The following is a 72,089-nucleotide window of genomic DNA, read 5'->3' as shown; positions in this document are numbered from 1 at the left end:
GATCACTTGATGTTCCCTATTTTCTGATAAGAACATCAGACTATTTGAGAAGGCATCAGACGAGGGAGTGGGGAATGGTGGGGGATGACGAAGGAATGGAAGAGAGAGATGGTGGGGAGGACGAAAGAACAAGGGAGGGGGTAATGGTGGGGAAGGACGAGGGGACATGGGAGTTTGGGATGGTGGGGACGAGGGGATGGGGGAATGGAGAATAGGAGGAGGACAAAGGGACAGGGGAGTGGGGCATGGGGGGAAGGAAGAGGGGATGGTGGTGTGGGGAATGTTAGGGAAGACGTGGGGACGGTGGAGTGGGGAATGATTGGGAAGCCGAGGAGACGGGTGAGGGGGGAATGGTGGGGAGAACTGGGGGACATGGAAGGTTGCTGTGGCCGGGTACTGCTAGTAAGGTATAAGAACGTAATAATAAGGTGGGAATAAGAACGATTTACAAACATTAGTGCTCTATACAGTTTGGAACATTTGTTTAACTTGAATTGATTGGAAAAAGGAATTGATGGCATAATACAGCGAATTCTGTTAAGGAGACTTGAGCAGCCCCCTAGGGAGCCGGTCGGCCGAGCGGACAGCACGCTGGACTTGTGATCCTGTGGTCCTGGGTTCGATCCCAGGTGCCGGCGAGAAACAATGGGCAGAGTTTCTTTCACCCTATGCCCCTGTTACCTAGCAGAAAAAATAGGTACCTGGGTGTTAGTCAGCTGTCACGGGCTGCTTCCTGGGGTGGAGGCCTGGTCGAGGACCGGGCCGCGGGGACACTAAAAAGCCCCGAAATCATCTCAAGATAACCTCAAGATAGCCTTTGTTTAATACTAAAACCTGCAATTATGAAAATATTACTGTTTTGCAACATATATTACTGAGCACAAAATTTGCAAGGGATGACCACGGAGAAGCTGGAATAGCTGAATCGATAGAAATGTCGACGAGACGTTATTATAAACATTTTAGCCATCCATGAACCTAGTTGGTCCATTTCGGAGGAATCTTCACTATGTGATAATCACGGTTGAATGACTGGAAATGTGAAGCTCGGTGATTGATGACTTATTGCACTGGACGAACGAGAGGGAGAGAGAAAGAAGAGGAAAGAGAGAGAGAGAGAGAGAGAGCTGTCATTGGAACAAAGAAAGAGTACTGCTTTCAGATAAGCTCATTCAGCTTGAGCAATATATATTTCCGCTCCTAAGGAATACGGATGTTCAGAGGGATTTACACTCCTGGGAAAAAGTGTACTCACCTAGTTGCGCTTGCGGCGATTGAGCATCGGCTCTTGGGTCTCGCCTCTCAACTGGATACAAGTTCCTGAGCCTATTTTGCTGTATCATATCTGCATTTCAAACTGTGAATGAAGTCTGACAGCACTTCCTCACAGCACTTTCTACTGCATCCCATGTCTTAGCAACTCTGACACTGAAAAACATTCTTTCTGAGGTCTCTGTGGCTCATTTGGGTACTAATTTGCCACCTGTGCGCCCTTGCTCGTGCATCACCCGTGGTATATAGTTTGTCATTTTCTATCCTGCCAATTCACCTGAGAATTCTGTAGGTGGTAATCATGATTCCCATAAATATTTTCTCTTCTAGTGACGTGAGGTTTGTGGCAGAAACCTCGCCACACTCCCAACATGCGCCTTTGGGTGCATAGGTCACTGAACAGCTGTTTGAATTAGAGTAACACTTTTCGGTTGAAGTATACTCTGTTATCCCAAAGGGTAAGCTGGATTATTCATGCACTTCATGAGTGAGTCGCTTTCTTGAGGTGACGGTGGGTGTTGAGGGACAGTGGGCGTGAGGTGACGGTGGGTGTTGAGGGACAGTGGGCGTGAGGTGACGGTGGGTGTTGAGGGACAGTGGGCGTGAGGTGACGGTGGGTGTTGAGGGACAGTGGGCGTGAGGTGACGGTGGGTTTTGAGGGACAGTGGGCGTGAGGTGACGCTTGGCCTAGGCTCGACAGATAGAACAAGTGGGGTTTCAGGGTTAGTGAGGGAGGAGGATCTTGCAGGTGGGTGTTACAGAACACCGGGGAAAGCGAGGGTGCAGGCGGAAGACGCGGCTTCAAACATTGTTTCCAACAATTTCGAGAATTCATTGAGTCACTATTATTTCGACACTGAAAGCTTACCCAACATGTGAGTGAGAATTAACTATCTTTCACATGTCTGTTGTACTAAACACAGGCTGCTTATATGCCGTCCCCTCACCCCTTCATTCTCTCACCCCGTGGAGCTTCCCCTCGCCTGAAGGAAACTGTTTAACTTTGACACAGCCCTACAGCTCTCACCAGGCACCTCCCTCCCATCCCGCCAAAGGTTCCTTGTTTAGCAAGTAAATATATGTAACACCTTGCCCACTGTGCGTCCGGCTGCTACTGCTGTCATATTTTCTCAAGAGAATCACCATAACGAACAGTGCTACAGACATGAGGGTGGGAAATAGGGTCTTTTCCCTTTGAAGAGGAGGAAACTAGTGGCTTGTACTGCATAGAGTTATGTTATTGTATATTTCCTTACAGGTCAATAAATGTAATGTACCACTAAATGTGTTAACTTTATACATATTTTACCCGATTTCAATAACTTGACATTTGACGGCAGTTCATACAATTGCATCTGAATACTAGGAGTCGACGTTAACCTGTGAATCTGTTTATCTTCATAAAATTAGGGAATTCATAAATATATTTATAAACACTTTATTGTGTGGTGGATGAGGAAGATGACAGATTGAAGTTGAAAACCACATGGTCGTTAGTTGACTTTTATCTCCAGTGTCTTTGTGTCCTCCAGTGGGGGAATGTTATTTAACATGCAGAAGCATTTGACAAATCCTGTAGTGAAAGACTGAATGCTTCTTATTTAAATTATAAAGAATTTACAGCATTGATGATTTTACTAAATCGTGGAAATATCTGAACTTACTTTAAAATGTAATCTGATTTATGTATATAATCAGTATTATTTCGTTATACTGTAAATAAAAAAAATATATAATTTTTTTTTCATTTTGTTTATTGATTTTTTTTAATATAGTGGGGTGCACAAAAACATTTGATCATCCTTAAACATTTCTTCTCGAATATTTTATTGTTATTTATATGGTTTTTAATTTTTTCACGTGTCATATAAATATTCTTTAATGTCATAACTTTACTTCATCTCATTCCTTTATATTGCTTGATATTTTTAATACTGAAATTTACTCCTTACCACAATATAATCCATCGATTTATTCATGCAGCTATCCAACTTTCTATCCTGTCTATCACTCCATCTAACTACCTCTCCATGAGAGGTAGTTAGACACGTGGCATCCACGTGCGTCTCTTTAAACGTGCGGGAGAGCACACAGTAATGCAGATGAGCACACGTGTGCGTTGCTGAGAGGAGATGACACAAGCCCGGCTGTGGCTGAGTATTCCTGATGGCGTGATATTTACTGAGTCAGGTGAGCGAGCACTCAACATGGTTCCACAGTAGAAGGACCATCATTGTGTTATACCTTGGTGTGAACATTTTATCCGTAGCACGTGGCTCTCTTGTAGCAACTTGAATCTCATATATTTAGGTAACAGAGTTTAATTATTCATCCCAGCGAATCAGAGAAAATCAATGACTTGAGTACAGAATGTTGCAAGATGTGCATCTGGGCAGCAAAACGGCTGTTGTAAGGGTGTGGGGTCAGACTCCCATGCCTGTTTGGATCAGGGTTTCAGGTCAAACTTATGCTAGGGAATGGACCCCTGACATCTACGTTATGCAAGGCTTATGAAAGGCATTGGGTCATCACGCAATTCAATGCCTGAAGCAATCAGCAGTTGCTATGTTATAGACTATGTCACATGAGGCGTTAACGAACTACTTTCGGGAATCGAATCGGTGAGCGTGATTGGGATCCAAGGACCGACAAGTACTTGGTGTGGACAGTCAACTGGAGATCCACGGACCGACAAGTAATTGAATGAAAGTCACTTGGACTCTTAAAAAGTACCAACATGTCATTGGTTTGAGAACGGTACGACAAGGTCCCGATAACTGGGAATGGACAGCTCCATAGACTGTTGAGAGTCGAACTTGGTACAGGAGCACATTTAGTGGTAATCTTAAGGTTATCTTGAGATGATTTTTGGGGCTAAGCGTCCCCGCGGCCCGGTCCTTGACCAGGCCTCCTTTATGTTATACACCCCCCAGGAAGCAGCCCGTAGCAGCTATCTAACTCCAAGGTACCTATTTACTGCGCCCGCGCCCGCAATAGACAAACCCACTGCATGGACGTAATGGGGTCTATGCTAGGGATTAAAATGTTAAAACTAAGTTATGTTGATTGGTTACGGTCAAATTTGTTGACCCGGTGGGGTCCAAAATATGGACTGGTTAGGGTTCAGTGTGTGGACTGATTAGAGTGTTGGGTATGGACCAGTTAAATCCAGGGGCGTGAATCCATATGGTCCGAAGGTGGACCTGAAGTGTGGTTCATGAGTAACCTGGCTATCGTAGCCGGGCAGGGCTAAGGAAACCCTTTGTTAGTAATTGAGAGGGGGGGGGGAATTGATAATCATTTTAGCCTTCTTCACTCACAATATAACATTAGTCAATCTTAAAATGTTAGAGCCTGTTACTCTCTCGACTACCAAAACGAAAAGTAGCTTTAAAGCACATTAACACTACAGGGAAGCGTGTTAACAGTTTAATTCTGTGGGGAAATGATTGACAATTTGTTATGGTTATGAGTGGTGAGGGAGACGCAGTTTCAGATTAGTGAAATGTTAGGTCAAGAGCGGCCAAGGTCAGAGTATTATGAATATAGCACAGAGGCCAGTCCGGTCCAGGACATGTATTGTTTTGTATTTCTTTAAAGAATATTAACAACTAATGTCAAAGAGTGACAGTGTAATAGTAATAGTTCATTAATCTTAATTAGACGTAAAGTGCAATGTTTATATCACGAAATATAGTGTGACTAGGATAATGAGTGCATTAAAGTGCTGGCCGATATAGCCCGTGTGCACGCCAAGTGTTGGCCGAGAGATGAGCAGGCCAAGTACTGGCTGAGAGATGGGCATGGCTAGTACTGGCTGAGAGATGGGCAGGCCAAATATTGCCTGAGAGATGGGCAGGCCAAGTGTTGGCCGAGAGATGGGTTATCTTGAGGTTATCTTGAGATGATTTTGGGGCTTTAGTGTCCCTGCGGCCCGGTCCTCGACCAGGCCTCCACCCCCAGGAAGCAGCCCGTGACAGCTGACTTAACTCCCAGGTACCTATTTACTGCTAGGTAACAGGGGCATTCAGGGTGAAAGAAACTTTGCCCATTTGTTTCTGCCTCGTGCGGGAATCGAACCCGCGCCACATAAAAACTGAGGGCATTCTTTCTAAGATCAGATATTATGTACCACGCCCTGCCCTGGTGACTCTCTATTACTCCCTTATCTATCCATATCTCAACTATGGTATTTGTGCTTGGGGCTCTACTACCCAAAATCACTTACGTCCTCTAATTACTCAACACAAAGCTGCTATTAGGACAATATCCAATTCTGGCCCCAGACATCACTCGGTACCCCTACTTAAATCTCTGAATATGTTAGACATTAAGTCACTGCACATTCTCTCATGTGTATTATACATATATAAAACGCTAAACTATAATGCCAATCCTGATCTCAAAAGCTTCATAGAAGGTTGTATCAGAACCCATGAGCATCACACCAGAAATAAATACAGTTTTGATATTCCTAGAGTACGACTTAATCAAACTAGAAATGCTCTACAAATCAAGGGGCCCAGAATGTGGAATGACCTTCCCAACCATGTTAAAGACTGTACCTCTCTCAACCAGTTTAAGTTAAAAGCGAAGCTATACCTAATAAATGTCCTGTAACCTACCTTACCCTTCTATTGTCAACCAATGTCTGTTTTTTTCTTTAAAGAGTGCTGTTTGTCGACATAATTGTATTTGTGCTGCTTTTTCATCTATGTTTTCATTTCTTGTTTTCATTCTACTCATTATGCTCAATTAGTATTAAGCTTGTCATTTAAGTTTATCATGCCCTAAACGCTTTGCGTAATAGTGGCTTTAGGCATTGTATGTACTAGCTATACCTATAAGTCAAACAATCCTTGTAAATATTTATTGTATGCATGTACCTTACCTAAATAAAATTGTATTGTATTGTATTGTATTGAATTACGAGTCCTGCGCGCTATCCACCAGGCTACGAGGCCCCCTGGGACACCTGCGCAGAAGTTATGTCGGAAATCCGACACATAACTTGTTAATATAGTAAGCATTTTCGATGTAGTTAATTTTCTATAGCTAGCCATTAACAAAATTTTAAAGCGAATGGGAGTTTTTGTGACGTCATCACAACAAACACATTTATACACATTATGTATCCTATAAACAGTTTAAGCATTTAAATATCTGAAAACTGAAATCTATGCTTCAACTTAATTAAATATACCATAAAGAATAGCTTAGCTCCCTTAGTCCCTAAGAAAGAATATTTCGGAACAATAGTATTGGAACACTGCCTCAGGGTATCTTGTTGTTAATTTAGGGGAGACGACGATCGTGGAATCGGATGCTCCCTGACGTACCTGTGAAAGGTTAATCACGAAGCACGGAAAGGTGAAACGCCAAGCCTAATTTCGAAACGAGTGACGCCAATCACTGGAAACAAATATGCCTTGCGGCAAAGAAACCTAGACAGGCAGATGATTGGGGAGCCCCAGGAGTCCTTCAGGGTTACGATCACCGGCCCTGCCCCACACAGAGAACACTGGGTAGCAAAACCAAAAACTCTGCCCCCAGCTAAAATGCAAAAGTCACCCCCCTGGCGGAGCAGCAGCCAGCCATCCACCAAGGCTAAGGGCACACCTGGAGAACACCAAGTCCCACCAACTTTAGGTACTTCTCGGCCAAGCTGGAACCAGACACCGTCACCCCTGCTGGGAGAACCTGCCAGAACACAAAAAAAAATTACCACCAATCCCATAACCCAAGGCGATATGTGCAGCAGGCGTCGTACAACCAGACCATTGAGCAGGGACGCCAAACGGCAGTATAAATTCCAAAACGCAAAAACAGAACGTGATCCGGCGGTTCCCAAGCGGAATAGGTGTCCAGACGTCCACTCGTCTTCAAGGTTGAACCAGGAGTCCTGCCTCAGGGTAGGAGGCAGCGAATCATTACTCTGAATGTAAACAAACTGACAAGACACAAGAGGGCTTCTCACAACATGCACACCTCGTCAAAGTCTCCAAATTATGAATTGACCAACCGAGAAAATGCCATAGTGACCTCAATAGTAAAGTGAAGAGTTAAGTACTCAACTATCCCACATCTTTTATTAATAGTGATCACTAATAAATATTAGATACGTTAGCCGGTTATTAGCGAACGAAGCCCAAAAACCAAGTAAGCATCATCACCACACCATACTGATGTTTCACATGTCACACCTGTACTTTACACGTTAATGGAGCCATTGCTGAACCCTATTCTTTTTTAGGTAAATTTATGATCTAGAGATATTAGTTGAGCTGACCAACAGCATAACCTGTGATGCATCTTACATGATCTGGCTGCCCCTACAGATGCCATTACAAGTCACACCCTGGACCACGTGTGCCACACCCTAATTTGATGTTTAAGGACAACAGCTATCACACTGCCCAACAGGCCATAACAACCTACTCAGATAAGCTTACACAGTATACTAAAGATGATTATAATAACTAGTATTAACCTCATACTGTATTCTAATTACCACCATATGAGGTATAATTTATATGAAGCAAATAGTAAGTGTTTATAGCTTATTATATCATCGCCAATTGTGGGATAAGATGTGCACACATTTACCCCCACTATGTGCAGGTAAAATTTGGCAGGCTGAATTTACATACAATTCACTTTTGAAGTAAATAAAAAATTCAAAATATATATTCCCCAATTAAAAGCACATACTGCCTGCTAGGATTACCCAACATAAGTTTGGTCCTTCAAACTGGATAGTCTAGAGAACTAGACTATTAACATAATCAGTGAGATATACACACATATATATATTACAGCAGCAATACACTGCTGTATGTATTTATAGCTTAACTCAATCAACCTCGCTTAACAGTATATTGAACTTAAAACAAGCAACAACATTGTTCCAAGGACTAAACCAAAGAACAAAATATGTACAATTTCATTACAAGAGATTGATAACAGGCTTTTACCCATAAATGTATGTGTATTTCTAGAATTTCCATGTAAACATTTAACATATAAATATTGCACCATACTATTTAAGGCATATATTACCATTTATTTACTACTACCTCTTATAAGGACAATAAAAGACTGGAGTTGTTAAGCAACCTAGTCTCACATAAATTGTGCTAACCTGGTGTAAAGATAGGATACACACATGTCTATGGTTGAACTAATTGTACAGCCTAGCAATTATTTAACACTGTGCAGTTTCTTTTGACAACACGAGTTGTGTTGTACATATTTACTTGTAATATTACCATAAGCATATTTTAACTATAATCATTGCACCTCTGAGTGGTTAATTAGTGTCTACATCAACTTAGGGTGATTTTGAAGAGCTAATGTATAGGTACTTCCAGCGATACTGGATTATCACTCAAATCATTTGTGTGTGTATGATTATACAAATTATTATAATTTACATGTGCAAACCTCCAAGGGAGTAGAATATCGTAAGATAGCCGAGTGATTCTAGGCTAATAACAATGGAGTTTGTTCAGCATTTATGAGCAACACTCCAGCAACGAGCCCAACAAGGCTTAGCCCTAGTACAGGTTCAGCAAGACTTGCCCAAACAGCCAGCATATCTACTGCAGAAAAAATTAAAAAGGCCCTCACAGGTTTTAGATGGCCAGACCAGATCAATAATGTTTATTGATCTAGTCTGGCTCTTTATTGATCTGTCTGGTTTTAACCAGACAGATCAATAAATGCGAGGAGCTGTGTAAACAGTCTCCAGTTGATAATGTAGAACTGGAAGGCTACCATAAGGTTGCAGAAAAGAAATCTGACCAAGTAAGATCCAAATAGAAAAATATGTGACTGTTCTTACTAACATTAGAATAGACAATACTGTATTAGAGGCTGTCATAGAGGAACAGGCAGATTTTGAGGATAACACTCAAGTCAAGTTACAGTTCCTTGTCAATATAATAACCCATGGCAAGGCGACAAAAATCACCAAAACCACAGCTTCCCATAACCAGAAGTCAAACTACCTTCAATTAGTTTACCCACATTCTCCGGAAAAAAGAGTATGAAAGTTGGGATAGCCTCTAGAACAAATTTGTTGATGTAGTGAATGCTAATGCAGCTATCCCTAAAACCACCAAATTTATAAACTTACAGTCAGGAAAAAAAAAAGAAGCTTAAAATAGTAAGTGTTTATAGCTTATTATATCATCGCCAATTGTGGGATAAGCTGTGCACACATTTACCCCCACTATGTGCAGGTAAAATTTGGCAGGCTGAGTTTACATACAATTCACTTTTGAAGTAAATAAAAAATTCAAAATATATATTCCCCAATTAAAAGCACATACTGCCTGCTAGGATTACCCAACATAAGTTTGGTCCTTCGAACTGGATAGTCTAGAGAACTAGACTATTAACATAATCAGTGAGATATACACACTGTTACGACCCTCTCGGGACGCAACGGGGTCCTTACTCTGATGTTGTTAGAGGAAGATATATGTATCCGTTCCCAAGCCAGTATTGGCTATCAAGGGATGAGATCCGTGACGCAAGTAACTTAAAAGGAGTAGGGAAAGAAAGCTAACAACTTAATATTATAATTATTACCATCACCTATTAAATATATAAAAATCAAACGTGCACAGGGGGAGGGTATTAACACTATACAAGGGGATTAATCCATAATCGTGGTCTTCTGCTGAAGACGCTGGTGCCACACCACTTGGTGCCGAGTCCTTGGTGCTTTCTTCGTGGCCTCACGACGTGTCCTCTGAGAATGCCGAGCCTACCCGGGCCACAGGTCAGCCAAAACGCAGGTCCACTGGGGGCACCGTCGTGGAGGCCGTCAACCACACGTCCAGCTGGTCTGCTGGCAGGTACTGAGCCACCAAGGCTGGTACGGCCACTCCACGAACGATATAAGGGGTACGCCCTAGACAGGAGTCTCGTGTGATATCACAAATCACCCTCCTGTCCTCAATACCCCAGTGGATGATCGTCTCCAACAGTCGGTCCCGGGTAAATCCTTTCACTGCCACTCCAAGGGCAGGCTAACACACCACAGTGTTCTTCCGGGGGGGCGACGTCACAACAGCTGCAGCAAACTTCACAGTATGGAGACTGGCTGCCTCGGGTAGACTGACTCAACCTTCAACACAGTGGTCCCAGGTCGACTCTGTAAACAGACACGTCATCAATAACCGGGACACTAATACATCTCACTTACGGGTTCGGGCGCAAACACCTGACGTATCCAGTCCATAGATGGCGCTGTCGTCGGAGTACCACCTCACCAGAGGTCAGGAGCGGCTGTGTTGTGAGCTGCACAGGACTGGAAACTGGCCCTTGTGGCCGATATTCGCCGTCCTCATCCGGTGTCGTCGTTCGTTTGGCGGGGGTTTCGGGAGCTGACCCACAGATGGCGTAGTTGTTACTGCTCCTTGCTCGGACGCTGGATCCGGGTTCGTAACACCTCCCCACCAAAAAGAATTTGGTTTGGGGTTCTATAAAAAGAAACACAAACCAAATTAGTACGACGACACAACTCCAAATGGACACACATGCATTATAATCTGGAATGGTGAGGCTGTCTCGTCTACAGAACTGTCCTACTGGGCAATTCCGGCACAACGGGAACTTTAAAATTGAAGGCAAGGTCCTGCCTGGTGTAATCTTCCACATCTTCACCGTCTCCACCGAGATGTTAATCCGGAGCATAACCTCACACCTCTCGAGTAAGGATCGGTGTAGACACGATCTGGGGTGACTCGACACTTCCTTATGTCGTGGCACCGATGATGGCTGACCACAGACGGCATTTCTGGTGCCGGTCCGATGGTCCTTCAGGGAGACAGGCACCTGGAATACAGGGGTCTGATAATTCAGAGTGATAGCGACAGCGGGTAAAACAATACTTACAGCATACTCTACTAGGTCCACACCTAGTCCCAACGGGGCTGTTCGTACGTCGCAGATGGCATTCGCTCTGCCACCGTCAGGTCGACCAACGTTCCGCATAACGCTGTGTTGAGGCTCAGCAATCACACGGGGGGTGTCCACCTGTCGGAAACAGTCACTCATATTATCACATGTCGTACCTCCTGTATTAACTATCACCTTCCAGGTCCCTTCGTCAACTGCAACACTTGCAGTGCAAATCTCTAATCCCAGGGACCTCTTCTCGATGTTCACGGGAGCCATCATCCTTCGGGTCGTCCACTGATCCTTACTGAGAACACAGAGAACACATAGGAGAACAAAACAAAATACCGGTAGGAAACATTTGGTAAGTCGAGGGATAAGTTTCCTGAGCTTGTCATGTCCATAGCCGGCACCATCCACTAGCTTGGCTTGGACAGAAGAGGGCACTAGACCTTTTGAACACACCTCTGACGTCTGGGGAATCTCTGGCTGGTTCACTACATGCTGTAACTTGCCATACCGCAAGCACACATCCGCCTTCGCTCCAGACTCGTTGGTATCCGTGGGTGCCTGCACACGAGGCCTCTCTTCTAGCTCAGGTACCTCTGCCTTCTTAACCTCATGTTCCTTGTCGAGAGAAGAATTAGACGTCTCTGCTAGAATATCGTCGACCTGCGGGTGAGAGGACAAATTAGACATGTTCAAATCCGGGTCTGTCCTTACCTGGACATTACCATTGCCTGTAGACACCTCTGACTGTACTGTTCTGGCTGACTCGTCCGCTATCTTGGGATGATTGTTGCTCCAATCGGTCACCAAGTCGTTGGCTAGTACCACGTCAATCCCAGCCACAGGGAGGGTATCGACTACTGCCAACGCACAGATGCCACTGAAGTAAGGAGAGTCGAGATGTACTGGCACTAAGGGGGCGATGTACTGCGTCCTTGGAAACCCAACCAGGACAACCTCTTGTCTCCCGTCCACACTTACTCCCTCGGGTACCGAGCTCTTCATGATCAGGGACAGGGCTGCTCCACTATCTCTGAGCACTACTACAGATCTACCAGTATGATCACTCGATACATACCCGCCTGAAGTGTGAGGGGAAAACAATCTGGGTTCTTCCTGCGTCGTCGTCGACTGGCTTCCTGCTGGTGATGTTCCACAGCTCATCAACATCACTTCCCTTCGTGCGCTGCCACCTCTTCTGCCTCGGCACCTAGCAGCTATGTGCCCCTTCTGCCCACAAGTCCAGCACACCATGTTCCTCCTCGGACTACGGTGTTTCGGACTACTAGGACTTGTTCTTCGAGGGCTACCTGGGGGAGTCTTCTTAGCACTTTGTGGGACGGGTCTTTCTTCTTCTTCGTCGTGAGGTCTGTCAAACCGGCGCTGGTAATTCCTCGGGACGTACTTAGCAGACGGCCTATGAGTCAGGATATACTCTTCAGCCATGGTGGCTGCTGCACTCAAGGTCTCTACCTGGTGTTCCTCTAAGTACGTCTTCAGGTCTACAGACAAACAATCCTTGAAGTCCTCGAGCAGAATCAGCTGCTCGAGGTCTTCCTTGGTCTCCACCTTCCGAGAGGCACACCATTCTTGAAAAAGTCGCTCCTTGATGGTGGCGAACTCGGTGAAAGTGTGCTCTGAGGTCTTCTTCAGGTTTCTGAACTTTTGCCTATATGCCTCAAGTACCAATTGGTACGCCATGAGCACCACTTTCTTCACCATATCGTAATCGCCGGAGTCGTCAAGGGATAACGTAGAGTAGGCGATTTGGGCCTTCCCAGTCAAGACGGACTGTATCATGATGGCCCAATTCTCCCTTGGCCACTCCAAAGAGGCAGCGACTTTCTCGAAGGCTGCGAAGAACTTCGAAACTTCTCTCTCGTTGAATTTGGGGACCATTTTGATATTCCTTACCGGATCGAAACCGCTTACTCCAGTTTGTCTCTGTCCAGCGCCTAGTCGTAATACTTCTAGTTCATGTTGTCTCTGTCTTTCTTTTTCTTCTCTTTCTCGTTCTTCTCTCTCTCTTTCTCGTTCTTCTCTCTCTCGTCTCTCTTCTCTTTCTCGTTCTTCTCTTCTTTCTTCTCTTTCTCTCTCTTCTCTCTCGTTTCTCTTCTCTTTCTAATTCTAAACGCCTCATCGCCAATTCTTTTTCTTTCATCTCCATTTCTTTATCTTGTCTCTCTTGTTCCAATTCTAACTTCTTCCATTCAATTTCTCGATTAATTTCCAAGGCACGCATCTTGACAGTTAGGAAGCTGATATTAAGCTCACCTGCATCACTGTCAACGTCGCTGCCCTTATCTTCCTTTTCCGTGGAACCTATCTCTGCACTTTCCTTTGTACTAGGAGTCTCGCCTTCCTGTTTCTCTTCTGCCTTCAGGTGCCGGTGAACCTTGGACAAGATCTCCACACGGGAATCACTGGCACGTATCTTTATCTCCAGGTAGGCGCTCACCAGTACTAGCTCTGGTTTGCTCAGATATTTTAATCTGGCAAGACAGTCCTCTCTGTTCAGGAAAGCCTGGACATCGTCCAGATCATCGATGGTAGCCTTGTCTGCCATTGTCACAGATGGAACACTTAACGAGCACTTAACACACCGTTTACACGTTAGCACTTAACGCACCGAGCACTGTTCTACGTCAATATTGCACTTTAACGCACCAAACTCTGCACTTGCCAATATTGCACGTAATCACTCCGGGCACCGCACTACCCAATATTGCACAGAGTCCAAGCGAACACTTCGCTCTAAAATATTGCAATGAATCACTGAGCACCGCACTAGTCAATATTGCACTTAATCGCTTAATCACAGCGAGCACCACACTGCACAATATCGCACTTAGTCACTCTGAGCACCGCACAGGACGTATAACGTCACAATCGTCACACACAGGGGGAATTATATACAGGGATTATGCCACTTCACCACCCCTGTCAAACATACTTCACAAGGGGACGGATCCCGCTGGGGATGCCAATTATGTTACGACCCTCTCGGGACGCAACGGGGTCCTTACTCTGATGTTGTTAGAGGAAGATATATGTATCCGTTCCCAAGCCAGTATTGGCTATCAAGGGATGAGATCCGTGACGCAAGTAACTTAAAAGGAGTAGGGAAAGAAAGCTAAGAACTTAATATTATAATTATTACCATCACCTATTAAATATATAAAAATCAAACGTGCACAGGGGGAGGGTATTAACACTATACAAGGGGATTAATCCATAATCGTGGTCTTCTGCTGAAGACGCTGGTGCCACACCACTTGGTGCCGAGTCCTTGGTGCTTTCTTCGTGGCCTCACGACGTGTCCTCTGAGAATGCCGAGCCTACCCGGGCCACAGGTCAGCCAAAACGCAGGTCCACTGGGGGCACCGTCGTGGAGGCCGTCAACCACACGTCCAGCTGGTCTGCTGGCAGGTACTGAGCCACCAAGGCTGGTACGGCCACTCCACGAACGATATAAGGGGTACGCCCTAGACAGGAGTCTCGTGTGATATCACAAATCACCCTCCTGTCCTCAATACCCCAGTGGATGATCGTCTCCAACAGTCGGTCCCGGGTAAATCCTTTCACTGCCACTCCAAGGGCAGGCTAACACACCACAGTGTTCTTCCGGGGGGACGACGTCACAACAGCTGCAGCAAACTTCACAGTATGGAGACTGGCTGCCTCGGGTAGACTGACTCAACCTTCAACACAGTGGTCCCAGGTCGACTCTGTAAACAGACACGTCATCAATAACCGGGACACTAATACATCTCACTTACGGGTTCGGGCGCAAACACCTGACGTATCCAGTCCATAGATGGGCTGTCGTCGGAGCACCACCTCACCAGATGTCAGGAGCGGCTGTGTTGTGAGCTGCACAGGACTGGAAACTGGCCCTTGTGGCCGATATTCGCCGTCCTCATCCGGTGTCGTCTTTCGTTTGGCGGGGGTTTCGGGAGCTGACCCACAGATGGCGTAGTTGTTACTGCTCCTTGCTCGGACGCTGGATCCGGGTTCGTAACACACACATATATAAATTACAGCAGCAATACACTGCTGTATGTATTTATAGCTTAACTCAATCAACCTCGCTTAACAGTATATTGAACTTAAAACAAGCAACAACATTGTTCCAAGGACTAAACCAAAGAACAAAATATGTACAATTTCATTACAAGAGATTGATAACAGGCTTTTACCCATAAATGTATGTGTATTTCTAGAATTTCCATGTAAACATTTAACATATAAATATTGCACCATACTATTTACTGCATATATTACCATTTATTTACTACTACCTCTTATAAGGACAATAATAGACCGGAGTTGTTAAGCAACCTAGTCTCACATAACAAATTGTGCTAACCTGGTGTAAAGATAGGATACACACGTCTATGGTTGAACTAATTGTACAGCCTAGCAATTATTTAACACTGTGCAGTTTCTTTTGACAACACGAGTTGTGTTGTACATATTTACTCGTAATATTACCATAAGCATATTTTAACTATAATCATTGCACTTCTGAGTGGTTAATTAGTGTCTACATCAACTTAGGGTGATTTTGAAGAGCTAATGTATAGGTACTTCCAGCGATACTGGATTATCACTCAAATCATTTGTGTGTGTATGATTATACAAATTATTATAATTTACATGTGCAAACCTCCAAGGGGGTAGAATATCGTAAGATAGCCGAGTGACTCTAGGCTAATAACAATGGAGTTTGTTCAGCATTTATGAGCAACACTCCAGCAACGAGCCCAACAAGGCTTAGCCCTTGTACAGGTTCAGCAAGACTTGCCCAAACAGCCAGCATATCTACTGCAGAAAAAATTAAAAAGGCCCTCACAGGTTTTAGAGGGCCAGACCAGATCAATAATGTTTATTGATCTAGTCTGGCTCATTATTGATCTGTCTGGTTTTAACCAGACAGATCAATAAATGCGAGGAGCTGTGTAAACAGTCTCCAGTTGATAATGTAGAACTGGAAGGCTACCATAAGGTTGCAGAAAAGAAATCTGGCCAAGTAAGATCCAAATAGAAAAATATGTGACTGTTCTTACTAACATTAGAATAGACAATACTGTATCAGAGGCTGTCATAGAGGAACAGGCAGATTTTTAGGATAACACTCAAGTCAAGTTACAGTTCCTTGTCAATATAATAACCCATGGCAAGGCGACAAAAATCACCAAAACCACAGCTTCCCATAACCAGAAGTCAAACTACCTTCAATTAGTTTACCCACATTCTCCGGAAAAAAGAGTATGAAAGTTGGGATAGCCTCTGGAACAAATTTGTTGATGCAGTGAATGCTAATGCAGCTATCCCTAAAACCACCAAATTTATAAACTTAAAGAGTCAGCAAAAAAAAAAGCTTAAAATAGTAAGTGTTTATAGCTTATTATATCATCGCCAATTGTGGGATAAGCTGTGCACACATTTACCCCCACTATGTGCAGGTAAAATTTGGCAGGCTGAATTTACATACAATTCACTTTTGAAGTAAATAAAAAATTCAAAATATATTTTCCCTAAATTAAAAGTACATACTGCCTGCTAGGATTACCCAACATAAGTTTGGTCCTTCGAACTGGATAGTCTAGAGAACTAGACTATTAACATAATCAGTGAGATATACACACATATATAAATTACATCAGCAATACACTGCTGTATGTATTTATAGCTTAACTCAATCAACCTCGCTTAACAGTATATTGAACTTAAAATAAGCAACAACATTGTTCCAAGGACTAAACCAAAGAACAAAATATGTACAATTTCATTACAAGAGATTGATAACAGGCTTTTACCCATAAATGTATGTGTATTTCTAGAATTTCCATGTAAACATTTAACATATAAATATTGCACCATACTATTTACTGCATATATTACCATTTATTTACTACTGCCTCTTATAAGGACAATAATAGACTGGAGTTGTTAAGCAACCTAGTCTCACATAACAAATTGTGCTAACCTGGTGTAAAGATATAATACACACATGTCTATGGTTGAACTAATTGTACAGCCTAGCAATTATTTAACACTGTGCAGTTTCTTTTGACAACACGAGTTGTGTTGTACATATTTACTTGTAATATTACCATAAGCATATTTTAACTATAATCATTGCACCTCTGAGTGGTTAATTAGTGTCTACATCAACTTAGGGTGATTTTGAAGAGCTAATGTATAGGTACTTCCAGCGATACTGGATTATCACTCAAATCATTTGTGTGTGTATGATTATACAAATTATTATAATTTACATGTGCAAACCTCCAAGAGGGTAGAATATCGTAAGATAGCCGAGTGACTCTAGGCTAATAACAATGGAGTTTGTTCAGCATTTATGAGCAACACTCCAGCAACGAGTCCAACAAGGCTTAGCCCTAGTACAGGTTCAGCAAGACTTGCCCAAACAGCCAGCATATCTACTGCAGAAAAAATTAAAAAGGCCCTCACAGGTTTTAGAGGGCCAGACCAGATCAATAATGTTTATTGATCTAGTCTGGCTCATTATTGATCTGTCTGGTTTTAACCAGACAGATCAATAAATGCGAGGAGCTGTGTAAACAGTCTCCAGTTGATAATGTAGAACTGGAAGGCTACCATAAGGTTGCAGAAAAGAAATCTGGCCAAGTAAGATCCAAATAGAAAAATATGTGACTGTTCTTACTAACATTAGAATAGACAATACTGTATCAGAGGCTGTCATAGAGGAACAGGCAGATTTTTAGGATAACACACAAGTCAAGTTACAGTTCCTTGTCAATATAATAACCCATGGCAAGGCGACAAAAATCACCAAAACCACAGCTTCCCATAACCAGAAGTCAAACTACCTTCAATTAGTTTACCCACATTCTCCGGAAAAAAGAGTATGAAAGTTGGGATAGCCTCTGGAACAAATTTGTTGATGCAGTGAATGCTAATGCAGCTATCCCTAAAACCACCAAATTTATAAACTTAAAGAGTCAGCAAAAAAAAAAGCTTAAAATAGTAAGTGTTTATAGCTTATTATATCATCGCCAATTGTGGGATAAGCTGTGCACACATTTACCCCCACTATGTGCAGGTAAAATTTGGCAGGCTGAATTTACATACAATTCACTTTTGAAGTAAATAAAAAATTCAAAATATATTTTCCCTAAATTAAAAGTACATACTGCCTGCTAGGATTACCCAACATAAGTTTGGTCCTTCGAACTGGATAGTCTAGAGAACTAGACTATTAACATAATCAGTGAGATATACACACATATATAAATTACATCAGCAATACACTGCTGTATGTATTTATAGCTTAACTCAATCAACCTCGCTTAACAGTATATTGAACTTAAAATAAGCAACAACATTGTTCCAAGGACTAAACCAAAGAACAAAATATGTACAATTTCATTACAAGAGATTGATAACAGGCTTTTACCCATAAATGTATGTGTATTTCTAGAATTTCCATGTAAACATTTAACATATAAATATTGCACCATACTATTTACTGCATATATTACCATTTATTTACTACTGCCTCTTATAAGGACAATAATAGACTGGAGTTGTTAAGCAACCTAGTCTCACATAACAAATTGTGCTAACCTGGTGTAAAGATAGGATACACACATGTCTATGGTTGAACTAATTGTACAGCCTAGCAATTATTTAACACTGTGCAGTTTCTTTTGACAACACGAGTTGTGTTGTACATATTTACTTGTAATATTACCATAAGCATATTTTAACTATAATCATTGCACCTCTGAGTGGTTAATTAGTGTCTACATCAACTTAGGGTGATTTTGAAGAGCTAATGTATAGGTACTTCCAGCGATACTGGATTATCACTCAAATCATTTGTGTGTGTATGATTATACAAATTATTATAATTTACATGTGCAAACCTCCAAGAGGGTAGAATATCGTAAGATAGCCGAGTGACTCTAGGCTAATACCAATGGAGTTTGTTCAGCATTTATGAGCAACAATCCAGCAACGAGTCCAACAAGGCTTAGCCCTAGTACAGGTTCAGCAAGACTTGCCAAAACAGCCAGCATATCTACTGCAGAAAAAATTAAAAAGGCCCTCACAGGTTTTAGAGGGCCAGACCAGATCAATAAATGTTTATTGATCTAGTCTAGCTCTTTATTGATCTGTCTGGTTTTAACCAGACAGATCAATAAATGCGAGGAGCTGTGTAAACAGTCTCCAGTTGATAATGTAGAACTGGAAGGCTACCATAAGGTTGCAGAAAAGAAATCTGATCAAGTAAGATCCAAATAGAAAAATATGTGAATGTTCTTACTAACATTAGAATAGACAATACTGTATTAGAGGCTGTCATAGAGGAACAGGCAGATTTTGAGGATAACACTCAAGTCAAGTTACAGTTCCTTGTCAATATAATAACCCATGGCAAGGCGACAAAAATCACCAAAACCACAGCTTCCCATAACCAGAAGTCAAACTACCTTTAATTAGTTTACCCAGATTCTCCGGAAAAAAGAGTATGAAAGTTGGGATAGCCTCTGGAACAAATTTGTTGATGCAGTGAATGCTAATGCAGCTATCCCTAAAACCATCAAATTTATAAACTTGCAGAGTCAGCAAAAAAAAAAGAAGCTTAAAATAGTAAGTGTTTATAGCTTATTATATCATCGCCAATTGTGGGATAAGCTGTGCACACATTTACCCCCACTATGTGCAGGTAAAATTTGGCAGGCTGAATTTACATACAATTCACTTTTGAAGTAAATAAAAAATTCAAAATATATATTCCCCCAATTAAAAGCACATACTGCCTGCTAGGATTACCCAACATAAGTTTGTCCTTCGAACTGGATAGTCTAGAGAACTAGACTATTAACATAATCAGTGAGATATACACACATATATAAATTACAGCAGCAATACACTGCTGTATGTATTTATAGCTTAACTCAGTCAACCTCACTTAACAGTATATTGAACTTAAAACAAGCAACAACATTGTTCCAAGGACTAAACCAAAGAACAAAATATGTACAATTTCATTACAAGAGATTGATAACAGGCTTCTACCCATGAATGTATGTGTATTTCTAGAATTTCCATGTAAACATTTAACATATAAATATTGCACCATACTAATTACTGCATATATTACCATTTATTTACTACTATCTCTTATAAGGACAATAATAGACTGGAGTTGTTATGCAACCTAGTCTCACATAACAAATTGTGCTAACCTGGTGTAAAGATAGGATACACACATGTCTATGGTTGAACTAATTGTACAGCCTAGCAATTATTTAACACTGTGCAGTTTCTTTTGACAACACGAGTTGTGTTGTACATATTTACTTGTAATATTACCATAAGCATATTTTAACTATAATCATTGCACCTCTGAGTGGTTAATTAGTGTCTACATCAACTTAGGGTGATTTTGAAGAGCTAATGTATAGGTACTTCCAGCGATACTGGATTATCACTCAAATCATTTGTGTGTGTATGATTATACAAATTATTATAATTTACATGTGCAAACCTCCAAGAGGGTAGAATATCGTAAGATAGCCGAGTGACTCTAGGCTAATAACAATGGAGTTTGTTCAGCATTTATGAGTAACACTCCAGCAACGAGTCCAACAAGGCTTAGCCCTAGTACAGGTTCAGCAAGATTTGCCCAAACAGCCAGCATATCTACTGCAGAAAAAATTAAAAAGGCCCTCACAGGTTTTAGAGGGCCAGACCAGATCAATAAATGTTTATTGATCTAGTCTAGCTCTTTATTGATCTGTCTGGTTTTAACCAGACAGATCAATAAATGCGAGGAGCTGTGTAAACAGTCTCCAGTTGATAATGTAGAACTGGAAGGCTACCATAAGGTTGCAGAAAAGAAATCTGATCAAGTAAGATCCAAATAGAAAAATATGTGAATGTTCTTACTAACATTAGAATAGACAATACTGTATTAGAGGCTGTCATAGAGGAACAGGCAGATTTTTAGGATAACACTCAAGTCAAGTTACAGTTCCTTGTCAATATAATAACCCATGGCAAGGCGACAAAAATCACCAAAACCACAGCTTCCCATAACCAGAAGTCAAACTACCTTCAATTAGTTTACCCAGATTCTCCGGAAAAAAGAGTATGAAAGTTGGGATAGCCTCTGGAACAAATTTGTTGATGCAGTGAATGCTAATGCAGCTATCCCTAAAACCATCAAATTTATAAAATTGCAGAGTCAGCAAAAAAAAAAGAAGCTTAAAATAGTAAGTGTTTATAGCTTATTATATCATCGCCAATTGTGGGATAAGCTGTGCACACATTTACCCCCACTATGTGCAGGTAAAATTTGGCAGGCTGAATTTACATACAATTCACTTTTGAAGTAAATAAAAAATTCAAAATATATATTCCCCCAATTAAAAGCACATACTGCCTGCTAGGATTACCCAACATAAGTTTGGTCCTTCGAACTGGATAGTCTAGAGAACTAGACTATTAACATAATCAGTGAGATATACACACATATATAAATTACAGCAGCAATACACTGCTGTATGTATTTATAGCTTAACTCAATCAACCTCACTTAACAGTATATTGAACTTAAAACAAGCAACAACATTGTTCCAAGGACTAAACCAAAGAACAAAATATGTACAATTTCATTACAAGAGATTGATAACAGGCTTTTACCCATAAATGTATGTGTATTTCTAGAATTTCCATGTAAACATTTAACATATAAATATTGCACCATACTATTTACTGCATATATTACCATTTATTTACTACTATCTCTTATAAGGACAATAATAGACTGGTGTTGTTGTGCAACCTAGTCTCACATAACAAATTGTGCTAACCTGGTGTAAAGATAGGATACACACATGTCTATGGTTGAACTAATTGTACAGCCTAGCAATTATTTAACACTGTGCAGTTTCTTTTGACAACACGAGTTGTGTTGTACATATTTACTTGTAATATTACCATAAGCATATTTTAACTATAATCATTGCACCTCTGAGTGGTTAATTAGTGTCTACATCAACTTAAGGTGATTTTGAAGAGCTAATGTATAGGTACTTCCAGCGATACTGGATTATCACTCAAATCATTTGTGTGTGTATGATTATACAAATTATTATAATTTACATGTGCAAACCTCCAAGGGGGTAGAATATCGTAAGATAGCCGAGTGACTCTAGGCTAATAACAATGGAGTTTGTTCAGCATTTATGAGCAACACTCCAGCAACAAGCCCAACAAGGCTTAGCCCTAGTACAGGTTCAGCAAGACTTGCCCAAACAGCCAGCATATCTACTGCAGAAATAATTAAAAAGGCCCTCACAGGTTTTAGAGGGCCAGACCAGATCAATAATGTTTATTGATCTAGTCTGGCTCATTATTGATCTGTCTGGTTTTAACCAGACAGATCAATAAATGCGAGGAGCTGTGTAAACAGTCTCCAGTTGATAATGTAGAACTGGAAGGCTACCATAAGGTTGCAGAAAAGAAATCTGGCCAAGTAAGATCCAAATAGAAAAATATGTGACTGTTCTTACTAACATTAGAATAGACAATACTGTATCAGAGTCTGTCATAGAGGAACAGGCAGATTTTGAGGATAACACTCAAGTCAAGTTACAGTTCCTTGTCAATATAATAACCCATGGCAAGGCGACAAAAATCACCAAAACCACAGCTTCCCATAACCAGAAGTCAAACTACCTTTAATTAGTTTACCCAGATTCTCCGGAAAAAAGAGTATGAAAGTTGGAATAGGCTCTGGAACAAATTTGTTGATGCAGTGAATGCTAATGCAGCTATCCCTAAAACCACCAAATTTATAAACTTGCAGAGTCAGCAAAAAAAAAAGAAGCTTAAAATAGTAAGTGTTTATAGCTTATTATATCATCGCCAATTGTGGGATAAGCTGTGCACACATTTACCCCCACTATGTGCAGGTAAAATTTGGCAGGCTGAATTTACATACAATTCACTTTTGAAGTAAATAAAAAATTCAAAATATATATTCCCCCAATTAAAAGTACATACTGCCTGCTAGGATTACCCAACATAAGTTTGGTCCTTCGAACTGGATAGTCTAGAGAACTAGACTATTAACATAATCAGTGAGATATACACACATATATAAATTACAGCAGCAATACACTGCTGTATGTATTTATAGCTTAACTCAATCAACCTCGCTTAACAGTATATTGAACTTAAAACAAGCAACAACATTGTTCCAAGGACTAAACCAAAGAACAAAATATGTACAATTTCATTACAAGAGATTGATAACAGGCTTTTACCCATAAATGTATGTGTATTTCTAGAATTTCCATGTAAACATTTAACATATAAATATTGCACCATACTATTTACTGCATATATTACCATTTATTTACTACTACCTCTTATAAGGACAATAATAGACTGGAGTTGTTAGGCAACCTAGTCTCACATAACAAATTGTGCTAACCTGGTGTAAAGATAGGATACACACATGTCTGTTTGAACTAATTGTACAGCCTAGCAATTATTTAACACTGTGCAGTTTCTTTTGACAACACGAGTTGTGTTGTACATATTTACTTGTAATATTACCATAAGCATATTTTAACTATAATCATTGCACCTCTGAGTGGTTAATTAGTGTCTACATCAACTTAGGGTGATTTTGAAGAGCTAATGTATAGGTACTTCCAGCGATACTGGATTATCACTCAAATCATTTGTGTGTGTATGATTATACAAATTATTATAATTTACATGTGCAAACCTCCAAGGGGGTAGAATATCGTAAGATAGCCGAGTGACTCTAGGCTAATAACAATGGAGTTTGTTCAGCATTTATGAGCAACACTCCAGCAACGAGCCCAACAAGGCTTAGCCCTAGTACAGGTTCAGCAAGACTTGCCCAAACAGCCAGCATATCTACTGCAGAAAAAATTAAAAAGGCCCTCACAGGTTTTAGAGGGCCAGACCAGATCAATAATGTTTATTGATCTAGTCTGGCTCATTATTGATCTGTCTGGTTTTAACCAGACAGATCAATAAATGCGAGGAGCTGTGTAAACAGTCTCCAGTTGATAATGTAGAACTGGAAGGCTACCATAAGGTTGCAGAAAAGAAATCTGGCCAAGTAAGATCCAAATAGAAAAATGTGACTGTTCTTACTAACATTAGAATAGACAATACTGTATCAGAGGCTGTCATAGAGGAACAGGCAGATTTTGAGGATAACACTCAAGTCAAGTTACAGTTCCTTGTCAATATAATAACCCATGGCAAGGCGACAAAAATCACCAAAACCACAGCTTCCCATAACCAGAAGTCAAACTACCTTCAATTAGTTTACCCACAGTCTCCGGAAAAAAGAGTATGAAAGTTGGGATAGCCTCTGGAACAAATTTGTTGATGCAGTGAATGCTAATGCAGCTATCCCTAAAACCACCAAATTTATAAACTTACAGAGTCAGCAAAAAAAAGAAGCTTAAAATAGTAAGTGTTTATAGCTTATTATATCATCGTCAATTGTGGGATAAGCTGTGCACACATTTACCCCCACTATGTGCAGGTAAAATTTGGCAGGCTGAATTTACATACAAATCACTTTTGAAGTAAATAAAAAATTCAAAATATTTATTCCCCAATTAAAAGCACATACTGCCTGCTAGGATTACCCAACATAAGTTTGGTCCTTCGAACTGGATAGTCTAGAAAACTAGACTATTAACATAATCAGATATACACACATATATAAATTACAGCAGCAATACACTGCTGTATGTATTTATAGCTTTACTCAATCAACCTCGCTTAACAGTATATTGAACTTAAAACAAGCAACAACATTGTTCCAAGGACTAAACCAAAGAACAAAATATGTACAATTTCATTACAAGAGATTGATAACAGGCTTTTACCCATAAATGTATGTGTATTTCTAGAATTTCCATGTAAACATTTAACATATAAATATTGCACCATACTATTTACTGCATATATTACCATTTATTTACTACTGCCTCTTATAAGGACAATAATAGACTGGAGTTGTTAAGCAACCTAGTCTCACATAACAAATTGTGCTAACCTGGTGTAAAGATAGGATACACACATGTCTATGGTTGAACTAATTGTACAGCCTAGCAATTATTTAACACTGTGCAGTTTCTTTTGACAACACGAGTTGTGTTGTACATATTTACTTGTAATATTACCATAAGCATATTTTAACTATAATCATTGCACCTCTGAGTGGTTATTTAGTGTCTACATCAACTTAGGGTGATTTTGAAGAGCTAATGTATAGGTACTTCCAGCGATACTGGATTATCACTCAAATCATTTGTGTGTGTATGATTATACAAATTATTATAATTTACATGTGCAAACCTCCAAGGGGGTAGAATATCGTAAGATAGCCGAGTGACTCTAGGCTAATAACAATGGAGTTTGTTCAGCATTTATGAGCAACACTCCAGCAACGAGCCCAACAAGGCTTAGCCCTAGTACAGGTTCAGCAAGACTTGCCCAAACAGCCAGCATATCTACTGCAGAAAAAATTAAAAAGGCCCTCACAGGTTTTAGAGGGCCAGACCAGATCAATAATGTTTATTGATCTAGTCTGGCTCATTATTGATCTGTCTGGTTTTAACCAGACAGATCAATAAATGCGAGGAGCTGTGTAAACAGTCTCCAGTTGATAATGTAGAACTGGAAGGCTACCATAAGGTTGCAGAAAAGAAATCTGGCCAAGTAAGATCCAAATAGAAAAATATGTGACTGTTCTTACTAACATTAGAATAGACAATACTGTATCAGAGGCTGTCATAGAGGAACAGGCAGATTTTGAGGATAACACTCAAGTCAAGATACAGTTCCTTGTCAATATAATAACCCATGGCAATGCGACAAAAATCACCAAAACCACAGCTTCCCATAACCAGAAGTCAAACTACCTTCAATTAGTTTACCCACATTCTCCGGAAAAAAGAGTATGAAAGTTGGGATAGCCTCTGGAACAAATTTGTTGATGCAGTGAATGCTAATGCAGCTATCCCTAAAACCACCAAATTTATAAACTTGCAGAGTCAGCAAAAAAAAAAGAAGCTTAAAATAGTAAGTGTTTATAGCTTATTATATCATCGCCAATTGTGGGATAAGCTGTGCACACATTTACCCCCACTATGTGCAGGTAAAATTTGGCAGGCTGAATTTACATACAATTCACTTTTGAAGTAAATAAAAAATTCAAAATATATATTCCCCCAATTAAAAGCACATACTGCCTGCTAGGATTACCCAACATAAGTTTGGTCCTTCGAACTGGATAGTCTAGAGAACTAGACTATTAACATAATCAGTGAGATATACACACATATATAAATTACAGCAGCAATACACTGCTGTATGTATTTATAGCTTAACTCAATCAACCTCGCTTAACAGTATATTGAACTTAAAACAAGCAACAACATTGTTCCAAGGACTAAACCAAAGAACAAAATATGTACAATTTCATTACAAGAGATTGATAACAGGCTTTTACCCATAAATGTATGTGTATTTCTAGAATTTCCATGTAAACATTTAACATATAAATATTGCACCATACTATTTACTGCATATATTACCATTTATTTACTACTGCCTCTTATAAGGACAATAATAGACTGGAGTTGTTAAGCAACCTAGTCTCACATAACAAATTGTGCTAACCTGGTGTAAAGATAGGATACACACATGTCTATGGTTGAACTAATTGTACAGCCTAGCAATTATTTAACACTGTGCAGTTTCTTTTGACAACACGAGTTGTGTTGTACATATTTACTTGTAATATTACCATAAGCATATTTTAACTATAATCATTGCACCTCTGAGTGGTTAATTAGTGTCTACATCAACTTAGGGTGATTTTGAAGAGCTAATGTATAGGTACTTCCAGCGATACTGGATTATCACTCAAATCATTTGTGTGTGTATGATTATACAAATTATTATAATTTACATGTGCAAACCTCCAAGGGGGTAGAATATCGTAAGATAGCCGAGTGACTCTAGGCTAATAACAATGGAGTTTGTTCAGCATTTATGAGCAACACTCCAGCAACGAGCCCAACAAGGCTTAGCCCTAGTACAGGTTCAGCAAGACTTGCCCAAACAGCCAGCATATCTACTGCAGAAAAAATTAAAAAGGCCCTCACAGGTTTTAGAGGGCCAGACCAGATCAATAATGTTTATTGATCTAGTCTGGCTCATTATTGATCTGTCTGGTTTTAACCAGACAGATCAATAAATGCGAGGAGCTGTGTAAACAGTCTCCAGTTGATAATGTAGAACTGGAAGGCTACCATAAGGTTGCAGAAAAGAAATCTGGCCAAGTAAGATCCAAATAGAAAAATATGTGACTGTTCTTACTAACATTAGAATAGACAATACTGTATCAGAGGCTGTCATAGAGGAACAGGCAGATTTTGAGGATAACACTCAAGTCAAGTTACAGTTCCTTGTCAATATAATAACCCATGGCAATGCGACAAAAATCACCAAAACCACAGCTTCCCATAACCAGAAGTCAAACTACCTTCAATTAGTTTACCCACATTCTCCGGAAAAAAAGAGTATGAAAGTTGGGATAGCCTCTGGAACAAATTTGTTGATGCAGTGAATGCTAATGCAGCTATCCCTAAAACCACCAAATTTATAAACTTGCAGAGTCAGCAAAAAAAAAGAAGCTTAAAATAGTAAGTGTTTATAGCTTATTATATCATCGCCAATTGTGGGATAAGCTGTGCACACATTTACCCCCACTATGTGCAGGTAAAATTTGGCAGGCTGAATTTACATACAATTCACTTTTGAAGTAAATAAAAAATTCAAAATATATATTCCCCCAATTAAAAGTACATACTGCCTGCTAGGATTACCCAACATAAGTTTGGTCCTTCGAACTGGATAGTCTAGAGAACTAGACTATTAACATAATCAGTGAGATATACACACATATATAAATTACAGCAGCAATACACTGCTGTATGTATTTATAGCTTAACTCAATCAACCTCGCTTAACAGTATATTGAACTTAAAACAAGCAACAACATTGTTCCAAGGACTAAACCAAAGAACAAAATATGTACAATTTCATTACAAGAGATTGATAACAGGCTTTTACCCATAAATGTATGTGTATTTCTAGAATTTCCATGTAAACATTTAACATATAAATATTGCACCATACTATTTACTGCATATATTACCATTTATTTACTACTGCCTCTTATAAGGACAATAATAGACTGGAGTTGTTAAGCAACCTAGTCTCACATAACAAATTGTGCTAACCTGGTGTAAAGATAGGATACACACATGTCTATGGTTGAACTAATTGTACAGCCTAGCAATTATTTAACACTGTGCAGTTTCTTTTGACAACACGAGTTGTGTTGTACATATTTACTTGTAATATTACCATAAGCATATTTTAACTATAATCATTGCACCTCTGAGTGGTTAATTAGTGTCTACATCAACTTAGGGTGATTTTGAAGAGCTAATGTATAGGTACTTCCAGCGATACTGGATTATCACTCAAATCATTTGTGTGTGTATGATTATACAAATTATTATAATTTACATGTGCAAACCTCCAAGGGGGTAGAATATCGTAAGATAGCCGAGTGACTCTAGGCTAATAACAATGGAGTTTGTTCAGCATTTATGAGCAACACTCCAGCAACGAGCCCAACAAGGCTTAGCCCTAGTACAGGTTCAGCAAGACTTGCCCAAACAGCCAGCATATCTACTGCAGAAAAAAATAAAAAGGCCCTCACAGGTTTTAGAGGGCCAGACCAGATCAATAATGTTTATTGATCTAGTCTGGCTCATTATTGATCTGTCTGGTTTTAACCAGACAGATCAATAAATGCGAGGAGCTGTGTAAACAGTCTCCAGTTGATAATGTAGAACTGGAAGGCTACCATAAGGTTGCAGAAAAGAAATCTGGCCAAGTAAGATCCAAATAGAAAAATATGTGACTGTTCTTACTAACATTAGAATAGACAATACTGTATCAGAGGCTGTCATAGAGGAACAGGCAGATTTTGAGGATAACACTCAAGTCAAGTTAGTTCCTTCTCAATATAATAACCCATGGCAAGGCGACAAAAATCACCAAAACCACAGCTTCCCATAACCAGAAGTCAAACTACCTTCAATTAGTTTACCCACATTCTCCGGAAAAAAGAGTATGAAAGTTGGGATAGCCTCTGGAACAAATTTGTTGATGCAGTGAATGCTAATGCAGCTATCCCTAAAACCACCAAATTTATAAACTTGCAGAGTCAGCAAAAAAAAAAGAAGCTTAAAATAGTAAGTGTTTATAGCTTATTATATCATCGCCAATTGTGGGATAAGCTGTGCACACATTTACCCCCACTATGTGCAGGTAAAATTTGGCAGGCTGAATTTACATACAATTCACTTTTGAAGTAAATAAAAAATTCAAAATATATATTCCCCCAATTAAAAGTACATACTGCCTGCTAGGATTACCCAACATAAGTTTGGTCCTTCGAACTGGATAGTCTAGAGAACTAGACTATTAACATAATCAGTGAGATATACACATATATAAATTACAGCAGCAATACACTGCTGTATGTATTTATAGCTTAACTCAATCAACCTCGCTTAACAGTATATTGAACTTAAAACAAGCAACAACATTGTTCCAAGGACTAAACCAAAGAACAAAATATGTACAATTTCATTACAAGAGATTGATAACAGGCTTTTACCCATAAATGTATGTGTATTTCTAGAATTTCCATGTAAACATTTAACATATAAATATTGCACCATACTATTTACTGCATATATTACCATTTATTTACTACTGCCTCTTATAAGGACAATAATAGACTGGAGTTGTTAAGCAACCTAGTCTCACATAACAAATTGTGCTAACCTGGTGTAAAGATAGGATACACACATGTCTATGGTTGAACTAATTGTACAGCCTAGCAATTATTTAACACTGTGCAGTTTCTTTTGACAACACGAGTTGTGTTGTACATATTTACTTGTAATATTACCATAAGCATATTTTAACTATAATCATTGCACCTCTGAGTGGTTAATTAGTGTCTACATCAACTTAGGGTGATTTTGAAGAGCTAATGTATAGGTACTTCCAGCGATACTGGATTATCACTCAAATCATTTGTGTGTGTATGATTATACAAATTATTATAATTTACATGTGCAAACCTCCAAGGGGGTAGAATATCGTAAGATAGCCGAGTGACTCTAGGCTAATAACAATGGAGTTTGTTCAGCATTTATGAGCAACACTCCAGCAACGAGCCCAACAAGGCTTAGCCCTAGTACAGGTTCAGCAAGACTTGCCCAAACAGCCAGCATATCTACTGCAGAAAAAATTAAAAAGGCCCTCACAGGTTTTAGAGGGCCAGACCAGATCAATAATGTTTATTGATCTAGTCTGGCTCATTATTGATCTGTCTGGTTTTAACCAGACAGATCAATAAATGCGAGGAGCTGTGTAAACAGTCTCCAGTTGATAATGTAGAACTGGAAGGCTACCATTAGGTTTCAGAAAAGAAATCTGGCCAAGTAAGATCCAAATAGAAAAATATGTGACTGTTCTTACTAACATTAGAATAGACAATACTGTATCAGAGGCTGTCATAGAGGAACAGGCAGATTTTGAGGATAACACTCAAGTCAAGTTACAGTTCCTTGTCAATATAATAACCCATGGCAAGGCGACAAAAATCACCAAAACCACAGCTTCCCATAACCAGAAGTCAAACTACCTTCAATTAGTTTACCCACATTCTCCGGAAAAAAGAGTATGAAAGTTGGGATAGCCTCTGGAACAAATTTGTTGATGCAGTGAATGCTAATGCAGCTATCCCTAAAACCACCAAATTTATAAACTTACAGAGTCAGCAAAAAAAAAGAAGCTTAAAATAGTAAGTGTTTATAGCTTATTATATCATCGCCAATTGTGGGATAAGCTGTGCACACATTTACCCCCACTATGTGCAGGTAAAATTTGGCAGGCTGAATTTACATACAAATCACTTTTGAAGTAAATAAAAAATTCAAAATATATATTCCCCAATTAAAAGCACATACTGCCTGCTAGGATTACCCAACATAAGTTTGGTCCTTCGAACTGGATAGTCTAGAAAACTAGACTATTAACATAATCAGTGAGATATACACACATATATAAATTACAGCAGCAATACACTGCTGTATGTATTTATAGCTTAACTCAATCAACCTCGCTTAACAGTATATTGAACTTAAAACAAGCAACAACATTGTTCCAAGGACTAAACCAAAGAACAAAATATGTACAATTTCATTACAAGAGATTGATAACAGGCTTTTACCCATAAATGTATGTGTATTTCTAGAATTTCCATGTAAACATTTAACATATAAATATTGCACCATACTATTTACTGCATATATTACCATTTATTTACTACTGCCTCTTATAAGGACAATAATAGACTGGAGTTGTTAAGCAACCTAGTCTCACATAACAAATTGTGATAACCTGGTGTAAAGATAGGATACACACATGTCTATGGTTGAACTAATTGTACAGCCTAGCAATTATTTAACACTGTGCAGTTTCTTTTGACAACACGAGTTGTGTTGTACATATTTACTTGTAATATTACCATAAGCATATTTTAACTATAATCATTGCACCTCTGAGTGGTTAATTAGTGTCTACATCAACTTAGGGTGATTTTGAAGAGCTAATGTACAGGTACTTCCAGCGATACTGGATTATCACTCAAATCATTTGTGTGTGTATGATTATACAAATTATTATAATTTACATGTGCAAACCTCCAAGGGGGTAGAATATCGTAAGATAGCCGAGTGACTCTAGGCTAATAACAATGGAGTTTGTTCAGCATTTATGAGCAACACTCCAGCAACGAGCCCAACAAGGCTTAGCCCTAGTACAGGTTCAGCAAGACTTGCCCAAACAGCCAGCATATCTACTGCAGAAAAAAATAAAAAGGCCCTCACAGGTTTTAGAGGGCCAGACCAGATCAATAATGTTTATTGATCTAGTCTGGCTCATTATTGATCTGTCTGGTTTTAACCAGACAGATCAATAAATGCGAGGAGCTGTGTAAACAGTCTCCAGTTGATAATGTAGAACTGGAAGGCTACCATAAGGTTGCAGAAAAGAAATCTGGCCAAGTAAGATCCAAATAGAAAAATATGTGACTGTTCTTACTAACATTAGAATAGACAATACTGTATCAGAGGCTGTCATAGAGGAACAGGCAGATTTTGAGGATAACACTCAAGTCAAGTTACAGTTCCTTGTCAATATAATAACCCATGGCAAGGCGACAAAAATCACCAAAACCACAGCTTCCCATAACCAGAAGTCAAACTACCTTCAATTAGTTTACCCACATTCTCCGGAAAAAAGAGTATGAAAGTTGGGATAGCCTCTGGAACAAATTTGTTGATGCAGTGAATGCTAATGCAGCTATCCCTAAAACCACCAAATTTATAAACTTGCAGAGTCAGCAAAAAAAAAAGAAGCTTAAAATAGTAAGTGTTTATAGCTTATTATATCATCGCCAATTGTGGGATAAGCTGTGCACACATTTACCCCCACTATGTGCAGGTAAAATTTGGCAGGCTGAATTTACATACAATTCACTTTTGAAGTAAATAAAAAATTCAAAATATATATTCCCCCAATTAAAAGTACATACTGCCTGCTAGGATTACCCAACATAAGTTTGGTCCTTCGAACTGGATAGTCTAGAGAACTAGACTATTAACATAATCAGTGAGATATACACACATATATAAATTACAGCAGCAATACACTGCTGTATGTATTTATAGCTTAACTCAATCAACCTCGCTTAACAGTATATTGAACTTAAAACAAGCAACAACATTGTTCCAAGGACTAAACCAAAGAACAAAATATGTACAATTTCATTACAAGAGATTGATAACAGGCTTTTACCCATAAATGTATGTGTATTTCTAGAATTTCCATGTAAACATTTAACATATAAATATTGCACCATACTATTTACTGCATATATTACCATTTATTTACTACTGCCTCTTATAAGGACAATAATAGACTGGAGTTGTTAAGCAACCTAGTCTCACATAACAAATTGTGCTAACCTGGTGTAAAGATAGGATACACACATGTCTATGGTTGTACTAATTGTACAGCCTAGCAATTATTTAACACTGTGCAGTTTCTTTTGACAACACGAGTTGTGTTGTACATATTTACTTGTAATATTACCATAAGCATATTTTAACTATAATCATTGCACCTCTGAGTGGTTAATTAGTGTCTACATCAACTTAGGGTGATTTTGAAGAGCTAATGTATAGGTACTTCCAGCGATACTGGATTATCACTCAAATCATTTGTGTGTGTATGATTATACAAATTATTATAATTTACATGTGCAAACCTCCAAGGGGGTAGAATATCGTAAGATAGCCGAGTGACTCTAGGCTAATAACAATGGAGTTTGTTCAGCATTTATGAGCAACACTCCAGCAACGAGCCCAACAAGGCTTAGCCCTAGTACAGGTTCAGCAAGACTTGCCCAAACAGCCAGCATATCTACTGCAGAAAAAATTAAAAAGGCCCTCACAGGTTTTAGAGGGCCAGACCAGATCAATAATGTTTATTGATCTAGTCTGGCTCATTATTGATCTGTCTGGTTTTAACCAGACAGATCAATAAATGCGAGGAGCTGTGTAAACAGTCTCCAGTTGATAATGTCGAACTGGAAGGCTACCATAAGGTTGCAGAAAAGAAATCTGGCCAAGTAAGATCCAAAAAGAAAAATATGTGACTGTTCTTACTAACATTAGAATAGACAATACTGTATTAGAGGCTGTCATAGAGGAACAGGCAGATTTTGAGGATAACACTCAAGTCAAGTTACAGTTCCTTGTCAATATAATAACCCATGGCAAGGCGACAAAAATCACCAAAACCACAGCTTCCCATAACCAGAAGTCAAACTACCTTCAATTAGTTTACCCACATTCTCCGGAAAAAAGAGTATGAAAGTTGGGATAGCCTCTGGAACAAATTTGTTGATGCAGTGAATGCTAATGCAGCTATCCCTAAAACCACCAAATTTATAAACTTACAGAGTCAGCAAAAAAAAGAAGCTTAAAATAGTAAGTGTTCATAGCTTATTATATCATCGCCAATTGTGGGATAAGCTGTGCACACATTTACCCCCACTATGTGCAGGTAAAATTTGGCAGGCTGAGTTTACATACAATTCACTTTTGAAGTAAATAAAAAATTCAAAATATATATTCCCCAATTAAAAGCACATACTGCCTGCTAGGATTACCCAACATAAGTTTGGTTCTTCGAACTGGATAGTCTAGAGAACTAGACTATTAACATAATCAGTGAGATATACACACATATATAAATTACAGCAGCAATACACTGCTGTATGTATTTATAGCTTAACTCAATCAACCTCGCTTAACAGTATATTGAACTTAAAACAAGCAACAACATTGCTCCAAGGAGGTTCCTTGTGTTCAGAGTATTACTCTTATGTTCCTGCATAAGAAGCTTAAAAGGTGGTATGTAATCTAACATTATCATATGACTGCTATGATAGCGCAATTCAGCTCCTAAAAGAAAATTATACTGATTCAGAACGACCTACCTCACTTTTATTTCAACCATTGTTGGATTTACCATCCACAGATGGAACAACTGACTTACTCCAAGCCTTTAGATTGGAGCTTGAGTTATTACTCAAAGGACTCAGCCTTAAGGATGATTTAAATGGTGAGGAGTGAATAACTAAGATTGTTGTAAGATGCAAATTACCCAGTGAAATACTAGATAAGTTGAGTACCTTGCACAACAAATCTTGTCTGACAATACAGGAGATTAGAGAAGGTTTATGCTCTGTTATAGAACGAAAGAGAGCAACACATATGGTAAATCAACACCTATGCCTCTGTTAACCACCCACAGTAAACCACAGAGTACAAACAGTACTCCAAATAAATAAAACAGAACTACCCGCACCCAAAGATGGAAACAAGGCAGTGTGGGCACATATGCAGTGGGTCCTTCCAAGCCTACCGTCACTGTGTCACCCAAAGCAGTGATTCCCAGAGGTGCTGTAGTATGGAAGACATGTTTGTTCTGTGATGAAGAACATTCCATGTACAACTGCAATACCTACCCTGATCGTGCTACATATGTAAAGCGACTCAAGGAGTTGCACAGATGCACCAGATGTCTAAAATCACATAATAACGATACTTGTACAACCCAACTGAGCACCTGCAATAAGAGTTAACACCGTGCAGCACTGTGTGGGGAGACAAGTACAAACCAAACCCAACCAAAACCCAAATTGGTGGATCAAGAAACTTCCACTACAATATAGTTCTGTAAAGTACGTCAGGATGTAAGTGTACTATCAACAAAGTCTGAGGATTTGCGGGTTGGTACAAGAATTCAACCAACTACGAAACTCTTAGTTTGATGAAAGGGAGCAGTATAGCAACAGAAGTACATTTACATTGCATCAGGCGTGGACACCCATGTGCATGGGAAATAGGCTTACAGGTTCCGGAAGATGAGAGGAAATGTCAGCACTGTGGAAAAATGCCCGACAGACCATTGGAACGTTATCTCATACAGTGCACAGTTACAAACCCATTAAGATTTCAACTTGGACTCATCAGAGCAGAAGTAGTTAAACACAAATGGCAAAATCTTACTGAAGCGTCCATACGCGTCATAAATACTCATGATCCGCCCAAGTAAATCAGAAACAAGCAACACTTAGTGGGCCAGCCAGAGGCTTAGGGCCCGCACAGGAATATCCTAGCCAAAAAAAAAGAAAAAAAAAGTCTGAAAATAACTCAGCTTTGCCCACTGCCCAATTATTCCTTAAAAACAGAAGGTTCAAGGTCACCATTCGTGGGTTATTTGACCAATGATCCTAAAGGACATTTGTCAAGAAGGAATTGGCAGATGCCTTGAAACTCAAGTCTGTACGGGAGACGAATATAGACATAGCAGGATTCCTGACAAAATCATTAGCCCAAATCTACAAAGTAGCCAACCTTTAATACGTTTAGGCGCTTAAGCCCAAATGGCATAACCCCATAATAACATAATATTAACAACATAATATTAACAATATTATGCCATAACAACATGGCATAATAACAAATGCCCCTTGCTGTAGTCCAAATCCCATCAGACCTATATTTTTATGTTCTAGGGACAACAGCCAAATTCCTACAAGAAAAAGAAATCAAGTTGGCTGACAAAATCACGTCTGACCACCTTTCCAATCTTGGATTCCTTGTAGGTGCAGACTCCTATCATACCTTCATAAAGGGAAAAGATAAACAGCAGGGAATGAACCTGTTAACGTCTGCAGGGAGGCAGTTTGCTAACAGGCACAGTATTGAGGCTGAATCTTGAGGTTATCTTGAGATGATTTCGGGGCTTTTTAGTGTCCCCGCGGCCCGGTCCTCGACCAGGCCTCCACCCCCAGGAAGCAGCCCGTGACAGCTGACTAACACCCAGGTACCTATTTTACTGCTTGGTAACAGGGGCATAGGGTGAAAGAAACTCTGCCCATTGTTTCTCGCCGGCGCCTGGGATCGAACCCAGGACCACAGGATCACAAGTCCCGCGTGCTGTCCGCTCGGCCGACCGGCTCCCCCGCTCGGCCGACCGGCTGAAGCAACCAACATTTGTAGACAACCAACAAGTCAACACAGTAATGGTTGCATGACCAGGTGAACAGTCACCACTCAAATTCAGAAACATTTCCGAGGATGAGCTTGATCCTCCCGTACATAATTTATGAGATCTAGCAACTCTAGGCATTGTCCCTGAACAACATAGTCCAGATGATGACTGGACTTACAAACAATACCTAGACTCAGTTGTCAACAGGGACAATCAATACTGGGTCAGGTTACCATGGAAGCTGAATCACCCTCAGCTACCCGTAAACCATTTCATGCACAAAACCAGTTAAGGTCACAGGTTAAATATACATCCAAAGAACTTGAAATTGTACCATGATATAATCTAACAACAACTCGATAACACAATTGATTGAGGTTATAACCAATGATAACCCTAATTAAGGACATTATCTGCTGCACCATCCAGTACTGAAGAATTCAAGTACTACCACACTAAGGATAGTATTTAACTGCAGTGCCAAGACCAGGCAGAATAGTGTCTCACTGAATGACTGCCTTCAAACTGGCCCTAGCCTGACACAAAGACTGTACGACATGCTGTTAAAGGTCTGCATCGGAACTTATGCGTACGCGACCGACATCAGTAAGGCATTCCTTAGGGTAGGTCTCCAGGAAGAAGACCATAGCTGCACAAAGTTCCTATGGATGAAGGATCCTAATGATCCAAACATTAAATTAACCACATTCAGGTTTGCATCAGTTTTGTTTGGTGCTACTTCTTCGGCATTTCTGCTTCAAGCTACCTTAGATACGCTTTTGAAGAAGTCTACTAACCCAATTATAGCTGAAATTAACAACAATCTGTATGTGGACAATTTCCAAGTAACAATTAGAAGTGAAAGTAAACTGCTGAAAATATATCACAAGGCCAATCGAGAGTTAATGGGAGCAAATATGCCTCTCCAGTCTTGGGTCTCCAATAATACCAATTTAAATCAACTGATTGAAATAGAATTTCCCGACTACCAGGTACCCCAGAAGACATAGGTACTAGGCTTCGAATGGGATATCGATCCAGATACCACCAATCTAACAATGAGGAAACTACTATACCAAGTCAGCAAACCCTTCGACCCATTGGGACTATTAGATCCCATCTTGATAAATAGGAAGTTGACAATGTAGGAATGCTGGCAACAGAAGATAGGCTGGGATGATCTTTTAACACCTACCTTACAAGAAATGTGGCAGGGGCTGGTGAAGGATCTAAGTATCCTAGAATCTGTCAAGTTCCCCGGAACACAGTAAATTAAAATCAACCAATTTAGCTACATGTGTTCTGCAATGCCTCAGGAAAGACTTATGGCACAGTAGCTTACCTGGTATCAAATGGGCAAGCCAAGTTGCTCACCTCAAAAGCCAGGGTGGCTCCGTAGTGGCCAATGCCACAACTGGAGTTAACAGCCCTACTGCTAGGAGAAAGATTGACTCATTATCTGATCAATGCCTTAAGCAACACCCACTTTGAAGAAACAGTGGTATGGTCAGATAATGAGGTGTACTACAGTGGGTCAGAAATAATAACAGTGAAAATCCTTACGTGAGTAAACCTGTTAAGGAACTATTAGAGTTTCAGCAGGGTATAAACTGAGATATGTACCCACCAAGGAGAATCCAGCTGACTATCTCTCCAGAGGCCTGACTTTACAGCAATTAACCAAAACAGAAATATGGTTCAATGAACCTCAGTGGCTTGTCAGTGACCACTGGCCTGAACAAAAGTTACAAGTCATTGTGACCAATGTCACTGCTCCCACTGAGAATTTAAAGTCACCTAGGGCTTTGGTAATTGATTCTAATCGGTACTCTGAACTAAATAAACTATTAGGTGTCACACAAGTGGTGTTTGATTTCCTAAAGAAAATAGGTATCAAACATCAATTCCCTAGTCCCTTAAGGCACTGGGTCAAAAGAGCCCAAACAGATAAATTCAGGATGGAATTTGACAATGTCCCTAAGAAACATCAAAATGATCTGGGTCTCTGGTTTGACATAAATAATTATAACCTAATAAAGTGCAGAGGCAGCTTACAGCATGCAGACATAGATCTTGAAATAAAAAATCCAATATTGCTTCCCCGGTCACCACATAATAAGCAAACTAATTGTGTTACATGTACAAAAGCACAACATGGTGAGGTACTAGATACCCTCACCAACTTAAGACAACAGTTCTGGCTTCCTCAAAGTCGTCATACTGTAAAGTCCATAATTAAATCCTGTGTAATTTGCCGGAGGTATGATGCCAGAGTGTGTCCTTATTCAGTGCGTCCTCCAGAAATGGAGAGGTAAATGTAACAGCCCCATAAGTGCAATTATGTACTATGTATGGATGTCAGGAATTGAAACATTTACACTTAGTATTAAATCGTAGTCAAATATATTATTAATATTTGAGTTTACCTGAAAAGCTGAATGGAAAACCATGACCTCACCTAATCGTCTTAGTTTTTGAAAATAAACATTTTATTGCTTTTTAATTACAATTACTACTTAACCTATAGCTATATTGATATTACAGTTTTACAAAACATATAAAACAAAACTAAAATATTTCAATAAATTGTGAAGTAACTCAGGATATTTTCAAATTTTCTATAAAATCTCTATTTTCTAATAAAACTTAAAAAATGTTTTATATTTAAAACATGGGTACAGCAAACTGCACTTAAAAACTTCATTCTAAAATTCTGAGTGTCTTAACAGAAAACGAGGAGAATTAAATGGGGAGGTAAATGTAACAGCCCTATAAGTGCAATTATGTACGATAGTCAGGAACTGTACTTATTACACTTAGTATTAAAACGTATTGTCAATTCAGAGGATGGGTTACCTTATTCGGGACCTCCTCCACTCCCAAAGGAGCAAGTTGTTCATCTTTGTCCCTTTGAGACCACTGGAGTAGATTTCACAGGAGCACTAACACTAACAGGAACTAAGGACAAAATCTCAGTGAAGGAATACATCTGCCTATTCACCTGTGCCACAAAGAGGGGGAATACATCTAGAAGTGACTATAAGATATGAGTGCTGAGGCATTCTACAAGTTTTCTGCAGGTTTGCTGCCCATAGCCCAAGATGATGATCTCAGACAATGGGTCCAACTTGGTGACGGGGAAAGCATGTCTGAGTGAAGTCTGGAACCACCCAAAGGTGTGCACTGCCCTGAGTCAACGGCAATACCACTGGAAATCCATACCTCCCAGAACACTGTGGCATGGAGGCTTCTATGAACGCATGATTGGTACAGTAAAATGCTCTCTTCGGAAAACCCTGCACCGCCAAAAGATTGACATGCAGGAGCTCCAAACCGTTGTCGTAGAAATAGAAACTCGAGATAACAACCGACCACTTGCCTACCTCTTTGATGACGTTTCACAACTTGAACCATTAAGTGCAGCCCATCTGATGTATGGGAGGGGGGGACCTCTAAGACCTCTAGTGTCCCCAATGGACGAGGGACATGAAGATTCTTCATATATCAGAGAGAGAGTGACTTGGTACAACATTTCAAACATCTCTCATGAGTGATAAGTTGGTGGTATGACATAAGGTCATGCGAATACCTCACTACTCTGAGGGAGCATCATTATGGGGCAAACAACCCCTACAAGAGAATTAACTTGAGCCCTGGCGATATTGTTCTGGTGGACAGCGATGGGCCACGCTCAGAGTGGCCTATAGGCCGAATAGTCTCTGTTCATCCAGACGTCAGGGCATCTTGAGAAAAGTGGAAGTAAAGTGCAAAGGTAACACTACTCTCAAAACCTTAGAGAAATTAGTTCTTTTAGAACACGCAAGAAGGGAAGATGCTCAAAGACTTCCAACACCCAAAGGGACACGGGACATACATCGAGAAAGGACTGCTGCATGACAGTGCAAGCTCAAATTAAAACTACATTATAATTCAGTGGGCGAGGAATAAAGTGTTCGCAGTCCTAACCATTGGACTTCAACCCATATTTTAACACCCTCCCCCCCCCTCCCCTGGAATTATGTCGGAAATCCGACACATGGTAACATAGTAATATTATCAATGTAGTTAATTTTCTATAGTTAGCTATTAACGGAAATTTAAAGGGAAATGGAGTTTTTGTGATGTCAGCACAACAAACACTTTTATATACATTATGTATTCTATAAACACCAGTTTAAGCATTGAAATTAATTGAATTTAGCATTTAAATTAAGCCCAAAAACCAAGTAAGCTTCACCACCACACCATACCGATTCTTCACATGTCACACCTGTTCTTTATATGTTAATATAGCAATTGTTACCTTTTACAGGTAAATTTGTGATCTGGAGATATTATTTGAGCTGACCACCAGCATAACCTGTGGTGCATCTTGCATGATCTGTCTGTCCCTACAGACACCATTACAGGCGCCATTATATGGCACACCCCTGGACCACATGTGCCACACCCTAATATGATGTTAATAATATATGTCCTAATATGATAGGACAACAGCTATCACACTGCTCAAGAGGCCATAACAACCTATTCAGATAGCTTATATAGTATACTAATATAATTATAATGACTGTAGTATTAACCTCATACTGTATTCTAAATACCACCATATTTGGTATAATTTATATGAAGCAAATAGTAAATATTTCTAGCTTATTATATCACCGCCAATTGTGGGATAAGCTGTGCACACATTTACGCCCACTATGTGCAGGTAAAAACTGGCAGGGTGAATTTACATACAGTCCACTTTTGAAGTAAATAAAAAAATACAAAGTAAATATTCACTAATTAAAAGCACATACTGCTTGTTAGGATTACCCCACAGGCCGAGTGCTGGCCGAGAGATGAGCAGGCCAAGTGGGATGGACTACAGGGCAAGTCGTAACGTTTACAAAGCACCAATATCAAGAAGCAATTTAGGAATCAAAATGAGTGTTTCAAATAGGAATTATAAATTAAATATGTTTCTGATTATATTTTAATAGTTTTTGAAAATCTTGACGGAATAATTAAAGATTTGAGCGATTATAGGCATCATACGTATAACGAAAATAAAATGAAACAGGCTTTGTTCAAAATGACTGTTCAAAAGGCAATTTTCTTTGGCATATAAAATAATTTCTGTAGCTAATACTTAACATATTTGTTGAAAAGTATTGGATAGCTGATATTTAGGACGGATTTGAGGTGATTAACGTAAAGGACAGAAACGGCACCATGAATAATTGCAATGAGGATAGACATTTGTGCATGACTACGTGTTTAGGGAAGATTTGTCCACGAAAACAGGTCAGCATCAATCGTTAAAGTTACAAGGTCTGGTAAATGCAAGGAAGAAAGAGTCTGCTGGACTAAATATAAGCGATTAAATCGTCTACTGAGTTCATGCCAGAGAAATGGGCAGGTTACTAGGCTATCCTAGGTTATGTCAAGGGAAAAGCATGTTGGCAGGCAGGCTTGCTATAAAATTTACAGGTGAATCAGTGGATGAATGTGAAACCAGTAGTACACACAGTTAAGCCATGTACCCTTTGGGGGATAGAGGTTGTAGCATACAACATTAGAAATAATGTGCCAGATACTAATCACCATAATCACTAATGACACTTGCAGCCATATTCACTAACAAAATATGTAATAATATCGATGCATGTTCCCCAAAGTTCTCACGAATCACTTAGGAGAACCAAAAGTAGTCAGCGAGTTTACCATCTAGCCAAAGGCATGAATCCAAGCCCATCGCAGACGTAGCACCAAAAGTCTAACTTCACCAGTGGCTCTGTGACATACGGTCTGGATATACCGTGGATCACAAGTGGTTCAGTGAGAAATGCGCTAGAAATACTATGGATCACAAGTGGCTCAGTGAAGAATGCGCTGGATTTACCGTGGATCACAAGTGGCTCAGTGAGGAACGCTCTGGGTATACCGTGGTGTACAAGTGGCTCAGTGAGGAACGTACTGGATATACCGCAGACCTTGTCAACCACCACTAATATTCATCTCTACAGGAGAGCCCATCGTCCTGTTTTGGTAGTACCTATAGTAACTATGAGGACTATATTACATATACCGACGTATAATGCAATTAGAAAGTAAAAACCAGTTCTTTTGAATTTGGACCAACTGGAAAAGGTTTTGTATTAATGTTGCAAAGAAAACCTGAACTAACCTAACATAATCTTCCTAGGCTTAATGTACGGTACATGAGGATTAATGCACGTTACTGAGGCCTAATGCACGTTATCTGAGGCATAATGCACGTTATTTGAGACCTAATATCGTACATATTTGTGTTATACCAGAACTAGGAATATTTTACTTTTTTTAGCTTAATTTTTTTGGACTCTACAAATCGATGAGTACCAAATTCTACTATATAATTGCATAGTACGTCAATATTTGTACTATTGTGCATATAGTTCCAAAAACTACTATCTAAACAGGAGATTGGCTTGCACACGACTAGTCCAGTTTCAGCCCTCACACACACCAACACACACAACAACACACACACACACACCATCACACACACACACACATTGATAGGGTAGATAAAGACAGTCTATTTAACAGAAGGGGAACACGCACAAGGGGACACAGGTGGAAACTGAGTGCCCAAATGAGCCACAGAGATATTAGAAAGAACTTTTTTAGTGTCAGAGTGGTTGACAAATGGAATGCATTAGGGGGTGATGTGGTGGAGGCTGACTCCATACACAATTTCAAATGTAGATATGACAGAGCCCGATAGGCTCAGGAATCTGTACACCTGTTGATTGACGGTTGAGAGGCGGGACCAAAGAGCCAGAGCTCAACCCCCGCAAACACAACTAGGTGAGTACACCAACACACACACACCAACACACACCCACCAACACACACACCCACCAACACACACACCAACACACACACACCCACGGTCTTTGTTTACAAACATTTTCTCAACTCAACACGTGTACCGCAAGTCTGGTCTTGCTCTTGAGAGCGAGCCACTTAATTATATTGGCAGTCCGAAGGCATTCATTCATGACCCTTAAGGTATCTACACCTTGAACACTTATTCTGAGTATGTCTCCATTATCTCCACTTTAGTATAATTCTACAAGATTACGACACTCAAATTTTTTTTTTTATCTTTTCTGATGATTAAATTGGCACCGTTGGCGACTCGTTTTAATACAGTTCAGTAATAATACTTCGTTCTATCACTGTATAAATGACTTAACAATCCCATAATTTCAATCCATCAAGCATATATAAGCCATTTCATTTAATTAATTATATGATCTCCATCTAATGATCTCACATTTAAGGAAAGAAAAGAGATTGTATTAAGAAAAATGGTATTCGTCCACATCTAACACTTGGTCAAAATAAAGACGTCAAATCAGAGCCAAACCTCGCAGCAAAAAGATAAGAAAGGTCAAATAAATTTAAACTTAAGCAATAAAACCTGGCAATTACCGACATTACCTTCACAAGATCCTCCTCAAGGAAGACGTTTGATATTCATGGTATACTTTGGAGGCGGCGTTCAACATTAGTGGAATTTTTTTAATGCTCCTTTCTCTGTTCCAAAGAAGTTATCACCTCTCTCCGTGTCTACACTTACTATCTCTCTCCGTGTCTACATTCACCATCTCTCTCCGTGTCTACACTCACCATCTCTCTCTCCGTGTCTACACTCACCGTCTCCTTCAGTGTCTACACTCACCGTCTCTCTCCGTGTCTACACTCACCGTCTCTCTCCGTGTCTACACTCACCGTCTCCTTCAGTGTCTACACTCACCGTCTCTCTCCGTGTCTACACTCACCGTCTCTCTCCATGTCTACACTCACCGTCTCCTTCAGTGTCTACACTCACCGTCTCTCTCCGTGTCTACACTCACCGTCTCTCTCCGTGTCTACACTCACCGTCTCTCTCCGTGTCTACACTTACCGTCTCCTTCAGTGTCTACACTCACCGTCTCTCTCCGTGTCTACACTCACCGTCTCTCTCCGTGTCTACACTCACTGTCTCCTTCAGTGTCTACACTCACCTTCTCTATCTATGTCTACACTCACCGTCTACATACATGCCTCATCTGTGATAGGAAAAACATGCTATTTTAAAAAAACAACGCCATCTGTTGGACGTAAGAGCAACACACGCTGTAATCTCCGAAAGTTCTTCATCGTTTGCTTTGAAATTTTGACACAATGCCGCATTATAATAGGCACGTGCTTTTATATACGTACTATATAGATGCTACACCTGTGGCAGGTAATAACATGTTTGTTTGTTTTTAAACAGCGCCATCTGTTGCCTGTAATAGCAACAAACGCTATACTAAATATGTTATGATTCCATTTAAATGTTTGCGATTGCATTGATCTTCTTGAGATGATTTCTGGGCTTTTAGTGTCCCCGCGGCCCGGTCCTTGACCAGGCCTCCATCCCCAGGAAGCAGCCCATGACAGCTGACTAACTCCCAGGTACCTATTTACTGCTAGATAACAGGGTTGATAAATTAAATTTTCGTAGCTTTTGATTTTTTTCATTTTTATTGAATTATTTTGTGTGACATTGCATTGGAATTGAGCTGTGTTGTTTTACCATACAGTTCATTTCGTGAGTATAGTTTATTTGTTTATTTTTTCATTGTTTTTCATTTCGTTTTTTAACTGGTTTTTCTTATATTTTAGTGATGGGAACATCAGATCATTTGATGTCCCTAATTCTCTGATGGTTACATCAATCATTTGAGAATGCATCGGACGAGGGAGTGGGGAATGGTGGGGAGGACGAGGTGACGGGAGTGGGGGGATGGCAAGGAGAACGAGGGAACAGGAGAGGGGGGGGAAATGGTGGGGCAAATGAGGGAACAGGTGAATTGGAGATAGTGGGGATGAGGGGAGAAGGGAATGGAGAATGGGGGGGAGAACAAGGGGATAGGGGAGTGGAGAATGATGGGGAGGACGAGGGAACGGTTACTGGTAAGGAGGACAAGGAGACGGGGGAGAGGGAGATGGTGGGGAGGAAGAGGGGACGGTTGAGTGGGTAATGGTTAGGAGGACGAGGGGATGCTGTAGTGGGGGATGGTGGGGAAGACAAAGGGACGGAAAAGAGGAGGAATAGTGGAGAGGACGAGGGGATGGGACAGGGGGAAATAGTGGGGAGGACTGGGAGACAGAAGAAGATTCCTGTGACTCAACAACACACATATGTTGCTGAGTTAAAGCAACGCATTACCGGGTACAGCTAGTATATAAAAAAAAGTAAATGTTCGTTTGTTCAAAATCGCTAATCTCCGAAAGTTCTTCACCGAATGCTTTGAAATTTTCACACAACTTACCATTTGCGCCCGAGTTGGTTTTTATATTCATATTATATAGATATCACGTCTGTGACAGGAAAAAAAACGTGCTTTTTTAAAAACTATGTTTTTCATTTGTCTTTCATGTGAGAAAATCTTCGAAACCTCTTTACCGATTGCTTCGAAATTTTGACTCAACGTTGCATTCGAATAGGCGCGTGTTTGTATATACCTACTACATACATGCCTTACCTGTGACAGGAAAAAACACGCTTTTTTTGAAAACATGTTTTTTTCATGTGAGGGAAATCTTCCAAATCTCTTTACCGATTGCTTAAAAATTTTGACACAACGTTGCATTCGAATAGGCGCGTGTTTTTATATACCTATTATATACATGCCTCATCAGTGTTTTTTAGCAGACACCTAATGTAAAGGCAGAGGTTTATTGTGGAGCGCCCACTAGTCGGGGCGCCGCCTGGCGGTATGGAGGTTGCTGGTGGTAGCCGTATTCGATGCGTGGATACTGTACGGCTGGATTTTTCTGCTGCTGTGGACTGGCCCATTGTGGAGATTGCTCTCCTGGACGTGCTCTGTGTCGTCGTCTCCGATCTATTGGCACTAGAGAAGATATCGCCTACCCGTTGTTGCAGTGTCATTTGCCACGTCGCTTGTTTACCAGGAGTTTGTGGCTCGCTGGGATGCTCGCTCGCTTCCTCTTCCGGCTTCGGCTGTGTCGGTGGAGATTTCGGATCCCTGGGGCCCTTGATGTTTGTGAGTGTTCACAGCGTGCCGGTGACCTTCCCCGAGGCGGAACTCATGTCATTGTTTATGCGGTTTGGTGAGGTGAAGCACCGGTTCAACACTTTGAGTGCGGGCCAGCTGAAGCGGGTCTGGCTGGGTGCATGCACGCTCGTCATGCGGATCACGAGCCCTATTCCTTCCCGGGTTTCGTTTCGTGGGCTCTCTATGCGGATCTTTTATCAAGGTAAAACCTGCACGTGTTTCCAGTATGGTGCTGAGGGCCATGTAGCGGCCGGTGGTAGTGCTGAGGCCCCTTCGGTCTTCCTGGAGGCTGACTTTCCTTGCTTGTCTGTGTGTGGGGATTCCCCGGTGGATTCTCGCCCTGTGGAGGTGCGTGGTGTGGTTCCTGCGGTGGTTCCGGCGGCTGCTCCGTCTGGCCCTGATCTGTCTGCTCCACCTGTAAGATCTGAGGACCTAGGGGCACCTGCTTTGGACCTTCGCCGTTCGGTGAATGCAGAGGTGCATCCGTATCCGGTTGCTTCCGTGGTGGCATTGGATGGTGCTGAAGGGGTGGTGCCTGCATCTGCAGAAGGACGTGTGCTTTTTGGGGCTGTCGGGGTGGTGGTGTGTGTGACTCCGCCCACGCCCTCTGCCTCATCGCCTCTGGTAGTTTCCTCGTTATCAAGTGCCTCTTCTGCTCTGCTGGTACCGTCGCCATCCATGGATACCTCTCGTTTGCTGAAGTCTAACCTCCTGCCTGCTGTGTCTCTTCCTTCTTCGAATCCGAATCCTTGGATGATGGTGGCTTTTTGCCCTGCGTCGTCGAGGCTGCTGTTCTGCGTGATCGTGCTGCCCCGGCTTTGGGGCCGCCTGCCGATGGTTCTTCTGGGGCACCGCTTGCAGGGGGTGACAGTTCCGACGATCAACGGCCTATTTCTAAGCGCCGTCGTTTGGCTCGGGATGTGTCACCTCGCCGGACGTGGGTAGAGGAGCGTGATGCTATGGATGATGATGCTGTGGGCGACGTGATGCTGCCTCCTGTGGTGCCTTCTGTGTTGGACACTGTACCCCCTACTGGTGGCTCTCCTCAGTGGGTGGTTGCCTCTGGTGACCGCGAACTAGTAGTGGTGTTGTTGAAGGATGAGCGATGGGGGGACTCTGCTCCTGTTCCGATTGGTGGGGGCACTGGGGCGCCTGCAGAGTCACCCTCCGTGGGGCTCGGTGCGATGCCCTGCGTAGAACGAAGTGTGCGCTCTAGTGGGCGGCCCGATGTGCGGACTGCTGTGCAGCCTAGTGTGTTTCCAAGTGTGTGGCCCTGTGACCGGCCTCCTAGGAGGAAACCCTTACCTTTCGTCCTTTTGTCCGGGGAGGTGATCGACAGAACTGCAATATCTCTGTGTTTTAAATCTGATGACCTGGTGCGACCTGTTCCCTGGTGCCCTTCTACCATATGGGTTCCGCGGGCGCAGTGTTTTATCTTTGACGTGCCGGATTTGATGCCTCGGCCTACTGTGACTCCTGGATGTCTGCTTACTGAAGACGACCTACTTGTTTGGGATACTTACTGCGTACGATTTCCGGCTCGGGAGTACCCGGAGAAGTATGAGTGATCCGTGTGGTTGGTTTCTGTCTTTGTTGTGTGTGTTGTTTTCACAGTGCCTGCGTGCACAGGTGGGTGTCCTTGTCTGTGCGTGTGTGTAGGAGTTTTGTTCCTGGCTCCTGTGTGGCCTGTTTTGATGTATTTGCAATTTGTTTTGTGCTTTGCCTTTGTTTTGTATGGGTGTTTGTGTTGTGGTTTTGTGCGGTTGTGGGTGTTTGGGGTTCTTTTCTTTCCTGTCTTTGCGTGCGCCCCGTGTCTTGGGGCAGCGGGAGTATTGATGTAGGGTGGTGTGGTTTTGTATGTTGCTGTTCCGTGTGTTTGTTGCTTGGGTTGTGTGTGTGTGTGTGATTATTTCTTTGTCCTTGTAATTGATTTATTCTATGTACATATTTTATGTTATTTATGTTCTTATGGGTAGTTTTTGGATTTGCTGTTTATTTGTTGTTGGTTTCCTCATTTGTGTCCGGTTCTGCTCCTCTGTGTGTGGGATCGGACTGCCCGTGCTTGTGTTTTAATTTATTCCCATTTTCTATTCAAGGGTTGTTTGGCTTTCTGTATATTTGTTGTGATTTTTGTGTATTTTTTCTTGTACATTTTTGTTCTTGTCCTTATGTCATTTTTAGTTGTGTATTTTATGCATTCTCTGTCCCATGCTGTTTTGTGGGTTTCTTAGCTTGTGTCCTGTGAGCTTTTCTGTGACCTCTTGTATGTATTTTATGTCTGTTTCATGGTGTTTGCTTTGTTTCATGTATAAGCACGATTGTTTGTATTTATATGTGTTTTTGCACTTGTTCCCTGTTTTTGTACTTTGGTTTTTTATATATCAATAAAAAAAAGTTGCCAAAAGTAAATTCGGACAAGTTAAAGAACATATGAATTTGCATTTGTCAGAACTTTACAAAACTTCAATAGGTGAAACTGAACTTGATGAGATTGTAAATAATTTGACCCATACAAAGATGATATACAGGTTAAACTTCAACCCATTAAAAAGCTAATTGCTGAAAATAAATTAACCATAGCCTTTACAACACTTCCAGAACCTGAAGTCAAATTACCCCAGATTAGTCTATCCCCATTCTCTGGTAGTGAGAATGAAAGTTGGGACGACTACTGGAATAAATTTGTGGATGCAGTATGTTACGTACCTCTATAGATACGTAATTAAATAAATTAATTTGTACTTATATATGCAGTGCGTGTAATATGATTGTATATTTCATTACATATACATATATATAATTGAATCACTTGCATGTGATTTATTGTGTTATATATGTCATTGATGGTATAGTTATATATATTATATGGGGAATAGGCCTAACTTTATCCACCCGTGGGAATCGTTATTTTTCTTTGTTTGCTCACGGCTGATTTCGTGGGAAAGTGGTTTCATAATGACCATCAGTAGGAAACACTGATGGGAATTCTAATTGTTTGAACATTAGGGGGCAACTCCCCATGAGAGACTTTTAGTTCCTGGTGGCTGGGGAGGCGTTGCCAACATTTCCCTCCATTTGTTTTAATTTAATTACTGCATGTATTTATAATTACATTATCTCTGTTATGCATGTTAATCTAACCATTTAGTAAGTTAGTTTAAGATTACTCTTGTCACATTATATTGCTCCATGTAAGCTAAATTAATACTCTGTAAGTTTGGCAATTTTTCGCGGGGCAGAAGCAATGATTTTGACTCTCGCAGATAAAGTAGTCAGTAGCTGATACGGGCCAGGAGAGTTAACATCTTGGTGGAGTTAAGTTGTACATTTTTGTTCTGTCATAAAAATAACTAGAATTATCTGTTATATTAATTTCTGGGAGAGACAGTAATATTTTAATATGATATATTTGTGATATTATGACCATCTGTAATTATATATACTATTGACATTTATATTGAATATATATATATATATATAAATTTTATATGTATATTTTTTCATTCCTAAGGGAGAAATTTTATCAAGTTGCTTTGTACTTATCATGGGGTTACACTGGTGACCCGCTCTTGAGAACAGCAGTTCGTAGTAGCCCTAGATAGTTAAGGTCCATGCACTTACGATAGTTAACAAGAGTTATGGGGGCCCTGTCCGAGAGATATTGTTCCAACTTAAACTTAACTGTTCTAATCTAACCTTGCCTTCCTAGGTACCAGTGTGTTATGTGTCTGTGTGTTTTCTTAAGAACTATTCCATGTGCCAAGCAAGCCTTCCTGTGTGTCAAGTAACAACGTTTCACAATTTTGAGGTAAGTCATCTTATATATTTTGTTTGGGCAGTGAGGCCAAGCGAATTTTCAGTGTTGTGACAATTTTACAGTGAAGTGCAGTGCACTGCCATTGTTTTAATTATTGTTGTGAATCAAGTGCCAAGTGTTAGTAACGATGGAGAATCAAGTGATTTCGTTGTTGGCTAATCTAGACTTTGAGGGAATTAAGAGCCTAAAAAAGTCTGAGTTAATACAAATGGCAAATCAGTTGGATTTGACCACCAACAATAGAATGGTTAAAGCCCAAATTGTGAAAGTCATTGTGACGCATTTAGTTGAGAACGGAGAGTTAGATGAAGAAATTCTGGAGGAGGTAAGAAAGGAGTCGAGTGATCAGATTACGTTAAAGTGTCTTGAGTTGGAAGCGCAAATAGCAAATGCTAAGCTTGAAGCTCAAAAGCAACAGAAAATTTTAGAGATTGAAGTTTTAAAGGAACAGAAATTATTAGAGGCTGAAGCTCAACAGAGAGAGCTTGAGACAAGGCGATTAGAACGGAGACTTAGATGAAGAAATTCTGGAGGAGGTAAGAAAGGAGTCGAGTGATTGACTCGACTTGACTTGAGGCACAAAATAGCAGATGTTTAATTGAGTTCCAACTAGAAGCAACAAAGAAGCAACAAGCCGAGGAACAAACTAGGCAATTAGAAATTTAACAACAAATGGCTGACACTAACTTCAGGCTTGAATCACAGCGTATGGCAGCTGGGCATCGAAATACTAGTAATGTTTCAACTAATAATGATAATAATCCCATAAGGATGAATAAGTATATAGAGTTACCCAAGTTTAATGAGGAGGATCCTGAGGTTTTCTTTGCACACTTTTATAAGATTGCCATCAATATGAACTGGCCAAGGGATCAGTGGGTAGCCATTATGCAGTCTCAATTTAAAGGGCGTAGTCAGGAGGTTTTTACATCCCTACCTGATGCTCATAGCTTTGATTATGAATTTGTAAAGAAAAGCATCTTAAATGCATATCAATTAAATCCAGAGACACACAGGCAGAAGTTTCGGAACCTAAGAAGGGTAGGCGATCAGACAATAGCTGATTTTACTCGTCAAAAGACGAATTTTTGCAACAGATGGTTAAAGTCACTTTCAGTAACTGAGTATGATGCTCTAAAGAATCTTCTTATAACGGAAGAAGTATTGTCATGTCTCCCAGACACGTTGTCTACTTTTATGGCAGAACAAAAGAATGTAACAGACATTTATGAGCTGTCAAAGCTCGCGGATGAGCATGAGTTGTTGACTAAGGCCCAGTTTACGGCCTACTCACCTAAGACTAGTCGTAGAGTAAATTATAATGCTCACCGAACTCCTTATCAGAATCCATCCAGTCCTAGTGCTCCAGTTACTCCCATGAGCTCTTCTCTTACAAAACCTAACCCTGCTACTTCCTTGTCAGGAATGTCAAATATCAATAAGGTTAATTCTAAACCTACAGTTGGTTCCACAGGTGTGTCCACTGTAAGGTCCTGTTCCCATTGTAAGAGAAAAGGCCATGGAATTTATTCCTGTTTTATATTGCACCCTGAGTTACGACCAACTGGTCACATTTATTGTAGAGGTGTGCAAAATAAATTTACTAATAAACATGTAACTGTAAACCCCAATTGGGTGAAACAGCTTTCACCATATATGTCTTCAGGTGAAGTTTTGTGTATTAATGGGAAATGGAAGCCAGTGGTTATTCTTCGTGATACCGGTGCTTCCCAAACCTTAATTTCATCCAGTATTCTTTCTGATGTAGAAAAGAGAGAGACTGGAAAGTTTGTAGTTCTTCAGAGTGTTGCAGGATGTAAGACTGTACCTCTAATAGACATTAATTTCAGAGCCACCATTACCCAAGTTTATGCACTGTGGGTGTTAGTACCCAGTTGTCCATCCCAGGTGTGGATGTTATATTGGGTAATGATGTGGCCATAAATCATGTTGTGGGTGAGAATGATCCCCGTTTGTGTAAACAGCCAGTTGCAGACCATGTTTATTCTGCCTGTGCTGAAATTAGTTCTATGAATGAACAACCTGTTGTAGAAGATGGTTTTGTCCATTCTACCTGTGCTGATGTCAGTACTATTATAAATCCAGTTGTCAGTTCTAATGTTGTTACTCAAGCATTTGTTCCAGTAACCAGTACCCCTTCAGTGGAGAAGTGGGATATGGTTGTTCCAGATTCCTGTGTGGCCGACCTAGTTGTTGAGAGTAAGCCTGATACTATGACTGCTTTATTCCAATAAATTGGGAAAGGATGTCCATGTACCATTGTCTTGCCCGCTCACTACGAATGTTGTGCCAGGAGTTGAGAGAAACTTGAAAGCCACGTCCCTATTGTATTCCAGCCCAGTGAATGGTGTAGGACAAGATGTCGGGTTGGCAGAAGTATTCCCGCTCACTCCAGTTTTAGAATCAGTTGTCGAGAGTAAGTCTGTTGTAGAGGCCCCGCCTCACCCTAGTCAAGGTGATAGTATAGGGGAGGAGGTCAAACTACCTGTTACTTGCCCGCTCGTTTCAGGTTCCCTTAATTTATGTGCATTGAGTAGAACTGACCCTAAGATTTCAGAGAGAAGCAAGGAGACAAGTCTGTACTGTAGATCCAGTTCTGGAGAGTGTGGGAGAGCCGCCAGAGGATCAGCTTCTGTTGAGTAGATGGAGACCCATTGAGCCTCCCTCTTCAGTTGTCTGTGAGGATGTGACCCAGCTTGGTAGTGTTATTATTGATTGTGAGCAGACAGTACTCCGAGCAGCTCCAGAAGTCATGGGAGGAAATTTTGGTAAAACCATTGAGAGTGGTAAAGTATCATTTGGATCTAAGTTGCGGAGTTTTGTGGGTTGTGATTCTTATTCCATGTGGAATAATTATTTGTCATTGTGTACATTGAGTCAGAGTGTGTGTAGGATGTTGAAATCTACTTTTATTCTGCAGGAGCCATTTTCTTGTGAAGTAATGGACTGTGGGACATCTTGCCCAACCTTGTGGTTGAGCAGAGAGAGTTTACTCAAGTAGGTTGTGCATCCAGTTTTTCTGAGGAAGTGGTGAGTTATATTAGAGCAGTGTCTCTATATTCAGATCCAGGTTATTTTGATGCACGAGTGATAAAACTGTATGTTCCACTCAAGTGTGGTGTTGACTTTCAGAGTCATATTAGAGTTGACTTTCAGAGTCATAGTGATGGTGAAGGATTAAATCATTCTGAGGAGCAGATGTTTGAGGCTCCAAGTGTGTATTTCAAGTTGGGAGATAAGGTTATCCTACCTAGTGTTAATCATTGTGAAGGGTTTCAGATTGTCCTTGTGTGTTTCCCTGGAAATCTGCTGTGCATCTTCAAGATGTTAAGACCATTAAACTTCTTTGTTGATTGTTTGTCATCAGACGTAAATCACTTGGGAAGTGATGGTGAGGGTTGTCAAGTTTTCGGTATGTTTTATCTAGTCTTTTGGAAGACTAGACGGTTGATGAAAGTGTGTGTTGTGTTCAAGTCTACCATCAGGGGGTGTGAACTTGTCTTGGGAGTTATGATTGAGATATGGTGCCTAGGCCTCCGCCTGTTTTCTTTCACTGATCGTTATGACAGAGTTATGAGGAAATTGATTTCTGGGTTCCTTATGGATCATCTGAGTCAGTTCGATCAGGTAGTCTGGCACTTATCTTGGGTTGTATTTATTGGTTTGGAGGTAAACGGTTTGCTAAGTTGTTGTGTTGTGTTTCGGAAGGTTCTATGAATGGGAAAGTTTTATACATAATTGTGAGGTTTAATGCTAATTTCTCTAATTTTAGTTTCCATTGGGCGAGAGTATGTGTTCCACAAAGGATCAAGAATGATGAGGAGCAGATGTCTTTGTCAGGGCATACCCAGGAGAAGTCCCAAATCTACCGTACATCCAGTCAGCTTCAATTAAGCTGTTCAGCTCCAGAAAAAGGGAGTAATGGAAAATGGAGTCTGTCTTGGAAGAATTCACCATGTAGAAAAGGGATCACATGGAAATACGGGACTGATCTTAGAGAAATAGTAGCAACAGATAGAAAGATAAATTGCCGTGATAACTGTGTGAAAGCAGCTACGTTTATTGACAAATTTATTCATGCTAATGATGATAATGTTGTTGATAGGTGTGTGAAATTTGATCGGAAACAAAGTGAAATAAATGAGATAGTACCCTAGAGAGATAAATTTGCATACTCCAGTGAAACATATGTAGAACATTGTCATAAGACTGAAATTTCTGAGTTTCATGTAAGAATATATTTGGAGTGTTTTCATTTTTGTCCAGAAATGTGTTCTTATTACTTTTACATGTTTGGTGTAATTAATACCATAAAATTCAAGTGTCATACATTTTTACTTCGGGAAAAATGCCATTGATCTTTAATCTATTGCATTTTTTCTTGGAGGTGGAAGTGTTACGTACCTCTATAGATACGTAATTAAATAAATTAATTTGTACTTATATATGCAGTGCGTGTAATATGATTGTATATTTCATTACATATACATATATATAATTGAATCACTTGCATGTGATTTATTGTGTTATATATGTCATTGATGGTATAGTTATATATATTATATGGGGAATAGGCCTAACTTTATCCACCCGTGGGAATCGTTATTTTTCTTTGTTTGCTCACGGCTGATTTCGTGGGAAAGTGGTTTCATAATGACCATCAGTAGGAAACACTGATGGGAATTCTAATTGTTTGAACATTAGGGGGCAACTCCCCATGAGAGACTTTTAGTTCCTGGTGGCTGGGGAGGCGTTGCCAACATTTCCCTCCATTTGTTTTAATTTAATTACTGCATGTATTTATAATTACATTATCTCTGTTATGCATGTTAATCTAACCATTTAGTAAGTTAGTTTAAGATTACTCTTGTCACATTATATTGCTCCATGTAAGCTAAATTAATACTCTGTAAGTTTAGCAATTTTTCGCGGGGCAGAAGCAATGATTTTGACTCTCGCAGATAAAGTAGTCAGTAGCTGATACGGGCCAGGAGAGTTAACATCTTGGTCGAGTTAAGTTGTACATTTTTGTTCTGTCATAACCATAACTAGAATTATCTGTTATATTAATTTCTGGGAGAGACAGTAATATTTTAATTTGATATATTTGTGATATATTGACCATCTGTAATTATATATACTATTGAGATTTATATTGAATATATATAAATTTTATATGTATATTTTATATATAAATTTTATATGTATATTTTTTCATTCCTAAGGGAGAAATTTTATCAAGTTGCTTTGTACTTATCATGGGGTTACACTGGTGACCTGCTCTTGAGAACAGAAGTTTGTAGTATCCCTAGATAATTAAGGTCCATGCTGTTGTTAGGGTTTCGAGCCGTAACGTGCGATAGATCAGCCCGTCCTCCAAAAATGGGGTGGTAAATGTAAGAAGACAAATAAGTGCAATTATGTACTATTCATAGCAGTTAGGAATTGTACTTATTTTCACTTAGTATTAAATCGTACTGTCAGATATATTGTGAATATTTGAGTTTACCTGAAAAACTGAATAGAAAACCACAACCTCACCTAACCGTCTTAGTTTTTGAAGATAATAATTGTATTGCTTCTTAATTACAATTAGTACTTAACCTATAGCTATATTGATATTACAGTTTTATAAAACTAATAAAACAAAACTAAAATATATCAATAAATTGTAAAGTAACTCAGGATATTTTAAAATTTTGTATAAAGTCTATATTGTTTAATAAACCTGAAAAAGAAATTCCTGATATTTAAAACTTGTGTATTGCAAATCGAAATTGAAAACGTCATCCTAAAATTCTGAGTGACTTAACAGAAAACGAGAAGAACTAAAGTGGGGGAGGGAGTTGGGTCAATGTAACAGCCCCATAAGTGCAATTATGCACTGCTTATTACAGTAAGAAAGTGTACTTATTACACTTAGTATTAAATCGTACTGTCAATTCGGAGGATGGGTTGCTAGATAACACAGTAGACTCCAAAACTAAAATTCGCAAAACAACCAAGTTCACCTATTTGCAAGTTTTATTACGAGATGGAACCTTGAAAGTAATCTCAAACATAACCCTGACCAGTAATGGTTATGACCTAGCTGTTCAATTGCTTAAGAGCAACTATGATAACAATGTAAGGACTATTACTATTTTAGTCCAAAAATTTCTGGACCTTCCGGCCACTAATAATTCTACAGATTCTCTTCAAACCTTCAGACTACAATTAATCTCTACTTAAGGCCTTAAGCCTCAAAGTCCAAATTCAGATTGATGAATGAATGACAAAAGCAGCCGTAAGACGTAAATTACCAAGGGAAACTTTGGATAAATTATGTGCCATGTACAACAAAACCTCTCTGACCATAACTGAGATCGAAGAAGGTTTATGCTCCTTAGTCAACAGACAAAAGGCCAATCAAGATGGGAAGAGTGTTTCAAACCCTCTACTAATTCTCATCATAAACTTTAACGTACTGCAATTACTGCAGTAAACCCGAATTCAACTAAATCCTCTCCTAAATGGAAATCTGGAAATGTTGGTATATATACAGTAAATTCTTCAACCCCGGTAATGAATGCAGCTCCTACCACTTCTTCGACAATGAAAAAGTGTCTGTTCTGCACTAGTGAACACCTCATTTACAGTTATTGTACTTACCCAAATCATAATTCGAGAATTCATCATTTCCAAAAATTGCATAGATGCACAAAGTGCATGGGTTCTCATAACCCTGATAACTGTACAGTCACCTTACGCTTGTGCAGCAAGTGCAACAAAGGTGCATATCATTATGACTTGTATAGAAAGGCCCAATCAAAATTAACGAATCCTTATCGAGATTCAACTAAACCTACATCAGTACAGTACTGTAAAGTACATCTTGTCATAAATGTACTCGAAACTGAGTCAGGTCACTACATTACCCACGGCTTAATTGAAAATAATTAACAAGGGATCTAGGATTTCCACTCGTGGTGTCTTTGAACAAGGTTCACAGAAAACCTTTATATCTCAACAGTTAGTTGACCAGTTGAAACTAACAACTATTAACTGAGTGAATTTAAATATTTCTGGATTCCTAACCATCAGTGGGCCTCGTGACTAACAGGTAGTCAAAGTGTTGGTACGTCTAGGAGGCTGCACCAGCCCAATATAAGTAGTAGTTGTGGGCAAGATTCCCCTCTGATTTGCTGGTTACAGGTCTTGGTCACACTGTTAAACATCTCAAATGCAGCGGCATGAGACTCGTTGATTATAAAATAAATTCAGACTGTCTCAGCGACGTTGGGATACTTATTGGAGCTGATTACTATTATAAATTTATAACTGGATGCACCAGACAACAGGGTATGAATTTGTTGTTATCCGCTGGAGGCAAGTTACTCACAGGACCGGTGCTTTTCCAGTAAAAACCTAAATCAACTGTCAAGCAACCAAATAATTGTATAGTGGCGTGACTAGGCTCCGAAGAGTCACCCCCTACTAACCAGAGACATCTATCTTGAGGTTATCTTGAATTAATTTCAGGGCTTAGCTTCCCTGCAGTCCGGTCCTCGACCAGGCCTCCTATTTGTTACAAACACCCCACACCCCCTGAAGCAGCCTGTAGCAGTTGTCTAACTCCCAGGTACCTATTTACTGCTAGGTAACAAGGGCATCAAGGTGAAAGAAACATTTTGCCCATTTGTCTCCGCCTCCACCTGGTATCGAACCCGGAACCTCAGGACTACGAATCCGAAGCGCTGTCCACCAAGCTTTTAGGCACCCACCATATCTAACATATCTGAGGATGACGAGTCTAATCCCGCCAAACACAAACACCTAAACTACGACGTTGGTACAACGTTATAACAAGTTTTAACACCTCCTAACCAGTTATAACAAACAATATAGCAAGTTGTAAAAACGTTCTAATACGTCATAAACACGTTAAGCCAAGATGTAACAACTTTATTACAAATTGTAACAAGCGGAAAGTAGACAGTTTCCGTTTGTTTCCAGGGAATCCCCTCTGTATATAAATTGTAAGATTTAGACAACTTGGGTATAGTCCCTGACCAACCTAGTCCAGACAACACATGAACTTACCAACAATATTTCGATACTTTTGTGTACAAAGACAAACAATATTGGGTGAAGTTGCCATGGAAGTTGAACCACCCACAACTTCCAGTGAATTATTTTTTGGCAGCATCCCAATTAAAATCCCAGTTAGTTAGGTTGCAGAAACAACCTGACAAATTGAAACTGTATCATGAGTTGATGCAACAACAATTTACCAATAAATTTACAGAAGTTCTGGATAATGACGATCATAAAATAGGTTACTACTTACCACATCATGCTGTCATGAAAGATTCAGTGAAAGATTCAGAAAGAAAGAAAGTCATCGATCAGAATCGTGTTCAACTGCAGTGCCAAAATAAAGGCAGACAGCGTATCATTAAATAATTGTCTACAAACTGGAGCTAACCTAACCCAATGGCTACAAGATGTACTGTTACGATTTCGCTCCGGCATTTTCGCCTATACCGCTGATATCAGCAAAGCCTTTTTAAAAGTAGGCTTACAAGAAAAGGATCGTGACTTTACTCAATTTCTCTGGGTAAAGGATCCACAGGACCCTAATAGTGACGTCAACACTTACCGGTTTGCATCAGTACTATTTGGAGCAATGTCTTCACCATATTTACTCCAAGCTACCATTCATCTGAAGAAATCTAAAAGCTCCTATAAAGCTGAAATTAGCAACAAACTGTATGTGGAGAACTTTCAATGAATCACTAATGATGAAAATGAATTAGGGGAAATTTACCATGAGGCTAACTGTGAATTGCTAGGGGCCAATATGCCTTTACAGTCGTGGGCCTCTAATAACCAACAATTAAATCAGATAATCGAGAAAGAATTTTCCGACTATTACGTACCCAATAAACTAAAAATTCCAGGCATGGAATGGGACACATCTACTGACGAGTTGAATGTCAAGTCAGTGGAAACTAACAAATTACCCCTAACCATGAGAAAGTTGTTACTCTCATGTCAGTCAACCTTTTGACCCTTTAGGCTTGCTTAGTTCAATTTTAATTAAGGGCAAACCCCTCATGCAGGAGTGATGGCAGAATAATTTAGGTTGGGATAATCCGTTACCAATTGAGTTGCAAGACAAATGGCAGACATTGACCACGGATTTTAATAAACTTGGTGTTCTGATATTTCCACATAATGCTTTAGGACAGAACTTACCCACATATTTACATGTGTTTTGCGATGCTTCAGGCAAAGCCTATGGCGCAGTAGCCTATTTAGTTAATACACAACAATTATTTCTGTTTACTTCAAAGGCAAGAGTGGCCCCAATGAAGAGGATGTCCTTACCCCAAATGGAGTTAACTGCCTTATTAGTAGGAGTAAGACTGGCTCATTGCCTGATCAAGACACTCAATAATATTCACTTTGGTGAGATAGAAGTGTGGTCAGACAACGAGGCAATCTTACAATTGGTAAGACATAATAACAACAAAACTCCCTACGTGAGCAATCGAGTTAGGGAAATCCATGAACTATCTGCTGGATATAAATTGAGACAGGTCCCCACTATGGACAATCCAGCCGATTACCTATCAAGAGGTTTAACATTAAAACAGTTCGTTAAAACCGAGATGTGGTTTGATAGACCCCCCATTTCTGTTTAGTGGCCAGTGGCCTAAGCAAAAGCCACAAGCTGTCGTGACCAACATCACTACACCCACGGTGGATCCAGAACATCCTCGATCTTTAGCTATTAATCCTCATTCATACTCTAGTTTAGACAAGTTACTGAGAGTTACCGAAATCGTATTTGACTTCCTCAACAAAGTAGGGATCAAGTATCGATTTCCCAGGCGTATTAAATATTGGGTCAAACGAGCTCAACAGCAGACTTATGGAAGAAAATATGGACATCTTCCAGATAAATTAAGTAAGTCTCTGGGCCTTTGGTATGACTCAAATAACCACAATATATTTAGGTGTGGAGGACGTCTGCTTCATGCAGATATTGATTTGGAAATAAAAAATCCTATATTTCTACCACGTCACCACATCATAACTAAATTTATAGTTTTACATTATCATCAACATAATACCTTACATGGTGGAGTGTTAGACACTCTCACTGATCTTAGACAGAGATTTTGGCCTCCTCAAGGTTGCCAAGCTGTCAAATCCCTTATCAAGTCTTGTGTAGTCTGCAGGAGGTATGATGCTCGAGTGTGTCCTTACCCAGGACCTCCACCACTCCTTAAGGAGCGAGTTGTCCACCTTCATTCTATTGAGACCACAGGTGTCGATTACACAGGAGCTTTAATTTTAAATGGGTCTCCAGATAAAATTCCGGTGAAAGCCTATATTTCCCTCTTCACGTGTACAACCATACGAGGTGTACACTTAGAAGTAACTTCTGACATGTGTGGAGAAGCATTTCTCCAAGCCTTTTGTAGATTTGCAGCACGCAGATATTGCCCCAAATTGATGATCTCAGATAACGGGTCATATTTTCTAGCCGGACAAGCATGTTTACGAGAGATATGGAACCGTCCAGAGGTACGTTCAGTGCTAAAACAGGGACAGTGCCACTGGAAATTTATTCCTCCAGGAGCTCTGTGGCAAGGCGGTTTTTATGAACGCATGGTGAGAGTTGTCAAGAAATGCCTAAGAAAGGTCTTACACCGACGGAATATTAGCCTCACTAGGTTGCAAACCCTTGTCACAGAAATTGAGGCACAAATCAATAACAGACCATTAACTTACCTTTCTAATGCCTTCTCCCAGAGAGAACACCTGAGTCCCTCACATTTGATTCATGGTGGTCTTTTGAGCCCTCTAATATATCTGGCAGATGAGATATCCAGCTGACCCTTCATGTATTAGTAGAAGTGACTTGGTGGAAAGCTACAAACATCTTTCAAGGGTAATAGAGAAACGGAATGAAGTATGGACTCGTGAATATCTCACTGCTCTTGAGAGAATGCCATTATGGAGCTGCGAGCCCCTACAATGAAGTTCAAGTGAAGCCAGGTGATCTAGTCCTAGTTGACAGTGTTAGGACCTAGGTCAGATTGGCCTATAGGCAAGATTGTCGATGCCCGCCCCGATCGCCAAGGTATCCTTCGGATAGTTAAGGTTCAGTGTCGAGGCACTACTACCTTGAAAACCCTGGAAAAGTTAGTACCTCTAGAATTTGCTGAACATGACTGTCTACAGAGGTAATTTCACCACAAGTTTCAAAAGAAAGTAATGTTGCTCAACAGAGCACATGACCACCTAGAGTCGCCGCTCAGCAATGTAAGCTGAAACGTCAGTAATACTTTAATTCTGACTAGGTGCAGATAAATTATCATTCGAATTTGAATCTATCATGATGATACAGTGAATGGTTGATATCCAGTAACTCAACAGTTACAAGTCACTTTGACCCTAGACAGCGACCTCATTGTAGATTCGAAGTCTTCTTGATTTTGAATGATATAATCATATAAGATTTATATTTCATTAATGTATAGTCACATAGAATATAGACTATATGTTAATACCATCTTTTCCTGAGAATTTTGAATTTGCAGAACCATTCAGTGACTGAGTAATTTAACCATTACAAGTCATAGCGACACATGTCCTTAGGTCTATTGTAGATTTTAGAAAGTTCTTGTTTTAGATGAAGTAGCACTTTAATGTTACCATATTTAATTTAGGGTTACATAAAGACTTAAGAGTCTTATCTGCTGTAGCAGATTCGGGACATCCATCATGTACGTACTAACATACTAACCTACTAACTCTATGCTATAATTTCAGGCCAAGGATAGCTACGTCAGTTCTCAACAGTGAACTGCGACCCGAGATTCCCCCCCAGGAGTTATATTGGAAATAACCAACATTTAATCCTCATTTACTTGATAACAATAGCATTTACTAACATTCGTAATTCGTAGAATTAACCCAATTAATGTTTTCTATTACAACGCAATAGTAGCCAAATCCTTTCTAGTCTCCATGGTTCCGTGATGTAGCATCAGGCTGAAACATGAAATATTCCACATATTATTGGGATTGGGAGTCCAGTTATTAGTTTTTCCGTTCTAAAGCTAATCTTCTATGAAAGAGTTTGCTTATTTTCGCGAATTATTGCATACTGAACTCGATCATGTAATCAGATTGATTATTCCTGTAGATATTACTGCGACGTAATATAAGTCTACATTCAACCCTTCTCGTTTATTTTGTGCAGTCATAATGAAACCAACCGCCCTACGAGAAGTGGTATTATGATATAACATATTTATTTATGACATTAATATTTGCCATAATTCCTTACTTCCCTAATTAATTACGAGAAAGTAAATCACTTTACGCTCGGGACTCCTATGGAGCTTACCGCGCATGCGTATCCCAGCGCCGGAGAAGGAGAGAGAGAGGAAAGAGAACACCATATTGACAGCGTGTTAACAGCAAGTTCAGCAAGACTACTGATAATAATCTGTGTCTAGGAGCGTAATACTGGTCCTGTAATCAGACATTCTGTAACAGCGAACGTCAGGGATCGACAGTGTCTCCCATAAGTCCGCTCGCCGGACACAGTTCCGGCGAGCGTACTATATCATTGTTCTTGCTGATGTTGGTATATGTGCACATGAATTTCAACGGGGAGGTTGCTCGTCGTTATTAGCAAGTCGACAAAATAATCCACGGTAGTTTCCATTTCACTCATGTCCCCACTTTCTGTAATGAACAGTAGTATATTCTGTTAACCTAGGTATTTCTTACATTTTATCTGTGATTCCAGCGTGATTCGTAAGGACAAGTGGAGAAATAGTCTTCCCCTCCATGCGGCCTCCATTCTCCCGTGTTCCCACCAGTAGCCTGGCAATGAGTATTTCATTTCGAGAAACACGTTGTGAAGCCTTCTTTACAGCTAAACAGCTCTTTCCCTTCTCGTAGACAAACTTGTTACATTATTAATTTCTATACTTATATGATTTATTATCTATGCATGTACCATTCATTTATTATGCATGTATTTAATATTTTACTTTTTAATTAGAGAGAATTCAACATTTATTTATTTAATGTAACTATTTACTTAATTAATATTCAATAATAACTCTGACGAAGTACCAGCGTGGGATATAATAGTAAGGATGTATTAATCTTTTAGATGTAATCCCCCAGAGTTATGTGTTAAGTCAGCTCTTTCATTAATTATAACTACAGCCCATTTAATGCTCTCTTAATATTTTATTGAATTAATCTAGATCCATAGGCACTGATTCCTGGATTATAATTTCACATTTCTTTATTTATTTTTCCTCTTTTTTTTTGTATTAAAAGAGGTGGTCATTCGAAGATATCGTTGTATTCAATTAACATGACTATTATTAATATTTAGAGCTAGGCTTTCCCCACAGACAGTGAGGGTGTGTGTGTGTGTGAAGAGAGACAGTGAGGGTGTGTGTGTGTGTGTGTGTGTGTGAAGAGAGACAGTGAGGGTGTGTGTGTGAAGAGAGACAGTGAGGGTGTGTGTGTGAAGAGAGACAGTGAGAGTGTGTGTGTGAAGAGAGACAGTGAGGGTGTGTGAGTGTGTGTGTGTGTGTGTGAAGAGAGACAGTGAGGATGTGTGTGTGTGAAGAGAGACAGTGAGAGTGTGTGTGTGTGTGTGAAGAGAGACAGTGAGGGTGTGTGTGTGTGTGTGTGTGTGTGTGAAGAGAGACAGCGAGGGTGTGTGTGTGTGTGTGTGTGTGTGAAGAGAGACAGTGAGAGTGTGTGTGTGAAGAGAGAGAGTGAGGGTGTGTGTGTGTGAAGAGAGACAGTGAGAGTGTGTGTGTGAAGAGAGACGGTGAAGGTGTGTGTGTGTGAAGAGAGACAGTGAGGGTGTGTGTGCGAGGAGAGACAGTGAGGGTGTGTGTGCGAGTTGAGACAGTGAGGGTGTGTGTGTGTGTGTGTGTGAAGAGAGACAGTGAGGGTGTGTGTGTAAATAGAGACAGTGAGGGTGTGTGTGTGTGAAGAGAGATAGTGAGGGTGTGTGTATGTGTGAAGAGAGACAGTGAGGGTGTGTGTGTGAAGAGAGACAGTCAGGGTGTGTGTGTGAAGAGAGACGGTGAAGGTGTGTGTGTGAAGAGAGACACTGAGGGTGTGTGTGCGAGGAGAGACAGTGAGGGTGTGTGTGTAAATAGAGACAGTGAGGGTGTGTGTGTGTGAAGAGAGATAGTGAGGGTGTGTGTATGTGTGAAGAGAGACAGTGAGGGTGTGTGTGTGAAGAGAGACAGTGAGGGTGTGTGTGCGAAGAGAGATAGTGAGGGTGTGTGTGTGTGAAGAGAGACAGTGAGGGTGTGTGTGTGTGTGTGAAGAGAGACAGTGAGGGTGTGTGTGTGTGAAGAGAGACAGTGAGGGTGTGTGTGTGTGAAGAGAGACAGTGAGGGTGTGTGTGTGAAGAGAGACAGTGAGGGTGTGTGTGTGAAGAGAGACAGTCAGGGTGTGTGTGTGTGTGAAGAGAGACAGTGAGGGTGTGTGTGTGTGTGAAGAGAGACAGGGAGGGGTGTGTGTGAAGAGAGATCGGTTGGGTATATGTGGGTGAAGAGAGACATGGAAGGTGGTCTCGAACACTGTCACGGATTCTGCACTCAGAGGCCGTCGGGTCGCTCTACCACTCTGCAAGACGTTGGAGCCTGACAACAATACATCCATCACCACTGTGGCCCATTGAAGGAGTGGCTTATGGGACCAGCCATCTGGTACTATACTTCAGAAGGTGCAGGCTACCTTTCTGGACGATCATGCGTACATAATGTATGATCTGCAAGCACTCTCCACAATCACCAACGTCACGCCCGTCGACATACGTCAGGTGGGAGTGGGAGTTACCCGTCGACATACGTCAGATGGGAGTGGGAGTTGCCCGTCGACATACGTCAGGTGGGAGTGGGAGTTGCTGTACTCTTCTCCCAGAATGAAAACATCGATCACCTGGAATTAAATTCCATCCGTCCCGTTCTGCAAGATGCGCATACCAGCCTTACAATCCCTCGATGTTTCCTTGCCGAGATAACGATCTCCATCAGGGGAGCTAGCACATGGATCATCGAACACACACCCGAAGTTATTGCCAGCTACTAAACCGAAAACCCCTCCATGAAACTAATTACTCTCACTACTATCTACCCCACTAGCACCCGGCCTACTTTGAAACTGATCTTCATCTCGGTAGCTGCAACGGACCTCGCCGCCTCACAAGGGCTCAAGTGTTTTGGGGTCAAGATTCCGCCAGCACAGACCATGAAAGAATGCTATTACGACCTCAAGCAGTGCTTCATGTCTTATGAGTACACTCACTCCACCAATAAATGCCAGGAACGCGTCACCAAGAGAGCAGCATCTGCTCAGAAGACCACCACTACACCGTTTACATGGCTGATTTCGATCGTTGCCTCGTCTGCGATGGTGACCACTCTCATGTTTCCGATCGCTGCCCATGCCGACAGGAAGCAATAAAGAAAATTAAGGACTTGAGTCGACCTGCCTCCACCACCATCACCAACGCCGTCTTCACCAGCGTGCCAACCAACCTGAAGCTCTCTCTGCACTACCATCCAGACGCAACACTGGGGGGGAGGGGGGCCAACACCCAATCAGCAGCCCAACCTCGACCTACTTCTGACACTGGTCTTGAATCGGCTCTTTTCAGACTTGCTTATCGGACTGCTGGGTCGAACAGTATGTTCGTGGCAACTATTAACCTCCCCTTATACGGTGCAAATGACTTAATTACCATCAGTGTTCCTGAGACGACGCTTGCTGCCCAGGACCTAGATGCATGAAGCTCCATCTACTTCTTCGTAAGTAGGTGTGCTACGAAGGTTCCAAAGTACGCCCTAAGAAGATGCTTACATGCGATTCCGGTACGTGTTCTTACGAAGATATTTGGGTTTTGGGTCTGGTTCACCTGAATGCCGACAGAGGTCCCTACTGTGTTTCGTTTGGCCAATCAGAGAGCAAGCAACATTCTTCATCTTGAAGATTTAGCAAATCACAATGCTGGCTTATCGGGGCTCACTTGCCCATATTTACGTCGAGTTTTCTTTTAAAATTAGTTGTATTTCGAAGTAAAACAATGTTTTTCAACTTGTACAGCCAGCACCGACATTATAGTAAACAAATATGTTACTTTTTGTTTACTTACTTAATTTTAAGAGATACTGTGTGTAGCTGTCCTTGCCGCTCAAAGATGCACTGTTACTTATTGTAAATATTTACCTGAATTTACCCAAGGGCTACTAACTATCTAGTAGCCTCGACGAGGACAGAAAGCTGACGGTTTGTTAAAGGGCCTGCCAATTGTCTTAATTATATTTTTTAGCTTGATTTTGGCATTTACGGCTTCAGCGGGTAGGCCGTTCCATGGGTTTATAAACCCCTTGGTCTAAAAAGCATCCGTTTTCAGTCCTACTCGAGAGGACATACTCTCCAACACTATATTTGTGATTGCCCTGTGATCAGTGACTTCATACCAAAAGGTATGAGGTACTTTGAGCTCTGTAATTACTTCATACACTCAGGAATATTGGAAGATATTCTTGTGCTGCACCCAGATTTTGCCAGTGAGGGCTAATAGATTAGCCTTACATATTTTGTTCTCTCCTGATTCCATGTATGACTGGCCGTCCTGTGAGGTGGGGATGTTGGATGAGCTTGTAGCTGTTTTTTTATTTTCGCTGTGTGGTCCTTCATACAGAATAGGTAAGCAGCACATTACTGTGTATACCTAAGCATGTTAAAACAAATACATTGTTTGAGAGGAGTCTTTAAGAAACTGGTAAGAGTAATTATAATATAATGTTTTCATGATTCAGTGCTTACCTGTTGTGAAAATCGTTATGCTGTAATTTAGTCCGAGTTCATTTGTTTTTTGTATTGAGGCTAGTATTTTCTCCCTTGAACCCATGTATGCCTAACCATCCTGTGAGATTGTGAGATGGGAATATTAGATGGGAATATTAGATGAGCTTATAACTAGTTTTTTTTATCTACACTGTGTAATCTTCCATATAGAATACGGTAGCAGCACATTGCTGTGTATAACTAAGCTTCTTAATAAAAAAAATCAGTAATAAGGAATTTAAATTATAGTTTGTATTATTACCAGTACTATCCTTATTAAATCATGTTAACCATGGATCATTAAGATCTCATGTTGATATGTAATAGTTATATTTCTTTTGAATCATTCAATAAATTGTGCATTATGTCTCAATTTTTCACTTCTTTGGATATACTGTACACTACAAAAAGATAGGATAAAAATAAACCAGTAGACGTTGGTAACTCTACACTTAATGTTTTGAATGCCTATGCACCTACTGGCCTCTTCCAGTATACTGACCTACCTAGTTTTGCACATACTGATTCTACAATATTAATTGGGGATTTAAATGCTAAACACAAACAATTAGGGGATCAACTTACAAACACCAACGGGAGAAGATTGTTGGCACTTCTCAATGCATATGATGATGTTCAAATTATCAGTAAGAAGCAACCAACGCAAATATATGGAGGAGTCCTAGATAGGTGCATTGGCTTTAACCTGTCATACACAACTCATGAGACTGATATTATGGATGACTTAATGTCTGACCATTTAGCCATAACAGCTAACATACACGTGGCTAATGTTGACCTACCTGGCACTAAGCTGAGTAGACGCAGGCTAACAGTAAGGAAAGAGCAAGAAAAATTCTTTATAGACAGCATAGCACATTGGTATAACAATTATGAGCCTGAGACTGTACAACAGTTTTATGATGACCTCATAAATAATACCTATGAGGCCATCAAAAATAGTGAGTCACGCCAAACAAAAAAGAAGTACTGGTAAACAGGTCAGACACAACCAGTACTATGATGATGCTAAACTGAAAGAGCTTAAATCAATTGCTAGACAGACAGGTAAAGCATATAAGAACCTTAGAACTCCTCAAATGTTAAAACTGTTTCAGGCCGCGCTTGCAGCGGCAAGGGAGAGAATGACTGAACTGAGACAAAATAAATGGGAGGGTTTTGTTAGTGGACTTAACCTGCATACTCCCCTGGGCAAAGCCTGGAAAGGCATAAACAAAATTATTGGTAAAAATAGTAGACAAGTTTCACACCCAAACCCGCTACAGAAAGCCAATCAGTTAATTGCAAAATGGGCTCAGGTTTCCAGCCTTGGAATGTTACCAGCTAGCACTAGGGAGAAATTACGGGAGAGGTCCACAGACAGAAATGCTCTCATAAATTTCATGTTGAGCAAGCAACATGATGAATGTGATGTTCCATATACAGATTATGAATTGGATGCAGCCCTCTCCAGGGGTATGAGCACTGCTCTTGGTGAGGACGGTATCACCTATGATATTCTAAGAATCCTACATCGTGTACCCGGTAACCCATTATTAGAATTGTTTAATGCCAGCTATGTCACTGGGCAGTTGCCTGTATCATGGACCACCAGTCTTACGGTACCTGTACCAAAGCCTGGCCAACCTGATGCTTTCCGTCCCATCTCACTGACCAGTTGCATGTGCAAAACCTTTGAGAGAATGGTGCTTAATAGATTATTGTATAGAGTTAAAGAGCACATGTCACCTGATATCAATGGTTTCACACATGGTAAAAGTGTACACAACTGTATCACAACCTTTCTTACTGTTCATGGAGGTAAAAGGCACAAGTACACAACATTTCTTGATTTAAAAAATGCCTTTGATATTGCTAATAGGGAAGTGATTATGTATGAATTAGCGAGAATGGATATAGGGGGACATTTATTAAAATGGATACGAGTCCTCTGCACTGTTCCAAGGCTACAAGAGTGAAACTAAAGTAATGCAACTAGGCACCCCACAAGGAGGAGTACTTAGTCCTACCTTGTTTAATGTTCTAATTAATGCTTTACTAAAATCAATCCCAACTAGTCCGGCAAACATCACTATCAGCTATGCAGATGACATCCTTGTGCATACTAAAACCCACCGCGAAATGCAAACAGTCTTAAATTGTATACATACAGCTTGTGAGAGCCTTGGTCTTGTAATCAACGCTGCTAAAACTAAGGTATTTAACAGACAAATTGGCAACCGCAAAAGTGGACCACGAAAACTTAAGATAGACAACATACCAATAGGCTATGTCTCTTCTTTCAAATACCTTGGAGTCTCTGTCCCTTGTACCTCAACTGCAGTCAATAAGTTACATCAACAATGTAGAGACAGACTCAAGGCTCTCAGAACTGTAGTGGGGTACAGCCCGAAATATGGTGTTAATATTAGAATAGCAAGAATGATGTATTTAGCGTATATAAAGTCTCTGATAGACTATCATGCACCAGCTTTGGTCCTGCAGAATGGCAAAAGTATTGATAGACTGGAAAAAATGCAAAATGAAGCACTCAGAATTATACTTGGCTGTCCTATAACTACCAAAGTTCTCAACATGCGGAAAGAATTAAATATACTTAGCATTCGAGATAGAATATTTGAAATTAATCTTATGATGGGACTAAAGCTGCTGCGTGATAACAAAAACAACATTGTGTCAGTTGCACTGTTCGAACACATACGAAATGGAACTAGCGAGTCTAAATGGATTCAAAGAACTGCCACTCATATTAAAATGATGGGACTGCACGATGTATATACAGATGAAAGAGTACAGCACTTCCTTCCACCCTGGCAGATAGTACCTTTTGACATCCTGACCCCTGCATACCCCACCAAGAAACTAATCACAAGCAACCCTCATGCTCAGCTTGCTGCTAAATTAAGCACCATAGAGCACATTCACAATATACAAGCTGAAAACAACATTGCACAGACCATATACACTGACGGATCACTCAATACAGCTACAGGGAAGGCAGGAAGTGCTGTTATTGCTCATCAGCCTGATGGCAGCACAATTCAAAGAAATATCCGAATTAGTAACTGGGCGTCCACAATGCAGGCCGAGTTGGTAGCGATACTGGTAGCACTCGAAATTATTGACAACACTGAAGTAGACAGCTTAATTATTTCCGACTCCCTATCCTCACTACGAGCAATAAACAGTTTGCAATCAAGTAATAACGTGCTTGTCTTGGAAGCTAGACGTAGATATGTAAGAATATTTAGCAAGAGGGTAAATATAAAAATGTTGTGGATTCCTTCTCACATTGGCATGCAGGAACATGACAAAGTTGACGCCCTTGCTAAGGTTGCAGTAAATAAAGACAGTATTGAATGGAATCTTGAGTTATCAAATAGGTCCCTTAAAAGTGTCATTAGACGAGAACTCCTAGATGGATTTGAAGAAAGTAGAACAGTGCAAACTGGAACTAGTAGGTCCATTGTTCATCACAATAAAATGTGTGAAGTAAAACATGTGTATGGGGCAAGTAACAAAGTCAGTAGACTAACAGATGTTGTCACAGCTCGTATAAGACTTGGCTACAAGTATCTCTGGCAGTTCGGCTTGTATAGGGATCTAGATGAAGTAAAGTGTAAAGTGTGTGGACATAGGCAGGGACACACTCGAACACTATATCTTGGATTGTTGTAAAATTGGGCCTTTTAGAGATAAGTCTAAGCTCACTCTGTATGATATGGCAACCTATCTTATTACCATGGATAAATTACCTGAAATCCTTGCACTGTACCCACATTTTGCTTCCAGTAGATGAACGACATATGAGATTCAGAAACAAGTAGTGTATTGTGAGGACTAATAATAAACAGAAGCTCCCCTATGACTGTAATATCTCCATTGGCCAAACTATTATGTATTAACAATAAAACCTACCATTAATGTATGATGACTTGCTGTAAATATGTAGCTCTTGTAATAGCACTTTCTCTGTAACTAGCTGACATTGTATCTATAAGGTGTGAAGGATTGAAGAAATTGTTTATGTAATAATCTAAGATGAGGTCTGATAAAGACCTTTTGTGCCCTCTGTAATGCTTTTGCGCTACCGCTCACAGGATGAGTATGGGGTGCACAATAAACTAGCCGCCTTCGGCGGCAACAAAACAGTAATATTTTTTTCATTATATTTTTTATTTAAATAACATCAT

At 40.3% G+C, this 72,089-nt stretch overlaps 1 protein-coding gene across 1 annotated transcript; it reads left to right on the top strand.

Moving 5' to 3' along the window:
* Nucleotides 1-59,812: 59,812 nt before the first annotated feature.
* Nucleotides 59,813-62,005, top strand: LOC123771788 (uncharacterized). The gene is made up of 3 exons (XM_069313528.1): nt 59,813-59,952; nt 60,660-61,548; nt 61,844-62,005. The coding sequence occupies exons 1-3, from the start codon at nt 59,813-59,815 to the stop codon at nt 62,003-62,005; spliced, it is 1,191 nt and encodes a 396-aa protein (XP_069169629.1).
* The last annotated feature ends 10,084 nt before the right edge of the window (nt 62,006-72,089 follow it).

The sequence above is a fragment of the Procambarus clarkii genome, chromosome 75 (genome assembly GCF_040958095.1).
Source record: "Procambarus clarkii isolate CNS0578487 chromosome 75, FALCON_Pclarkii_2.0, whole genome shotgun sequence".
Taxonomy (NCBI): Eukaryota; Metazoa; Arthropoda; class Malacostraca; order Decapoda; family Cambaridae; genus Procambarus; species Procambarus clarkii.
Note: the sequence above shows the minus strand (reverse complement) of the source record. Positions and strands in the feature narration are given on the sequence as shown.

Coding starts and splice junctions, on each gene's coding strand:
- LOC123771788 (XM_069313528.1), top strand. CDS start 59,813: ATGCCTTTACAGTCGTGGGCCTCTAATAACCAACAATTAAATCAGATA. Junction 59,953..60,659: donor ACTGACGAGTTGAATGTCAA/GTCAGTGGAAAC, acceptor ATTTCTGTTTAG/TGGCCAGTGGCCTAAGCAAA. Junction 61,549..61,843: donor AGATATGGAACCGTCCAGAG/GTACGTTCAGTG, acceptor TATATCTGGCAG/ATGAGATATCCAGCTGACCC.